General features: G+C 41.0%; 1 protein-coding gene across 1 annotated transcript; it reads left to right on the top strand.

The window, feature by feature from the left end:
• The first annotated feature begins 38,488 nt into the window (after positions 1-38,488).
• Positions 38,489-43,384, top strand: NKX2-8 (NK2 homeobox 8). The gene is made up of 2 exons (XM_070935881.1): positions 38,489-38,654; positions 42,867-43,384. The coding sequence occupies exons 1-2, from the start codon at positions 38,489-38,491 to the stop codon at positions 43,382-43,384; spliced, it is 684 nt and encodes a 227-aa protein (XP_070791982.1).
• Positions 43,385-72,089: the final 28,705 nt, after the last annotated feature.

Genomic DNA, 72,089 nt, shown 5'->3' with positions numbered 1-72,089 from the left:
GGACTGAGAGATCTGTCAAATGGGACGATTAAACTGTTTCAGAGTATTTAGCAGGGTCAACCCTGAAAACATCCATCGAGGCTTTGTCACCGGCACTTTACAGGTGCTGCCACCCAAAGGAATGGGGAGGGCGGGATCTCTCTCTCTCTCTCCCCCTCCCTCTCCCCCTTCTCTTCTCGGGTTTCCTCCTCCCTCTCTCCCTCTCCCTCCCCTTGTCTCTCCCTTTCCCTCTCCCTTTCCCTCTCTCTCTCCCTCTCTCTCTCCCTCCCACTCCCTCCCCTTCTCTGGTTTCCCCCTCCCTCTCTCCCTTTCCCTGCCCCTGTCTCTCCCTCCCTCTCCCTCTCCCTTTCCCTCCCTCCCTCCCTCCCTCTCCCTCTCTTCTCCGTTTCCCCACTCTCCCTCTCCCTTTCCCTCTCTTCTCCGGTTTCCCCCTCCCTCTCACTTTTCCTCCCTCTGTCTCTCCCTCCCTCTCCCTTTCCCTCTCCCTTTCCCTCTCTCCCTCCCTTCCTCCCCCTCCCTCCTCTTCTCCGGTTTCCCCCTCCCTCTCTCCTTCTCTTTCTCTCCCCCTGTCTCTCCCTCCTTCTCCCTCTCCCTCTCCCTCTCCCTCTCTTCTCCGTTTCCCCACTCTCACTCTCCCTTTCCCTCTCTTCTCCGGTTTCCCCCTCCCTCTCTCACTTTTCCTCCCTCTGCTCTCCCTCCCTCTCCTTCTCCCTTTCTCTCCCTCCCACTCCCTCTCCCTCTCCCTCTCTTCTCCGTTTCCCCACTCTCCCTCTCCCTTTCCCTGCCCCTGTCTCTCCCTCCCTCTCACTCTCCCTCCCTCTCTCCATCCATCTCCCTCTCTCCCTCCTCCCCCACTCTCTAACACACACACACACAGGGCAGAGAGAACGGCTGAGAGTCCACCCCATCGGCCGACTTCGCGGTGGCTTGCGAGTTGTGCTTTTCAGCAACTGCGTGGCTCTTCTCTGCTGATCTACCTTAGGTTGGGTTCACAGTCAGAACGCTTCCTCCAAAAGCCGGATTAAGGAAGCGTCGTTGGTAAACCACATTCATGCTTTATGCCGAAGGCCCGCTAAAATCACACGTTCAACTTCGGTAGGTCCAAATATTAAAAGCAGTGATTTCGGTGCCCAGCCATGTCTGCGACAACGCATCCCCAATGCAGACAGGCTTTGTGTGTCACAGAGATGAAGAGCTACTGGGACAAATAGCTGCTGTGGAAGATTCCCCAGTCCCATAGCCTATATGGGCACTAAGCCATTCGGACGCTCTAGTAGTCAGTTGGGATCTTCCTAGCAAAAGGCGATTCCATAAGCAGGAGGCGGGAGGAGTGGGGGGGGGGGAGGTCAGAGAAATTGGGTGCAAATTCCAACGCTTCTCCTCCTCTCCTCTGCCTTGCGCAATGCTGGTTTTCTATGTCCGCTGCCGAATGTAGTTTGTTCTTTTGGGGTTCCCAGATCTGATTCCTGATTCATTTTGCACAATAAACCCGAAGGGAAGAAAGCGAGGTGGCCACAGTTGGTTGCAATAGTCTAGCAGAAGATTACGCAAGGCTCGCCCTTTGCTCGCTTTAACGTCAATTCCGCTAAAGATGACAAACGGCAGTACGGAGATTGGGGTTTTTTTTCCTCCGCCTTAACTCTCCCTCTCGCCGTTGGAAAGAAAATCGGGATCGCAAACTCCCAATATGGGTGAAGGAGAGAGAGCCCTTCCGGAAGGCGCCCATCGCGGCGCTTGTTTTGCTCTGGCCGTTGGAGTTAAAGGCGTTTGGGAGGGATTGACAAACCGGCGGAGACCGCGCGTCCCTATCCTGGGAGACTCGCTTTCCAGCCGCGCTGCCCCAGGGGCCAATTTTCTGAAGTTGCTTTCAAACTGTCAGGCCCAAATGGACAAGTGCCGCTGCCAGGACAGGCCCAGCCAAGATGCTGGAGACGGGAAGAAGGTTGGGGGGGTGGGGGGTGGGAATCTCCGCTCTCTTTTCCTCTCTTCCTTCCTGTTAGTCACCTGTCCTAGAGCCTTACTGGGAGCAGCGCCCTCGTCCCGCAGGCAAACAGCTGCGAAGTGAGGCGGAGGAGGCACACACCAGTCTGCAACGCAAATCGTTGAAATCAAAGGGGGCAAAAGCCTCCGATCGACTGAAGATCTCTTGCTTACTAGGATTGGGCCAGTGGTGAAATCATTTTTTTTTTTTACTACCTGTTCTGTAGGCGTGGCGTGGCGTGGCGGGCGTGGCAGGGGAAAGATACTGCAAAACCTCCATTCCCTCCCCACTCCTGGGGGAAGGATATTGCAAAATCTCCATTCCCACCCCACTCGGGGGCCAGCCAGAGGTGGTATTTGCCGGTTCTCCGAACTACTCAAAATTTCCGCTACCGGTTCTCCAGAACCTGTCAGAACCTGCTGGATTTCAATCCTGGATTGGGCACGTTTCTGCTCTCGGCAAGCTTCCAACTCTCTGATTTAAACTGGGTTCCTTCCCACTTCGACTTCCTAAAGAGAGACCTGCTAAGGAAGGCTGCAGGAAGATTGCGAGTCCACAGGTTCTGTGGATGCTTCCAACCGTCTCTCTCCGCAACTCTAAAGAAAGGGGCAATTAACTTCCGAAATGCCACCAAAATTAGTTTCCAGAGAGAAAGAGTGAAGATGTTGAGGGAAAGAATTTTCCCTCTTTTTTTTTTTTTAAAAAAAAGTCTGCTTCTGAATTAGAGTTGAGATGTCCCTTCAGGAAAGCCTGGGTCCAGCGCGAATTGCTTTGTTGAGCCCAGAGAATGCAAGAGACGTTTGATCCCTTTGTGTGTTTATTCAGGAGTAAGCTCTGTTTGTTAATGCCCGTGAATGTGTACAGAATTATTCAGCAATGCCAAAAGAAAACAAGGCCAGGATAAACACAAAGTTAGCTTAATTGAATTTATTTTGTAAAGTAAATTAAAGGAAGGTATTTGGTGTGAGTCTTCCTTCTCACACATTTGAAAATTAAAAATTTGATATGGGATTTTTGAAGGCTTTGGGGCCTCCACTCTTCATTTTATTATACCAACATTACTCTTTATTTCCCTTTATATGTTAATGCAAATAAACAAGGATGAAAAAGCTCCTCCATCGCTATCAATGGGCATTTGAAAACAGAAATTTAACAAATTAAGGTGAATCAGTTGCCTATGTTTTAAGGAACATTTCTGATATCCTAAGGTTTCTGGCTGAACATTTTATACAGGTTTAGATCAACAAAAAGATTTTCAGGAGTTTTGCATAGAGAATATTACGTTTACAGTAATGCATAATAATAATAATAATAATAATAATAATAATAATAATAATAATAATAACAACAACAACAACAACAACCACCACCACCAAATAACCAATAGCCAAAACCAGTGCACTTGGGAAAGTTGATTAATGTTACATTGTATAGTTTCTTTAATGAATTGGCCATCTATAATTTTTAAAATCCTCTTTTTCTTTTGGGTGTAGAAAAAGAAACAGAAAATGCAACTTCTGGGGACTCAGGTGAAAAATAAACAGAAGAAAAATCAAACTGGTGTTGAGGTGGGGTTATTTTAGCAATGGATTTTTGACTGAGAAAGATGAAAAGATTCTTGAAGTCCTCATTTATTTTCAAGTACATGCACTAAAATGACATTCTAGGCTCATCAGTCACAATTTTATCCTGGATGTATAGATATTGTATTCTTTGAATGAAATTGACCAGTATATGGGGAAGAAACTTTTATCCATTTCAAAATATGAATGCACAATTCACAATTGTATTGGCATTGCACAGGTTTTCATTAAAAGGGCTACTTTTCTTCACTTAAGGTGTCAGAAATGATGGCAAATTGGCAGAGGTTTTCATCTATATCAGTGTTTCTCAACCTAGTTCTGTGTACTTCAGCTCCCAGAATTCCCCAGCCAGCCTCTTAGAGTGGCTCAGGTTTTTTTTTTTTTTTTAATTTAATTTATAAAAATTAAAGGTTGAGAAACATTGGCCCGTGTTCATAAAAAAAGCTACACAATGTAATTTCTGACAGTAACATTGAATGAAGCACTAAGGTTTCCTATTCGTGAAATGGACAGGTGTCTGTTTATATCATTGTACTGTCATTGCACTTAGTTTCAAATCAACTTAGAGGCAACTTTCACATCTTTAGTCGTCTTAGTCTGTGTCTGGCATCTCTTGAAGTAGACTGGACTGCATTTGATCATGTGACCACAGTGCAATTATAAGCATGAAAGCCAGCTGGGTGACTTGAGCCGGTCACTCTCTTTCAGCCCAACTCACCTCACAGGGTTGCCTTTGTGGGAAGAAATAGAAGGTGGACGGAATAATAGGTATTGTTTACCACCTTCAATTATTTACACAAACAATAACATTGGGATAAAAACAGACAAATAAAATATTATTTAGACTGTTGTGGTCCGCCGGCAGCCTGTGGAACTGGCAGCAGAGTCGGACAGTGAGGAGGCTGGGAAGGAACATGGGCCAGTCCTGGAGTCTGGGGAAGGCTGGGACGAGGGCTCTGCATCGGAGGCAGAGAAAGGGCCATCTGGGAGGTATGTGCTGCCTCCGGAGCCTCCAGAGTCAGATCTCACCGAGTCAGAGGAACAGAGGGAGCCTGTTCCCAGTGCGTGTATGTGCAGAGCTGCCAGAAGCCAAGAACAGTTAAAACAAAAGAGGAGACTCGGGAGTAGGGCTTGGAGATATTTGGCCCCACCCATAAGACTTAAAAGAGGAGCAAAGGCATGTGGGCCTTTGCAGGAAGCAACATTGTTAATTCTGTGCAGTTTAAAGTCTGTTTGATTCTGGACTCCGTGTGGCTTTGCCAATTAGGTCTTAGGCCGCGTGTCAAGGGAGATAAAGGTGGGTGATTATCAGCCTTATCCCGAAGGACTCTTTACAACTATTTGGGACTCATCTGTGAATGAACAGAATTCACAGCTGTTAAAATAAAACAGGTTTTTGGGACTACTCATGTGTTTTACTGACTCAGGAGGCCTAGGTCAGAACATAGACAAGGCAAGGCTTCAACCTTCCACTTCCATAGCAGACAGGTGTTGTCAGAAAGAAATAGTTGGAGGCCTGTGACAGTATTATCCATTTGTCTTCATAGGAGAAGCAAGTGAGTATTGCACATCAAAGTAAGGACTAACTCCTGGAACAGACCCTTTGCAACTACTCCAAGTGGGGAACTGACAAATCAGCCTGTACTTTCCCTTGGCAGACCAGGTTAGACTGTTGGATAGGATCTTCACCATTCCTGATTTAAGCTGGATACATCATAGCAGAATTACAGTTTTTTTTCTTTTTTACAATGCTCAACCACATCTTCATCTCACTTTCAACAGTTCGAGACTGTTCCCCTTCTTTGGGGTACTGCATACAGGCTACTCTTGCTTTTATTCTGTTTTCTTCACTCTGCTGACACACTTGAGAATTTAACTATTTGTCTTGGGAGGGTATCTGTTTGTCCTGGGAGTTTGCCCTAGAAATTTAGCTATTGAGTGTTTGGTTCAAGTTCAGCTGTAACTAAAGTGATTTGAGACTGGTTGAGGTTCGGTTCAATAACGTTTCAGTAGCTTTCAGCACACTTTCAACTTTATCAACTGGCATAGCTCCAGTTCACACGAGGAAATGTAAATTGCAGGCACAATACTTATATAATCATTTGTACAGCAGGTTGAGATGAACCAATAGACTTGTAATGATTACAACTAAATATCCTACATATTCATAATAAGTATGGTGAAGCATACACAGAACACAGATGAGAGCCAATTTGATGCATTGGTTTAGGTGCTGGTCTAGAAACCAGGAGGCGGTGAATTCTAGTCCTGCCTTAGGCATGGAAGCCATCTGAGTGACCTTGGGCCAATCACTGTCTCTCAAACCCAACTCATTTCACAAGGTTGTTGTTGTGGGGAAAACAGGAGGAGGATGGACTATTAGGTATATTCATGGCTTTGACTTACTTATTTATTATTAGTTTATTTATTAGTTTGATTTATATGCCGCCCTTCTCCGGAGACTCAGGGCGGCTTACAATGCTTTTAAGCAATAGCCTTCATTCTTTTGTATATACCTGCTTAGTAGGGATTTCGGGTCCCCCCAAGCGGTGTTCTTTTTTATACAAAGTCAATTTATTGCCCCCACAAACCGGGTCCTCATTTTACCTACCTCGAAAGGATGGAAGGCTGAGTCAACCTTGAGCCTGGTGAGATTTGAACTTGCAATAATTGCAGGCAGCTGGCAGCTAAATACTACTTTAACAGTAGTTTAGTCCACTGCACCACCAGGCTCCTGATAAATAATAATAATATAAATATAATAAATAATATAAATATAAATAATATAAATAATAAAGATGGGATAAAACATCTAATAAATAAATAAATAAAATTCAGAAGCAATCCTCCATGCATCTCTACTGATATCTCTTTCTAATGGAAACTCCAACATTAGAAAACCTCAAAAGACAGTGCAAGAGCAGATGGGATAAGGTGAGCTTTAGTTCCAAAAGATCCCAAGCTATTCCAACAGGCTGCCATGCCTTTAAGCCTGGGAGAAGGTGAGGCTATATAGTGAGCGTATCCCTTGCAGCAAAAGCGATAGCTATAGTAATAGCATTTACACTTATATACTGCCCCATAGTGCTTTACAGTACTCTCTGAGTGGTTTACAATGCCAACTATTGCCCCCAACAATCTGGGCTCTCATTTTACCAACCTCAGAAGGATGGAAGGCTGAGTCAACCTTAAGTCAGTGAGAATCAAACTCCAAACTGTGGACAGAGTATACAGCACTTAACCAGTGCACAGTTCCCTGTAAGGGGAGGAAGCATCCTTTTCCAGAGAGACAGGAACAGACAAATGACCCTCATCTCTCATTTCTGCCCTGATGGTCTCCAGATATTCAAGACCACTTTAATATTAGATGCCAATTTACAAAGAAATCACAAAAAATGCTATAATGCTAAGGTGGTAATAAAATGTTCTCTTTTTCCATGAATTTATTTTCTTATTGATAGACACCAAATACATTCTGTGTCACTGCTACAATTCTGAGAATTTAACTCCCATCCTTGTTTTGTGCTTATTTCTCCTGTCCTGAAATTTGTTTGCCTTTGACCCATTCCCTTTGAGGACATGCAAATGCCCAGTCATTTTATATTTGACATTTAAAGGCACTAAATATACATCAAAGAAATTTAAGAATTTCTAGAAAGTGTGTGTGTGTGTGTGTGTGTGAAAGAGAGGGGGGAGGGGAAGAGAGAGGGAGAGGGAGGGAGGGGGAGAGAGGGAGGGAGGAAGGGGGGGAGGGAGGGAGAACAGTTCTAATGTTTTCTTGTGTACTGAGTATCTCAATCAGAATCAGAATTTCTCCTGTGGTACTTTTACAACAGGCCATATAAGAGATCATGTAAAAATCTTGCACACAACTAGAATATTGAAATGCTCTCCTGTTCCATAAGCAGAAAGAATTTCTGAAGTGGGTAAAAGTTCCATAAATTTGTTCTGTCTAATCCCTGTTTCCACCTGGCTCTCGAAGAAATTCCTTTCCAAATAGGAAAGCTCAAATAGATTAGCCCTCCCAGTAGACACTCAATTTTCTAATTCTGCTTATGATCCAGACCATAAAATTATATGCAGAAGTAAAGGAGCTGTGTTGTTCAAGGCAACCCCCTACTCTAAATATATCCACTTGATTTGTTTTACTGGTTGTGTGTTGTTATAATCAGCAATCCAATTTCAGCTTTGGTCAAGATTCAGTTATGCTCTCTAAGGATCTTGCAAAAAAGCACAGTTTCTAATGAAAACCTCTTTAAAACCCCACGCTAAACACACACACACACACACACATACACACACACCCCTTGTCATTAGCTCCATTACATTTCTGACAAATGAATAAAACTGTCAACAGCTTTAAAATGCATCAGCACTCTTCCCTTTTTTAAAAAAATAAAAAATGTGGGGTTTTTTTTACCTTTCTTTTTAACCTGTTAAACTATTTCTTCTCATCTGGATGTTTTACTTTACATTTTACAGCAGTTGCGGAGATAACGTCGGATCTGAATTTTCCCCAAAAATGGTAAGGAATTTTTTTTTTCCCCTTCGCTTCTTTTTTTAAAGATTAGCGAGGCTGTGGCGCCCTCTTTCGACCAAATGCGCGCAGTGAATTTTCACCAAAGAGGCAAAAAAAACAACGCCTCGAAATTGTTTCCCGCTGCTGAAAAACGGGCTGTCTGTCTCTTAGACTTAGTAGCCCCCGAGCCCTGGCGATGAGAGCAGTGACAAAAAAGAAAAACTGCTCGTAGTAAGTTAAATATGAAAACTGCTCTTTCCCAGGCTCGTCTGAGGCATGCTGCGAGGTAGGGTGTGTATGTGTATGTATGTGTATATACACACTCCTAACTCACGCCAGGCCTCAGACCAGTGTGTGTGTAAAAATCCTTTAACCCAGAGGTCTTCAAACTTGACAGTTTTAAGACTTGTGGACTTCAACTCCCAGAATTCTCCAGCCAGCTATATAGCTGGCTGGAGAATTCTAGGAGTTGAAGTCCACAAGTCTTAAAAGTGTCAAGTTTGAGGACCCCTGCTTTAACCAGTCATCTGTTACATAGGGGTGTTTGTAGGGTACGGTCAAGAAAAGTCAACATGATGGCTGTGACAGTTGTATTAAAGTTCTGCCTTCTTTTAATGGGCAACACACTGTTGTGACCACCAACAGTGATTTTGACTACACTCTGCAGAGCCCCCTGGTTGTCCAGATTCTTTGCACCAGATCTGGTCGCTCAAGGGAAAGAAAATTGCAGGGGCCAAAGCTCAAAGGAAGGGAAGGGAGAGCTTCTTCTCCTCTTCCTTCCCTGCCTCAGAGTAGGAAGAAGGGAATGAAATACCGCCTGAGCTGAGGGATGCTTAATTATACAATTATTTTTTTCTTTGTGGCTATACTATTGTAATTTTACATTATAAGCTACCAGGAGAGGATCAGAAGTGTGGTCATTGTAAAGTAATGTAATATAAAATAATAACAAAAATAAAATAAAAATACAAAAGTTGCTCCCAAACAGTAGAAAAGGCCTGTTGGGTGGTATTGAATTTGGGGACTCCTTATACTTCAGATCAGGGGTCTCCAAACTTGGTAACTTTAAGACTGGCTGGCTGAGGAATTCTGGGAGTTGAAGTCCACAATTCTTAAAGTTGTGAAGTTTGGAGACCCCTGCTTTAGATATTGTACTATTTTCCCTGATAACTCAGCAAATGCCAATACAGATAGTCTCTTTCCCTGTTTAATTAGTTGACAGTTCAATGTCTTTTGTAAATTCAGAAGGCAAATTAATTCAGTAAGTGTGTTCTTCATTAGGAAGGGAAACTTGGAATTAAAAAAAAAAAACTTCTGAGTCCTGGAGCATCCAGCTAAAACAGCCGTGTTTGCAATTTTATCTACCAAGTACTGTGTCTTCCTCCTGTTTCTGCATTTGGTGGATTTGACTCCCTTGCAAGAATTTTCTGCTGGCAGACTGGCTGCATTGCACAATTACTATTTTTCTCAGCTTTCCTTTGAAAACATTTTCATGAACTTAACTGAGTAAGTCGTTCCGTTTGATTCAAAGCTTTCAGTTTACATGCATCTCCTGGTATGGTGAGAAAAGACAAAGTTCTTGAAGGAGGATGAAGCTGGTTTTAATTTAGCCACTGGTAAATGGGATTCCTACTTGCCAAATACATTTTGAAGTGATGGCAATACTAAATGGCCTCTGACATATTCTGAGAAGCCTGACCGTATTTATCCAAATTAGCAGATCCAACCTGAGCATGAAGCATTTGATGTAGCCACGTGAGCAGCAGATTCTAGAAAGTGGGTTACTTTCTCCCATCCCCTTGCATAGGTCCACATAAACATTCACAACAAAACAAAAGCCGATTTCTAATCCCACGCAGAGAAACATCCCATGGACACTTTGCATCAGATGTAATAAAAAATAAAGACTTTTGCAAGGATATGCAAGGACATTGGTGCTTATCCTTTCATTTCAGCATAGACCATAAAATGCAAGCAAGGCCTGGCCCAACTTCTTGCAATGTGCATTTCCAAATACAAATAAAAATCAGGATATCTGTTCCGGTGGCAGGAGGCAGTGCTGAGACCCCAGATCATCAGCTCAGGCTGCTTCATCAGCTGCAACTGCTTCTCTCCAATGAAGATTTGACTATTATCTCACAATATGGATCAGATCTATATAGACTTTCTGTTTTATAACAGAGCTTCAGTTTGTTACTTTAGTTTGTCACTGTGCCTACACAAAGTTTGGTGTTAGGTGAGAAAAAGAGCAAGCAGGGTAATGTCTATATATTAACAAAAATCCAACCCAAAACTATGAATTGCCTTAAAGGTACTTTCTTTCAAAAGGCAACTGTACTTTGTTGGTTGTTTTTTTAAAAAACAACAACAACATTTCATTTCTCATCCAAGGAACTTCTTGGATAAGTGAAGTATTTTCAAAGGGGAAAAAAAAACTCAAGCAAGTCCTATTGCCTTTTGGAAAAGGAAGCTTTAGGACAACTATAACCTGGATGATTGAGAATCTCCATGGACAAAAGTATGAATTGTTTTGTGTTATGTGAATGGCAGAAATTAAGAAAACTATAATAAAGCGAAGATGGAAAACTGGAAGGCCTAGGACCCCACAAAGCTCTCAAAATCCTGACTGCAGTTTCCAGAGGTTTCTGAGAGTTGTTACCTAATAGTAATTTTAATGTGATGAAAGAAGAAAATTATTACGTAGCTTAATATAATCATATTAACTGCATAAATTTAAGTAACTTTCCATGGAATGAAATCACATCATGTTTTGTCCTATCCCCATCATTTAATTTGAAAGTGTATTCCCTAATACTAAAAGGTAATCAAGTTGAAGGCTTTAGTCTAAAATAGCTTCCCCTTCCATTACAAGCTACAAACTGGCTTGATCCTGTTTGTGGTCACCTTTGCAAGAAAACAACTCCACACTAGTGGAGTTAAAACAGTGCTGTTTTAAGTTTATTGTGCCTGTTGAAAGTTCTTTTTTTGATGAAACTTCAAGAAACTGAAGATCAGTTCCATAATAGTGGTCTTCTAAGTTAATTTAATAGATTCTATCCTGGATGCTATTTTCCTTCTGCAATTCATAATATAATATTATTCACAATGTGAAGCAAGACATTCTATGTACAGCTCAGTAAGCGTGTCTGCAATACCGTAGCACCAGTAGCAGATCTACTTTTGAATAACATTGGAAGGTTTGGGGAGAAGTACTTTAGGAAATTGACAAAGATTATAATTTATCTCCCTTTCTAATAACCAAAACGTTGAAAATGCTGCAAACAAGGAATAGGGATTTTCTTCCTGTATAATGTTGAATACCACTTGCTATTTGTCTATTTCCTTTTTAGAAAACATCACAGAAAAACTTCTAGGATCATCTCTGTGGATTAATAGCAAAGGGAAACTGTAACCTAGGACCAATGTTGCAAGCAAAATGACTGTTTACACAATATAAGCAACCCCTTGTCACTGATACCCATTGGAAATTGTTAGTAATTTGCCAGTGGTGTAAGCAAATTTCTGTAGTAAACATCTGCTACATATGAAGAATACGTTGTAGATCAATGAATGTTACAAAGACTCTTTGTTGTCTGGTTCTGATATATTCCTGAGAAAATGCAGAAGGCTCTCTACTTCCAAAGTTTATGGCATTTCTGGTTGTCGTGGTGCCATCTCTTTGAAAGAGAAAACTCAGGATAATTTATGGTGAGACCAAGGGTACATTGAAAAGCAGTGGAAAGGAAGGGGGACTTATAAATCTCTGTGAGACAGAAATAACTTAATGCATTTAATGTCATTTTCTTCTCTGTGAGCTATGGAACAAGCTTCTGTTTTATCTCAAAATATAAGTGAAACAAACAGCAGTTCCCTTTGGACATCACAGGGGATTGTAGTTACTTCAAATTGGATATGGAAGCTATAATTTCCTTTTTGGGAACATGTAAAAGGAGAAAAAGGGGGAGGACACACACTCATCCTTACAGTGGCAAAACAAGATTTCCTATTATGCCTGAATCCAGCTGCACTTGTTAACATGTTAATTCCAATTATGGACTTGCAGAGATGAGATTCTTGCAGTAAGGACATTTTTTTCTTCTTCCTACTTTTTATATGACCTTGGCCAAACTCATTTTGATTGCAAAATTTAGCCTATAAGTTTTCATGCTTTTTGATTGAGTATCACACAGTATGTTACCGTATTTAAATAGAAGCCCAGACAGGTTGCTAGTATTTGTCTTTAGTTCCTCTCCTGCTTCCATGGAATAGAACAGAACAGAACAGAACAGAACAGAACAGAACAGAACAGAACAGAATAGAATAGCAGAGTTGGAGGTCTTTTAGTCCAACCCCCTGCTCAGGCAGGAATCTCTATACCATTTCAGAAGAATGATTGTCCAATCTCTTCTTAAATACTTTCAGTGTTGGAGAATTCACAGCTTCTGGAGGCAAGTTCCACTGATTAATTGTTCTAACTGCCAGGGAATTTCTCCTTAGTTCTAGATTGCTTCTCTCCTTGATTAGTTTCCACACATTGCTTCTTGTCCTGCCCTCAGGTGCTTTGGAGAATAGCTTGACTCCCTCTTCTTTGTGGCAACCCCTGAGATATTGGAACACTGCTATCATATTACCTCTAGTCCATCTTCTCTTTAAACTAGACATACCCAATTCCAGCAACTGTTCTTTATATGTTTTAGCCTCCAGTCCCCTAATCATCTTTGTTGCTCTTCTCTGCACTCTTTGTAGAGTCTCAACATCTTTTTTTACATCGTGGCAACCAGAACTGGATGCAGTATTCCAAGTGTGGCCTTACCAAGGCATTATAAAGTGGTATTAACACTTCACGTGATCTTGATTGTATCCCTCTGTTAATGCAGCCTAGAACTGTGTTGGCTTTTTTGGCAGCTGCAGCACACGGCTGGCTCATATTGTCCACTAGGACTCCAAGATCCCTCTCACAGTTACTGATGGATTGTGGTGAAGGACATAAATCTAACAATATGGAGGCCACAGTTTTTTTTCTTTGTGTCTTTCAGCTAAGACCAGGGTCAAACCAAGCTCCTCTCTTTTCCTAACCCCATCAGACCAAATGAAGACCATCTTGCCTTCAGAGAAAACTCCCTGCAACCCCCTCCAAACCAAATAATCGAAGACTTGCTCACAGCACAGCTCAAGGGTAGCCCTAACAAGGGAATTGGCAAGGCAGTAACAAGGGGAGAAGCCCCAACTTTCCATCCTCAATAAAGGACACTCCTCTGATTATCCCAATTTTCCATTTCCTTAACAACAGGGTTCCCCAGCTCTGCTGCTGCTCTGGAAAAGGCAATTTTGCCTAATGCCAAGTAGATGAACAAAAATCTGCCTAGCTTTCCCAAAATTCCTAGGATTCCCAGGATTCCTAGGATTTCCCACCCTAAAGGTTTCAACTTCTATAAAAAATCTTTGCTTTCCCATTGTTCAGGGTTCTTCTTTCCTGTAAACCTGGGATTCAACAATTGTTACCATAAGCATGTTTTTTTTTCTGCACAGTGTTGTGCTTTGTTCTTCTAAATTGTACACGACAATGGACAAATTAAAATTGTCAGGTAAGTTGATCCTCAATGCTGTAAAGCCTGACAAGAGTGAATTCATGTTCCCCTTGCCCAGAAGCTTTCCCCCACATAATTATTTATATACAAGCATTTTTCTAAGTGGTGAAAACTATCCAGTACATTTCCCATTCATCCTAAATTCCTAAGGAAGGGCTGTTTACTTGCTAGGTAATTTTCTGATCTGTTTACCTAGGACATCAAAGATGGAAATTTTTGTTTGATTGAGCAGAGAAAGTGTTACACTCACTAAAGCAGGGGTCAGCAACCTACCTGCATGCGGCTCTTTGGGTCCTCTGCTGTGGCTCCCTGTCAGGTGATCCCACCACTGGCTGGCCCCACCCCTCGCCCTCCCCTCCCAGTCACTCCTCGCCTGGCCTGAAAAGGTAAGGGCGATGGTGGGGGATGGAGAAGCGGCCAGGGCACAGACAGGGAGATACAGAGAGAGGGGGAGAGAGAGAGAGATAGAGAGATACAGAGAGAGAGGGAGAGGGGGCAGGGGGGAGAGAGGGAGGGAGGGAGGGGGAGAGAGAGAGATGTCAAAAGGATTTTGTGGTTCCTGATGTTTTTTAACAACTGGTTTTCTGCCCTAATGACCGGCTGGGTAGGTGTGGCTGGGGGGGGGTTTCATGTGACTGGTGGAAGTGAGTGACATTTTAGTTGGCCACGCCCACCCAGGTTTTGTGACTCCTGGTGTTTTCTTTCCTGTGGGAAATGGGTCCAAATGCTTTTTGAGTATTTAAAGTTGCAGACCCCTGCACTAAAGACTTATGCTTAACTTTTCTGTTCCATAAAACTGAGGATAATATTCAGGGTAGACCAACAGCCTGCCTATCAATATCCTTATTAAAGGCCCAGATCAGGGGTCTCCAACCTTGGCAACTTTAAGCCTGGAGGACTTTAACGCCCAGAATTAACGCCAGCTGGCTGGGGAATTCTGGGAGTTCAAGTCCACCAGGCTTACAGTTGCCAAGGTTGGAGACCCCTGCCCCAGATAGTATCTACATAAAACACCTGCTCAAGGTCTGACTTCATATAGAGAATAACTACAGGTAGTCCTTGATATATGACCACAGTTGAGCCCAAAATTACCTTTGCTAAGCGAGACATGTGTTAAGTGACTTTTGCCCCATTTTATGACCTTTCTTGCCACATTTGTTAAGTGAATCACTTCAGTTGTTAATTTAGTAACGTATCTAAGCGAACCTGCCTTTCCCATTGACTTTGCTTGTCAGAAAGTCACAAAAGATGATCACATGACCATGGGACATTGCAATTGTCATAAAGATGAGTCAGCTGCCAAGTGTCTGCATTTTGATCACATGACCATGGGAATGCTCAAATGGTTGTAAGTGTGAAAAATGGTTATAGATCACTTTTTCAGTGCCATTATAAGTTTGGTCACTAAATGAACTGCTGTAAATTGAGGATTACCTGTAGTTCAGATAGTCCATAGTGATTTTATCCAAAATTCTGGATAAACTGTAGACTGGAGATAGAATAGATGATGTCATATCCAGGAGTGAAATTCAAAATTTTCCCTTACTGGTTCTGTGGGCGTGGCTTGGTGGGCATGGCAGGGGAAGGATATTGCAAAATCTCCATTCCCACCCCACTCTGGGGCCAGCCAGAGGTGGTATTTGCCAGTTCTCCGAACTGCTCAAACTTTCCACTACCAGTTCTAACAGAACCTGTTAGAACCTGCTGGATTTCACCCCTCTGCACCTTTGGGACAACCATGACCCAGATGACTGAGAATCTCCATAGACATCCATTTTTCCCAGAACTGGACTGAAGGGAGAATTCTATGGCAGAAAGCCACACACAGTTTCCACACAATGTGTTATTCCCTTAAAAGGAGCCTGAGTGGCATAGGAGGCTAATGCCACCTAAGACAGCATTTAACATCCAGCTGCCTGCAATTACTGCGAGTTCAATTCTCCCCAGGCTCAAGGTCGACTCAGCCTTCCATCCTTTCTAAGGTGGGTAAATTGAGGACCCAGTTTGTGGGGGCAATAAGCTGACTTTGTATAAATATACAAAAGTATGAAGGCTATTGCTTAACGCATTGTAAGCCGCCCTGAGTCTCCGGAGAAGGGCGGCATATAAATCAAATTAAAAAAAAAAAAAAAACACATATTCCCTTAAAGGGAACGTATTTGGTTTTGGGTTAAATCCCCCCTTCCAGGGGTGAAATGCTCCCGGTTCGGACCAGATCGCCTGATCCGGTAGTGATGGAGGTAGGTGGTTCACAGAACCGGTAGCAAAAATCCCTGCAAAACGCCCCCCCCCCATACCCAACTGAGCCGCACGATCATCAGAGGCTTTTCTCTTCCGACGAAAAAATGCTTTTAAAAGTAAAAAAAGCTGGAATCCTCAGAGGCTTTTCGAAGCATTTTTTTCTGCAATCTCTTGGCCGAAGAGGTGGTAAAAAAAATGCTTTGAAAAATCCTGATCGGCAGAGAGGCATTTTTTAAAAAGCCTCTCTGACAATCCCAGCTGAGTTGCCTGATCAGCAGAGGCTTTTTTTTCAAAGCATTAGAAAAAATGCTTTGAAAAGTAAAAAAAAAAAAAAGTTGGCCACGCCCACCCAGTCACATTACCCCCCCCACCAAGCCATGTCCACAGAACCTGTAGTAAAAAAATTTACATTTCACCCCTGCCCCCTTCCTCCAATCCCTTACCAATCACTTCTTCCATTTTCCCTTTTTAAAACAGGCCCTTGAATTGCTACATGACATCTGCAAAAAGATGTGTCTACATGTCTACGTGTGTTCTCTATGTTTGTACCTTTATTTGTTTAAGTACAGAAAGAAATTCTTTTCTTTAAAAGAAAATAATACTCTGGGCAGCAAGACACCGTCAGAGCTTGTGGCCTAATGTAATGTCATACGCTTTAGTTTAAGCCATTAAACTTTGACCTCATTGGAATAGTTATAATTCAAGTAACATACTTGGTAAAATAGGCAGCTAATAAATTTTACAAATAAAGAAAATGTGGGTTTGGGCTTGAATAAGTACATTATGTCATTACTGTAGAAGAAATAAAAGTGATAGAGACTGGAATTCTTTGAATGCTATATAAAGTGTTATGTTTAATTGTTAGTGATTTGGATATTTCATTGTTACTACATGTTTTTTCTCCCTCCCAATTCAACTTGACCTGGCAAAGGGATGCTTTCATTGGATACATGAACAGAGGAGAAAAGAAATAAATTCTGTCTGTAAACCTGACAATTATTATCCATATGCATGTTTAAAACAGTAAGCATTTTGAACAATACTGTATTGTATTTTTTGTTTGGCCAGTTATAGGATAAATACTACTACCGTGTTTCCCCAAAAATAAGACCCTGTCTTATATTTTTTTTGAACCCTGAAATAAACGCTTGGCCTTATTGCCATGCACTCAAAAGCCCAATTGGGCTTACTATCAGGGGATGTCTTATTTTGGGGAAAACAGGGTAAATAATATACTACTAAAACAGAGTCCCGTACTATTAAGTACAGGTAGTCTTCGACTTACAACAGTTCATTTAGTGACAGTTCAAAGTTACAACACCACTCAAAAAGGGACTTATGACTGTTTTTCAAACTTATATGACCTTTGCAGCATCCCCGTGGTCATGTGATCAAAATTCAGGTACTTGGCAACTGGCATGTATTTGTGAAGGTTGCCATGTCCCGTAGTCATGTGATCACCTTTTGCGACCTTCTACAAGTAAAATCAATGAGGAAACCAGTTTCACTTAACAACCATGTTAACTATTTCTAACAACTGCACTGATTCACTTAACAACAGCAGCAAGAAAGGTTGTAAAATGGGGCAAAATTCTTTTAACAACTGTCTCACTTAGCAACAGAAATTTTGGGCTCTATTGTCATAAGTCAATGACTACCTGTATTATGGCTTTTCCATCATTACTGCCTAGGTTTTGGGATATTATTTACAATATATATTATAACCTTTCAAATTTTTTAAATAGAATAATAGACTCTTAAGAGTTGAAAGAGACACCAAAACTGGTTAAGGCAGGAATTCAAATTAGAGAATCATGGATGGCTATCTAATCCGATCCAATGATGGCAAGTCTACTGCTAAGTCTCTCATGAAGGCACTCCATGATCCTGTCTCCCCAGGTAACGGTTTCCATTATCAAACTCTTATCTTAAGATATAATACCAATATGTAGAAGCAACAGATCTGAAAAGCAGGACGATTTCTTTCTTTCTTTCTTTCTTTCTTTCTTTCTTTCTTTCTTTCTTTCTTTCTTTCTTTCTTTCTTTCCCTCCCTCCCTCCCTCCCTCCCTCCCTCTCTCTCTCTCTCTCTCTCTCTCTCTCTCTCTCTCTCTCTCTCTCTTCCTCCCTCCCTCCCTCCCTCCCTCCCTCCCTCTCTCCCCCTCCCTCCCCCCTCTCTCTTCCCTCATGGTACTAGGTAGTTATTTTTATGTTTACCTCTAGAGGGAGATGTAAGACTTTTGCTCTGTGGCTACAGGTACTTTAAAACAAGGTGGAACATTTGGGGAATTAAAAGGTCTGGAATCAGTTCAACCAACTTTAAACATTTATGTCCCATTCATTTTAGAGAAAGGCTTAGGTTTCCTATTTTCCTATTCTTTGACTGAAATCAAAGTTAAACAATGTGTATATGCTGGAAGTGAAGCCTTATTATTTGGGAATATGAACATTCATTTATTTATTGCATTATAACCTGCCACAATTGGTTGCCTACATATAGAAAACAATTTAAAACATGCACAGAACACATAAAAACATAATTAGGGCATAAATCTTACAGCTGTCACAATTATGAGAATATTGTTCTTTAGGTTTGATAATGTTAAAAACATCAGACATTTTTTTTAGTTCCCCCTATGCCTAAAAAGAAAAGTTTTTGATCAGTATGTCCTACCTGCTCTAACATATGCCAGAGAAACATGGACATTTACCTCACAATTGATACAAAAGCTACGAGTGGCACAAAGAGTCATGGAAAGATACATGCTTGGCACCACAAGACAAGATAGGAAGACCTGGACATGGATTAGAAAACAAATTAAAGTATATGATATCATCAAGAGAGTAAAAGAATTGCAATGGAAATGGGCTGGTCACATAGCAAGATGAACTGATGGCAGTTGGACCAAGGCAGTCAGAGAATAGATCCCACTTGATAAATGGAATCCACAAAAGAGACCTAAAACAAGATGGATCGATTGCGGGCCCAATTGGCAAAAGAAAGCTCAGGACCATATTGATGGGAAACATGCGGAAGAGGCCTTCATCCTTCAGTGGATAGACATGTGAATAGACAATGGCTAGAATGATGGGAATGGGGATGATGATCCATGTTAAAAACTAAATACCATTTCTCAAGTAATACAGGCTGAGCAGTCTTCTTCCTTGAGATTGAGGCCTCTAACCATTTTTCTCCTCCAGAAGCCTTTGATTCCAAGAAACACACAAAAAATGTAGCGTGCCATGTTTTGATACAATTTCCAAACAATTTGAACAAGCTGAGCATTGATTTCCAATGCTAAGAATAATTTCTGGGTATTCTGCAGCTGATTCACAGTATTCCATATAATGTAGTATTTTTATTATATAGCATTTTATGAACAGCTGCCTAGTTAATACGTTGATGAAGTCTTTATTATAAACTGTACCTTATATGTGTTCTGTCCCTATACTTCACCCACGCTATGCTCAGCACAACCCCAGCTGTCCATACATCAGGGGTGAAATCTAAAATTGGTTACTACCAGTTCTGTGGGCGTGGCTTGGTGGTGGGGGTAATGTGACTGGGTGGGCGTGGCCAACTTTTTTTTTTTATTACTTTTAAAAGCATTTTTCTACAACCTTAAGAGGTTGCAAAAAAAAATGCTTTTAGAAGCCTCTGACGATCAGGCAACTCAGCTGGGATCGTCAGAGGCTTTTAAAAGCATTTTTTCCCCTACAACCTCTTCGGCCGATGCTTTTAAAAGCTTCTGACGATCCCAGCTGACCGCGTGATCATCAGAGGCTTTTTTAAAAAAACTTTTAAAAGCATTTTTTCGGCCGAAGAGGTTGTAGAAAAAATGCTTTTAAAAGTAAAAAAACCAGCCTCTGATGATCGCGTGGCTCAGCTGGGCATGGGGAGGGGGAGGCGCAGGGATTTTTGCTACTGGTTTTCCGAACCACCCGCCGCTATTGCTACTGGATCGGGCAATCTGGTCCGAACCAGGAGCATTTCACCCCTGCCATACATGTTCCATATTGCAGTACCCTGACCATACTCATGCCCTATCCCAGCACCCATCCCTATAGCTTGTGCTTATGATGGACCACAGCACCCACCCTCTACCCACCTACACTTATGCAGTGCCACAGAAGTCCCCCCGCAAACTGGCCGCAATTGCTCCAGGCTGCAATACTCATATCCTGGCCACCTGCACTCTACAGCACTTACCTGCCTGCTTGCAAGCTGCCTAAAGAAATGCTTGTCGGGAACAGAAGTTGCAACTTCCTGCTGGCTTCCCCATTATCTTTGCTTATTGGAAACTAATAAAAAGTTGCAAGATACAGTTATGTGAGGCCCTCATTTAACAATTCACAATCCTCACTTAATGACTGCATTGCTTAGGGTTAGAAATTCCAGTCCCTATTACTGTCGCTAAGCAAGGATTACCTGTATGGGTTGACCTGAAAAAGTGAATTATCATGAACTTAAGCAAGATCTATTGATTATGGTAGCATATGGGTCAGGTCTGCTGCACTGGGGCTTCTCCGTTGAAATTTGCTTGCAGAAATCCTGGAATCTATATTATTGGCACTGATTAAAATAAAGTCATCCTAATATTTAGCTAACCTGTTTAGATAAAGCAATTATATCTGACACATATTTTAGTGCATTCAAAATCAGAAAATTCAAAATGAAATTCTGTTCAATATTGGTAACATGTTTGGCAGAAATATTTGTAAAATATTTTTTGTAAAATATATTTACCATATTTTTTGGAGTATAAGACACACCTTTCCCCCCCTAAAAGGGGGTGAAAATTTAGGTGCGTCTTATACACCAAATGTAGCACCACCCACCCACTGGCCCCCACCCTTTGGCCTCTGCCTCCCAGCAGTTTATCTCCTTGCAGCAAGCAGCAAGAAGAAACAGCTCCTTTCAGCTTCAGCACAGCCTAATTAGCACAAGTTGATTGGATCGGCCTCCCGACTCTCAGCTGTTTTGTGCGGGCCTCTGCTGCTTGCTGCAAGGAGGTAAATTGCTGGGAGCAGATTTTTTTTTTCTTGTGATAATCAAGCTATGCTGAAAATTAAAATGAAAGTAATCAGGCTATTTGCTGTTTGCTGCAACAAGGCAAAATTGCTGGGAGGCAGAGACAGATTTCTTTTTCTTGTTTTCCTCACCAAAAAAGGTAGGTGCGTCTTATAGTCCGGAGCCTCTTATACTCCGAAAAATACGGTACCTTCCCTTAATCTTGATGCCATTCAGTTTACGCTGGAGTATACCCAGATACTTGTATTGGAGCTGGAGTCACACATAACCAACTTGCTGCCAGATATCTCATGCTAGTTCTAAAAAACAAGAGCTACTAAAGGTATTATTATCCTTGTAGAATTTTTCTTACCAGAGCTACTTTTTTGTCCAACCATGGTAATATTTTTTTCTCTTACTTTTCAGCAGAATTTTGTCACTCATTTGGTTCATCCACTAGACAATCAAACAGTTAGAAATCAAGTACTGTATCCAGGATTTTATATTTTAGTGTATGTTAGCCCTATGCAAGATTTTCAATGTCTAACAGATGTAGTTTCTTATGGTGACAGGGAAACAGTATTGAGTGCCTATAGGAAAAAGAGAAAAGGCTATTCTTGTATTCAGCTTCCCAACTGCCTTCTACAGGGAATGAAACATGTTTTCTTTTAAAGATCTTTTTGCATGTTCAGCCATGGATTCATAAGTCTGATCTGCTTCAACAAGTCTGATCTCCTTCATATTCTTCATACCTGTCCCAGTCCTGTTCTCAGTATTTGAGGTGTGGCTATTTTCTGCCTCCATCCTCCACAATATCCAGTGTCAGTCCTCCATATGAAGTTTGCAAAGCACCTTCCAAACACATTCTTTCCCATTATTTGCCATGCAGCCCATCTTTTGTCAGGTATGGTAACAACCCTTTTTATAAAAGGAGAGTTGCCACCTTCTAAGCCCTTAACTGTAGGAAATTGTTCCTGATGTCAAATTGAAACCTGTGCTTTTTTGTAATTCAAAGCCCTAGTTTCTTGACTTCTCTGAAAGGGTAATTGTCTATCCCATTGTCTACATGACTTTCCACATTCTTCTCTTCTCCAGGTTGTTGTTGTTAGTTGCGAAGTCGGACCCCATGGACAATGTTCCTCCAGGCCTTCCTGTCCTCTACCATCCTCTGGAGTCCATTTAAGCTCACACCTACTGCTTCAGTGACTCCATCCAGCCACCTCGATCTCTGTCGTCCACTTCTTCTTTTGCCCTCAATCTTTCCCAGCATTAGGCACTTCTCCAGTGAGTCCTTCCTTCTCATTAGGTGGCCAAAGTATTTGAGTTTCATCTTCAGGATCTGGCCTTCTAAAGAGCAGTCAGGATTGATCTCCTCTAGGACTGACTGGTTTGTTCACCTTGCAGGAATCTTCTCCAGCACCATAGTTCAAAGGCCTCAGTTCTTTGGCACGCAGCCTTTCTTATGGTCAACTTTCACAGTCATACATTGCAACTGGGAAAACCATAGCCTTGACTATACACACTTTTGTTGGCAGGATGATGTCTCTGCCTTTTTAGTATGCTATCTAGATTTGCCATAGCTTTCCTCCCTAGGAGCAAGGGTCTTTTAATTTCTTGGCTGTAGTCCCCATCTGCAATGATCTTGGAGCCCAGGAAAATAAAAACTGTCACTACCTCCATTTCTTCCCCATCTATTTGCCAAAAATTGAGATGTCCAGATGCCATGATCTTAGTTTTCTTAATGTTGAGTTTCAAGCCAACTTTTGCACTCTCCTTCTTCACCCGCATCAATAGGGTCTTTAGTTCCTCTTCACTTTCTGCCAGTGGTATCATCTGCATATCTGAGGTTGTTGATATCTCCAGGTTAAATATAGCCAATACCATTCCTGCCCTTATGATTTTAGTTGTTCTTCCCTTTCATCAGCATCCTTCTTAAAATGTAGTTCCCAGAACCGCATCAAAATTGTTTAGTAAATATGTGTAGGATTACATATCATCAGATTATTCTGGTTTATTTGCTAGACAGATTTCTAGCAGCGGTACCAATCAAGAAAAGATAAATGGAACCCAATAGCTTCTTGGTCACCACTAGGTCTTAGAAGAAAGTTCCACTGTATTCAGCAAGTGTCCTTCCCTGGTAAATGGGCATCGCTTATTGCCAGAGAGTGATCCTTATTTTCATGGGAATATCTCCAGACTGAGTGATAGGCACTGTTGCCTTGTGTAGTGGCTAAGATACTTAATTATTAGTGTACTTTACTCAAATTCTCTCAATTCATATACCAACTAGGAGAAGGAAAGAGACTTGTGGATAAGAAGCTGCAAAAGGCTTCTTTCTTCTCCCACTCCTTGATTTTTATACAGAAATAAAAGTGTTTTTCACGATCATCCAGGAAGGAGGGAAATTAAAAAAAAAATAAAAACCCAATTTTGGACAAAATTTTCATCTGGATGTGCAGACACGGGCACTACAGAGGTTAGGGCAGTCTTAGCCAAAGCCTGATAAAATTATTGATCAGCCACGAATAAAATCTTTTATTCCCTGCTGTCCCCCTCCCCACCCCATCCCCGTATGCTAGCGAGACCTTTTGCCCCCCTCTTCCAAGGCCAGGAGGCCTGTTTCCAAACAAGATCCGAGCGAGTTGCCTTCCGGAGCCACCGGCTCTTCTCTTTTGCCCTGCTAGTCCCCAGCGGAGGTCAACCACTCCGGGCCGCGCTGTGTGTGTGCTCGCGTCCTCCTGCGTGCCGCAACCCGTCTCTTTGGGTGGTCGCCCTTTCAGCCATTGTGCGCGTGGAAGTCGCTGACAAGCCCGGGCTCCCATCTTCTCCTTATTCAAAGGCCAGGATTCCGGGCGCTCCCCCGCGCTATTGGCCGACAGCCTCTGATGCAGAGGCATCTCTGCTTCTCCTGACACTGGCAGTCCCTCGAAGGATATGACTTAAGGAGGTGCTGGCTGGATTTAGTCGAACTGTGTTCTTCTTCAACTGGATCCTGCTAAGAATTTTAGGAAGCAACTTTCCACCAGAAGAAATCGAGAATATTCAAGGTTGCAGCTATCGGATTATGTGCATTACTGTATACCTGGCCAATATTTTGCATACACAAATATGCAATTTAACTGATTTATTTTTAAAAGCTTATGCATAGGAATCTTCTCAACTAATGGTCAGCGCTTGTTGAGAGTTAGATAAGGGTCAAGAGGAGCCATTTGTGGCTATGTAGTGATTTTAGGTTGAGCCCCTTTTCATCCCTCCCCTTGGCTCTGCCAATCCTTCTCCTATAAAAGTAACCTTAGAGGGTGGAATCAAGATTCAGGAGTCCTGTGGTTGGATTTTTAAAAAAATTAAAGGCATGATGTTTATAGGATAGGAAGAGAGCCATACAGGAGTAAATTCTAAAAGAATATGGTATCTTGGTGGATCACAAACTGAACATGAGCGAGCAGTTTGATGCCACTGCAAGAAAAGCAGTGATCCTAGCAAGAAAATCTGATCCTAGGTTGCATACACTGCACTGGTCAAATTGTACCTAGAATATTTGTTTTACTCAATTTATATGATCCTCCCAATTCACAAATTATGATCCCTAGCATTAAAGTAACATAGCATCAAAATAGGAAAAACAAAAATTAGCAACAAAAAATAAATAAATACAGAGAACACAGAACACAGCTTAACCCTGACAAAATAAACTCATCCAACGCATTGGTCCAGTGCCTCAGGTGGGAAGAACCAGATTTTCAAGCCTTGAGAAAAACCAGCGAGGTCAGGGACATCTGACTCTTGCTCTCATAGTTTATGACAGATGGCATTGATGCACAGAAGGGATCAAAGCATCCCCCTCTCTCCATCCAGCTCTGGAGGCCATATTTTAGGGAGGACTTTAGCAAGGAGGGATTAAGAGGAGTGCAATCCAGGTAATAAGGAGTCCAGAAGGAATCTCTTATAAAGATGGGTATGTTTAGCCTGGAGAAAGAAGGCATGAAAAGATCTGACAGCTGTTCTCCAGGATCTGAAAGGCTGCCATATACTGTAAGAGACAAAGTGAATTCAGAGGTGTTGCAGAAGACAGGATCAAAAACAGTGGGTTTAAAAGTATAAGATTTTTGTTGTTGTTGGGCATCAGCAAACAAATCCCAATGGGAAGAGCTGATCCCTAATGGGAGAGAAAAGTCTCTGTAGATGGGGAGGTGGATTTTTCAGTGCAAGCAGAAAATATGGAAAGAGACTGGTTGTTTGGGGGGGGGGTGGGCTGTCCTACCTCACAGGGGTGCTTTTGTGGGGATAATCTTGAAAGAAGATGTTAATATAATCTGCCTTCAGCATCAGAGGAAAGGCAAGATAGAAGCATAATATAAATAAGCGAACCGTTTTTCTGCTGCTGCTTTCCAGAATAAATGGTTCCTTTTTATAGTTCTCAAAAGGAGCTATAAAATCCACCTAGAAGAATGAGTGGGGTTTGGATGTCCTTTGCTGTTTCCTTCCCATAAGGATCCCTTTTCAGGCCTATTCCCGTTCCAGGTTCGATACCGAGATGAGGGTCTTTTGGTTCTTGAAGCCTGAAAAGTTTTCTTTAAAAACGAAAAGGGGTTTGATCAGGTTGCAAATCCACGAGTCAAAAAAAGATCCCTTCAAGCCGCTCTTGCCAACAAGATGGAAATTGCTCTCATTGGTTCCGTTCTCAAGCAAGCTAAGAACCAGGGTGAGTTAAGCACTCAGAAATGGGTTTTAATCAATACAAGGAGAGCTAGCGTAAAGTTGCCAAGTTTGAAAAATACTGATATAGGTGATACTCCTACTCCCTCATCCCATTCTAATTCTTTCTTTCTTTTTGTAAAGGGTCCTTGCTGCTCTCTGAGCTTGGTTGTTTTCTTGCAGGAAACATCATCAGAGCTTTCATTACCCTAGTTTGGGTAATGAAATATCTGCAAGGAAACAACCAAGCTCAGAGAGCACCTAGGGCTCCTCATTTTCAACCCTCGGCTACAAATGTTCTCCTGTATGGTTTTGTCCTTATAGCCAAGTGGCCAGCTCAGTGGTGGAATTCAAATTTTTTAACTGCCGGTTCTGTGGGTGTGGCTTGGTGGGCGTGGCTTGGTGGGCATGGCAGGGGAAGGATACTGCAAAATTTCCATCCCCACCCCACTCTGGGGCCAGCCAGAGGTGGTGTTTGCCGGTTCTCCGAACTACTCAAAATTTCCACTACCGGTTCTCCAGAACCTGTCAGAACCTCCTGAATAGCACCCCTGGGCAGCGGATCAGGAAGAGCAGAGGAGCGAGTCCCAAGCACAGATGGGGGCCGCTTCACAGGCCTCCGGTGATTTAAAACACTCAACTTTTAAAGGAGTTCCCGCATCTTGTATTTACAGTAGTGGCCAAAATTGTGGAAACCTTTTGGGGAAAGTTTATTTTCTAAAGCTAGCTAATAACATAACTTTTTTTTTTTGGAGTAGTACCATAAAAGAATATATCAATGGAAAGATAATTTAATCAGAGTGTAATGCAATAACTTTTATAAAGGATTTGCTATTAGAATAGCAGTTACAGTATAAAGAAGAAAAGTGAAACACGTAGAAAAAATGAGATATACAAAAATTGTCACCGTGTCAGGTGATAGGACGGTAACCTTTAGCATGAATTAAGGCCTTACAATGTCTTCCCATGGAGTGAACCAAATCTTTTAGTTCTGCAGCTGTTATAATGTGAAACCAAGATTGAAGGATTGCTTCTATTAACTGGGTTTTACTGCTGGGTCGCTTCTGACTAACAAGTTTCTTTAGTCGGCTCCGTAGATTTTCAATTGGGTTAAGGTCTGGGCTATTCCCAGGCTATTCCAGCAGTGGAATGTGATTATCTTGAAACTCCAAAAAAAAAAAAAAAAAAAAAAAAAGTGGTGTTATTAGTCATCAAACCTCAAAAATACACTTTTCCCAAAACGTTTCCACAATTTTGGCCACTACTGTAGAAAACTCCCCCCCCTTCATAATCTCACTTCCACGGGTGACTGGAAGGGCCGACCTTTCCCCATCGGGTCAGAAAGGCAGGCGATGAATATTTTTGTGGGGAGGAAGAAGCGGGGATGGCAAAAGAAAGAGAGGAAACGAACTCCCCTCGCTGCATATATTTAGTAAATCTGATGTCCAGAGAGTTTTGCACCAGTTTTGCACGCAAAAGCTAACCCTAGAAATCCGGATTATTTAATGAAGGACTACATTTACGGTTCCTCGGTTTTTTCTAATTCCCCTTCTATCTAGGGAGGGCTATTTTCCTCTCCTTCTCAAAGCGGAGCGGTTGAAACTGCGGTTAAACCAAACGAGCTTTGCCGATTAGGCGGTAGGAAGCCAACGCTTAAAGCGGACACAAGAGGCTGAGAAATTTTCGCTGGTCGTGATTAAGCAGAGTCAGATGGAAGCTCCTCTGTCCCAGAGACTGGCGCTGAAATGTTCCCTCACCGGCGGTTGCTAGGGGGGGGGGGGAAATATTTTAATGAAAATAATAATAATAAAAATATTCCTGCAAGGATGGGATCAGGGAACCGAGGACTCCTGGACTCCATATTCCTTCCCTTCCCAGCTACAATTCACTGATAGATTCGAGAACATTCGATTTAAGTAGAGAGAATCACTGGCTTTTTTGGGGTGGGGGGGTGGGATATGTAGGGTTTTGCTAAGTATACAATCCACGGAAGCTCAAATTCATTTGCGGACGGCCAGGAAACTAACAAGTAAAAACTGCAGTTCAGCCCGCTGAAGAACAGCAATTCGCTTTTCGTTGATATTCTGCGTACAGGCCACCAACACGGTTCATCGAACAACTTGAGCCAAAGACTACAATCCTGAAATCAAAGGAGCTTCCATTCAGCCAAACAACCCAGTGAGTTTGCTAAATCAAACCCCCTTTATGCTAAAGCTGAGTTTCAGCTGGGGAATAAGCTGTTTATCAACTCAAGAAGTAGTCTTACATTCTGTCCGCCTGCCTGCCTGCCTGCCTGTCTAATCTACCCACCTACCTATCTATCATCTGTCTTTGGAAGACAGCCTGGATAGCTCTGCAGACAAGGCACTGCAATTTAATACCAGCTGTCTGCAATTAAAGTAAGTTCGAATCTTGCCAGGCTCAAGGTTGACTCAGCCTTCCATCCTTTCTAAGGTAGGTAAATTGAGGACCCAGTTTGTGGGGGCAATAAGCTGACTTTGTATAAAATATACAAAAGTATAAAGGCTATTGCTTAACGCACTGTAAGCTGCCCTGAGTGTCTGGAGAAGGGCGGCATATAAATCAAATTAAAAAAAAAGTGAGATTGAAATCAGTGACAGTTTATCAACACAGAATTTAAAGACTTTAAATAATAAATCGTATATTTGGAAATTCCATCAAAATATGCCAAACATTGATGGAAATTTGTATTCTGTCAGAATTTAAACCAAAACACTGTGATATAGTAAATCAAACAGAAGAGAGTATCTCTAATTCAGGATTGAACAGTGGCATTCTTGGCACCCTTTGTGCTTGGATGTTTGCTGGCCGAAGTTTTATTACCCAACTAGGGAACATAATCAGAATCATTCTTCCCAGATCTTAAGCCTTTTAAATGTGTTTGAAGTCATTGCCTATAGTGATCTATAGCCAGTGATCAGCTGTACTAGTTTAGGTCCAGCCCTGGGTATCAATGTGATAAGCTCCCAGAAGAGAGCCAGTTTGGTGTAGTACAGCAGTGAGATAGAAACTAGCTCACGAGTTCTAGCTCCACTTAGGCATAAAGCCAGCTGGGTGATTTTGGACCAATTACTCTTTCTTAGCCCTGGGAAATAGACAATAGTAAACCACTTCTGAAATTTGGCCAAGAAAATTTGCAGGGAGTACAGGCAGTCTTCAACAGAAGTCAACAATGACTTGAAGGCAAGAGAGAGAGGGGGGAGGGGTAGGGGCAGGGGCAGGGGTAGGGGCAGGGAGAGGGGCAGGGAGAGGGAGAGGGAGAGGAAAAGAAAAAAGAAAAGAAAAGAAAAGAAAAGAAAAGAAAAGAAAAGAAAAGAAAAGAAAAGAAAAGAAAGCTCCCAGAAATGAAATATATAAAAACCTTCTAAGGAGATTTGGCTCTAATAATTTGTTTAGATATCTGTACTATTCAGTTGACTAGGACTGTAATATCCAGCCATTAATGGCACACTAAGTGATGGAGCAAACTCCTGGTGCTGCTTTTGATAATGATTATATTTTGCATTTCTGGCAGGAAAAAAGGCAATGTGCACATTGCTACCACATGGTATGAAATAGGTAGGGCTGAGATAGAATGGCACCTAGAGAACTTCAATGGCGGGGGGGGGGGGGCGGGGGGCGGGGCGGGAGATGAATTTGAAAAGGTGCTTCCCCATCCTTACTGAAGACTTTGAATGTTGGATCTGATCCTTTCCCATCAGAAAGACTATATAGATGTACCTGATTTTGGTACAAAGAGGTGCATGCACCTGAAACAGGAAGAACGTATTTCTAAAACAAAAAGTCCCAGTTATTTTCTTGGTAACAGGATGGAAGTAGTTTGCTATTACAAAGCCTACAGCCCTGAGATTTCCCAGTGTCACTGATCTTGATGGTCTTGGTTTTTCAAAATCAACCAAGGTGGATACCTGCAGCAATAGAAACACAACTTTTTCCCCATCCTGTAATATGAATGTTTAACATTTTTGGCTCAATTGTCATCTCTCACTTTGTTTTTCTACCCATTCAGTATTTATTAATTACGAGATCATTAAGTCACATCCTAAAGATAGCAAATACAATAATTTGATGCACCAGTCATAAAAGAGACAGCTGAGTTTAAGAATTACTTGAGAATATTGCTGGAATTTCGTCCATAATGAAGGAGCACACCAAAACTTTCAAGTAAATTCCATGGATAAGAGAACAGTGATAAGATTACTGTTGATATTGGCAAAATGGATTGTCACCCTCAATACATTTATTTCACATTATGTCATTTGAGTGTTCAACAGCGCAATAACTTTATTCCCATTTTGGTGAAGGTGGAAGAGCATTTTACAGTGCCTATTTTATGCAAGTGTCAGAATAATTCTTCAGGGTTTTTTTCCTTTCCATAATGGAGATGATAATTCAATATACCAGAAATGTGCTGTTTTCCTGTTTTTCTTTCATCTATTAAAGAAATCTATTTTCAAAGTCAGAATTTTCCATACACTGTGATTATCACTAGACAGCCCATAGATATTGACCTCTGGTTCTCTCTCCCTCTAATGGCTTTCCTATCAAAGAATTCACATAATACTTTTTCATAAGACAAAGGTGTGTATTGAATGCTAACCTGTCATATCTCTGCACTCTCTGCTAAAGTCACATTTCGATCTGCATGGTATAAATCCAACCAAATCCCAGTTTTACTCCAACCATCCTCACCTTATTCTAACCTAGGAGATGTAACCTTGTAATCCGCAATAATTGTGTGATATCTGAACCACATACTGTATATATTTTCCACCTCTGATCTGAGAAATAATAAGTGTGGTCTGAAAGCAGAACGTTTCCCCCACCTACAGTCCAAACACAAGTTCACCCTGTAGGAATCGGTCAAAAACGATTCCTAAAAAGTGGCAAAGTAGTCTTCCACAGCTAAGCTTTGCAGCACGGGAGTAAAATATGAATTAGGAAGAATCCATGGTGAGAAAATTGAAGGGTGGGTAAAAAATAAATAAATACTGAGTTTAAATTTCAGCTATACAGCACTGAGACTTTAGTAGCTCAAAGCAGATCTCTGCTAACTCCTCCCAAGGGAATTACCCATTCCACCCATACCAGCAAGCTGTTCCGAAGAGCTATTAAAGGGTTAGTACTTAGCCAGCTTGAAATTGGAAGAGGCGTGTTTTTTGGGTGCCACTGGAGAGAATTTATAAGAGAAAGAGCAAATATTTGATGCTGAAGAGCTCTTAAAGGCTGATGAGGACCATTTACTTATTCCTACACACCAGTGTGGGCTTAGGATATTCAATAGATTAAAAGGCTAAGAGAGGTCACTGAAGTAGAGACTTTCTCTGCTGACTTTTTCCCCTCCTCTCTTGCAGTATTTCAAAAACGACTCTCACGTCTAACTTTCTTGAGAGAGTCCTTGGCATATCTTCTAAGAATCGCCTCTGCATACTTCGTCTCCCCGGTTCCTCCTACTCTCACAGTAGCAGCCAGGAGCTGTTTGCCTCCAGGGTCAAGATTTTAATACAAGGACCTTGATTTGGACTGCCTTGGGGGTGGGAGGGGCAAGTCATTGATAAAAAATATATATATTAGCGTACTACCGATGCTCTGCTAAAGATTGGACCGTGCGATCTTTTTTTTTTTTTTGACCGAGCACAAATGTTTACCCCTCATATTCTTGATTTGAATTCTGCTTGCTGTGTTTTAACGAGTTGATCTTTATCGCACACGCACCCACAACCACACCTCTAGTTGTCTGGCATGGTGGGCGCAAGGAGGCTTCTGTCCCTGAAGGAGTTGTTTCCCTGAAGTCGTTCCCATTTAATCTCATTTAAAAAGACATAACTAATAAATTTGTATGGAGTAGGCTGCAGTGGACATAAAGCAGAGTCGATAGTGGTTCAAATCCCATTGAACCCAATTGAAAACCATGACAACGAGAAATAAGCTCCGATTTATCCCGGAGAACTAAAGGACATTGTCAGGAGGCGTCAATCACCTATTCTTCCCTCCTCTGAACAAATGCAAAATCTTGACTGGAACAAATGCTTCCAACAGGTCCAGGACATAGGGCGACATTTCCCCTTTGTTCACAGGCTACCAGTTGGCATGTATTTGTGTTCCCTTCGGACCGACCACCCAGGACGCCGGGGAAGCTGATCGACCAGCAGCGGAGGGGACTGGAAAGGCAGCGGCGGCGGGCGGGGGGAGGAAAGCGCCTGTCCTGGGCACGCTTGATCGGTGGCTCCGCTCAGCTCGGCCTGGGAATCTCCCATTCATTGGAAGCCTATCCAACCCCCCCCCCCCCTCAACCTTCTGTATGCCAACAGGGCTAACTGGAGCCCGGTTCCTGTTCCTCCCGGGCCACAAATCAGCCCCCCTCCCCCCCGAGACAGCAGCTTTTGGGAGCTATTCCTTGGCTCTTTATTGGCGTTTCTAGCCCAGCCCGATTGGAGCGGGGGCAGGGTAGGGTATGGCTTAGTTCTCCCGGCACAGAATTGAAAAGGGGAGGCTGCTGTTTGCACAGGGACCTGTGAAAATAATTCAGGAGAGGGTGATAAAGAATGCCCTTCCCCAATAAAAGGTATCTATTAACGTAGGCAGAATTTTAATTTCTATTAAAATGACTTTTCCCCCTCCTTCGTGGGGGGGGGGTGGAGAAGAGGTCAATTCTGGGAAGAAAAATCATTCTAAAGCTCTAATTCCTGATTCAATCCAGGCACATCAAGAGGAGCAGAAACCTTTTATGTGCTTTTGGTAGTTTCCCCACTTCCATAATTTATTAATCAAATAAACATCCTTCAAAAATGACAAAAATGACGCTCTGTTGCTGTCATCTCTTAGTGCCACTTCTTCAGGCTGGCTCTAGCCATTAACAAGCTGAACGCATATCACATTTTTTTTTTTCAAAAGGCAACTGGGCTTCTTGTTGTTTTTCCTCGAAGATGTTTCGCTTCTCATCCAAGAAGCTTCTTCAGCTCAGCTCAGCTCTTCACAGAACTGAAGAAGCTTCTTGGATGAGAAGCGAAACATCTTCAAGGAATCAACAAGAAAGTTCAGTTGCCTTTTGAAAAAAGAGCATCTTTGGTACAACTATGAGCTGGACAACTGAGAATTCCCATAGACATATCATACATATTTGCCTAAACATGATTTGGGTTTGAGGTGTGAACAGATGCTGAAGCGAAAAGAAATGGGCAGGATTGAGAGAAGGAGGAGGGGGAAGAAGAGATATCAGTGGTTACAGTACCGATGAAATCAAGGAAATTTAGTGAAAGAACAGTAATTTATCACGGGAATAGCTTAAGGTGGTAGATATTTGTCCACTATTTCTGACCCGCTCAGTGGTATTTAACCAGTTAACTAACTTGTCTTATATGCTATAGCATAATTTATTGCTCTGAAAACTGATAAGTAACAATAGGCTGCAATCTATATTGCTATAAATACATTTAAATGAGGGTGTAAATCGCTACTGATTTCTAAAGAAATCAGTAAGAATTCTAAAGCAGCCTTAAATAATAAGAAACAGTTTAAATAAAGCAGAACATTTTATTTTGGGCAATTTCTTGGGCTGAATGGCGTCATAGACAGAAAGGAAAAGGGATCTGGAAATGTGCTTGGTTATAAAGTTGCATGAGATCCTTTTTTTCCCTTGCTGGCACCCGAATGTTCTGCCAATGCCAATGTTCTTTGTACCAAATTTCCATTTCAGTTTTAAGATAAGCCTTCATATTCCATATTTTTCTGCTTAACCTGGAAAAGGAACAAAATGGATCCAGTTATTTCATTTTATCCTCTAGTAAAAAAATAAAATAAAATTACAAGGGTAAGCCTGCTTCAATAGGAAGACATTCCTGTATTTTGGGAGATGGAGTTTTAATCAGCAAATCATCATCTCCAAATGACCATCTCCCCAATCCTTCCAATGAAGTCACTAAATCAGGTGGCACAGCCAGCACACTATCTATTTTGCCAGGACCATCTGCAGATTTGGCAAGAGGTATTGCCAAATCTAATCAGCGAAGGGTGTTGGTCTGGACATTTACTTGAATAGATGTGGATTGATTGCAGAGCCTTATTCTTCTCCAGGTCCTGGTGCTTCCATGCCTATGAGAACAGCCTCAAAATCCCACAGGTGCCTCCTAGTTTCTTTGCCCCTGTCCAAGGGGTCTGTGACCCAACACTGTTGAAATTTAGTACAGCTGTTTAAGCAATGGGGCTTATTGAATTTTATATTCAAGTATTTCATTTCACCTGACTGGCCATCTGTTTTTTCTCCTCTATATTTATATCCTTTGTTGTTGTTGTTGCTTCTGCTTCTGCTGCTGCTGTTGTTGTTTTCCTACTCTCCTTCCTATTCCTCTTCACTGTCTTTACCCTTTCTCCTTTTTTGTGTGCATTCTCTTCTTGAGGATTCATTCATTCATTCATGCTGCCTGGGAGAATGACTCCTCCCTACCCTTTTGTCATCCTGCCTGTCTCTTGAGGGACTTCTCAAAGCTCTCTTCTTTGCCTAAAGCTCTGTACTTTACCTGCTGATCCAGATTCTCTCCCCCCCCCCCGCCGTCCCAACTTCTCACAATTAGGGCCATTCTTTAAGCCTGACCATAAACAATGATTCTTATTGTCATCTTCTAATAGGGACCCTGAATCCTCCTGGCAGGAGTCCTACATCGTTTATGTTATACTTTAAATCTTGAGCATTTTAGTAGACGTTATTCTGAGTCCACTAGCTACATACATTAGGACAACTATGAAGTGGTAATAATGAAACTTAAGTTACTTATGTGTTCCGATTTCTTCACCCACTAAAATCTTGAAAAGATAGTACAGTCAATAAAAGGAATATACACACAAGTTTATGTAAAATTAGGCCTGTTATTACACACAGAACAAATCCATATCATACATACATATTTTATGGCACAACAGAGTCTTACTAACAAGAATACAGGAGAATAATAGAATTTACGGTTATGGTCATGCAACTGCACATATACAAAAATCACTATACCAACCAGATGCAGTCTCATCTCATTAAGGTCGCACTTCTAAATATGTGTGTAGATGATTGGGGTGGCCTAAAGATGTCTCTCCATCCTCTTTCATTCACAACTGGATCTTCTTGAATCTTCCTCCCATTCTGTGAATTTGCTACATTCCACTCCGTTTTTCCTGCTCCATATCTTCCCCAATTTTCTCATCCGCCCAAGTCTATGCCTGTTTTTTTTTTTACTGCTATTTCCCAAACATCCCCTTTATATGACAGGATCCAAGAGGATCCAACCCTTAATTGTGAGGGTATCCGCAGTGTGAACAATGTTCATTTCCAACTATTCTGAATAGATTTTTGAGTTGCATTCAAAGTAAAGATGGCAAGTAGCTGCAGGACAGCCAATTTAGTGGCTAAACATTTCTCCTTTGTCTATTTGCTTATTAGGAGAGAAAGAGGGAGGGAGAGAAAAAACACTTTTTTATTTATTTATTTATTTATTTATTTATTTATTTATTTATTTATTTATTTATTTATTTATTTCCTACTTTTAGTGTTTTCATTAATAACTTATCCTCCTCCTCCTCCTCCTCCTCCTCCTCCTCCTCCTCCTCCTATTTTCCCCACAACAACATAAAACTTGTCACAATTGCAGTTTTAAAAATCAGCCAACAGGATTAAAAGGATGTATTGTAAATACAGGTTACAATACTTGAATATTCTTGAACTACAGAAATGAAGCAAATCTGGGCTATTCAGGAATGGATTTAAGTGTGGAAAAATGTTCCGTCCCTCATCTATTTAACCTAAGATTCAAGATGTTTCCCCATGCCTTGTGTCTCTGGCAGGTGCATCTCCAGATTTTTAGGAACATAACAAAGTCAATCTTGCAAGTCTAAAGTTTGCAGCCCCATGGACAGACAATTTGGTTAATAATATTCTTTACCACTGGACTTCAGGTTGTAGTGATCTTTGAAAAACTAAAATATCCCATGTAACTCATCTTAATGTCAGTCAGATGAAATGCTTTCTGAAAAACTAAAATATCCCATGTAACTCATCTTAACGTCAGTCAGATGAAATGCTTTCTGAACAGCTACTATTCTAAGAAATAATGAGGAGTAGTAGATTTTGGATTGTTAAAAACACAATAAAACTGGGGTTCCTAAAAGTAGTTATCAATCTGATAATTAATTAATTAATTAATTAATTAATTAAAAATTACCTAACTTATTGGCTGAACTCCAAATATAAAGTAATTGCAAATAATATTTTCACCACATATTTAAAATTACAATGTAATGTAATGTAATAAAATAGAGTACTAGATAATGTATATATTAGCCAACAAGGATCAGTTAAAAAAAGCAGTTAGCTATCCTGTTCCAATGGTAATAATATATTATCAGCCACTACATGTGTCCATGCATCATAATACAGTAATTATAATAATAATATTATGCAATAATGTACCACTAACATATTCACTCTCACAGCAGTAACATGAATGTAACTATGTCAAGGTTAGATTGACACTCACCTACAATTGTTTCAGTATTAAATGTAAGTAAGGCTCAGTTTCTAAAAGTTTTCAATGTAGGATAGTTGAAAATAGTCTGGATCTTTTGATATTGTCAAGAGTTCTCATTTAAAATAATGTCCCTGTGTGGCTTATGTGTAACAGAATATTTTGCTGGCTATAGTATGAGGTCTCTTTTGACTTGAAAATCATAGTATTCAAAGGAATTGATATAGATGTCCCATTCATTTGATTTTTGGTTTGGGTGGGGCATTACTTTTCCCACTGGGAGGCTCAGGCAGGGAATTGGAGCTGTCCAGCCAAATGAGACAACATAATAGCTCCATACAACTACATTTTCACCTTTACCTGTGAAAACTGTATGGTCGTTTTTGTCTTTTTTTTTTTTTTTTTTTTTAGGGAAGAGGGAGGGCAAGTGGATTACAACAGGATTATTGGATTGCAATTGGATTATTTTTCTGTTCCTTAGAACCCAGAACGAGACCATTTCCCCACCATCTAAACCAGCTTTCTCCAGCCTGGTGCTCTCCAAATGGATTGGGACTTCTAGAGCATGGATGCGTGGAGGCTGGAAATTGTGAGAGGGATGGTCCCACAACATCTGGAGGGCAGTCCGATAAACAAGGGCTTGCTTGCTGCTCAGTGTCACATGCTACACCTCCTGGGTAAGATCAGTGAGCCTGAACTACTGAAACTTGCCAGTAGTGCTCATGACTGCCAGAGGCCCAGTTAGTTCCTTCCACTAAGACCACCCTGCCTGGAAATGGAGCCCCACCTCTCAACCCTAACAGGAAAAAATGCAGCATTCACAAATTATTTAATTACCCAAATGTTGGGGACTCCCTAAGAGGTGGCTCACTCAGAGCACTGGTTCAAAAGCTCAGCAACCACATGCGAGTGATTATGGGTCACAATTCAACTGGACTTTTCAAGAAATGGGTCCCAGGCAACTGCTGGCTGCTAAAATCCAGATCTGGTGAAGAAAGATGAAAACTGCTCCGTTTGAGATGAGGTGCTGCAGAACAGGATGGGCTGGGAGGGAAAGGGACAACTTGCCGCAACCAACTCATCCTGGCCAACTCAACACGGGACAACTCGCTGCAGGACAATGTAACAATTCTATTTAATTATTTAAAATAAATAAAAAATATTTTAATTTTTGCCATTCACATTTTATTCTTATTGGTCATGGCGAGTTGGCCCTTGCAAATTGTCACAGATTGGGACTGGAAGACGTGGGATGCAAATGGGATGCTAAAGTCCCAGCATTTAAGGTGTGAAGAGAAGGATTCAAGCCCATTGCAGAAGAGCAGGAAGAGGAGGAGGAGTGCTAGGTACTTTTTTTTTTTAATTTGATTTATATGCCGCCCTTCTCCGGAGACTCAGGGCGGCTTACAATGCGTTAAGCAATAGCCTTCATACTTTTGTATATTTATACAAAGTCAGCTTATTGCCCCCACAAACTGGGTCCTCAATTTACCTACCTTAGAAAGGATGGAAGGCTGAGTCAACCTTGAGCCTGGTGAGATTCGAGTTTATAGTAATTGCAGACAGTTGGTGTTAATCACAATGTTATCAGTCTGCTGAGCCACCAGGCCCTTAGGTGCTGCTGCTACTTAGCAGCAGCACCTTTCATCCTCCACTTTCCCCCCCTTGGAGTGTTTTCCAAATACAGGAGGGGAAAAAAGAACACAAATAGGTTCCATGAAAAGGATGAAGCAGCGGGGAGAAATCCAAGCATCTCCAAGCCAGCCTCCGGGGACCAAAGCTGCAGATATCCTGTGAGGATTCACTTTGTGGGTGAGGAGAGGGCTGGAGGGGCTGCCAGGAGCGGCTGCGGTTCTCTCTCTCTCCTCTCCCCCCGAAATACCACCCAAGATGTTATTCAGAGCGAACAATCCCCATTATCTGTCCCCACTTTGGCCTAATCAGACAGAATCCGTAATACTGAAGGCCGCTTCCTGCTGGCTTTGGGGAGGGGTCTCTTTCTCGCTCTCTGTTTGGGAGGGTGAGGGTGAATCTCCGGAGGAGAGGACAGAGAAGTGGATGGGTGGGTGCGGGGGGGGGGAAGAGGAGGAGGAGGAGGAGGAGGGGCAGGTTGCCTTGCCTCCCATTAGAGCTTTTAGCACTTGACTAATTCAGGTACTTAGCAGCTCATAGACAGGGACGGTTGAAAGCAACCAGTGTTTACGGTGGGGAAGACTGTTGATATAAACAGGCGCCCCCGAGGTAAGCGACACTAATCTCCTGCCCGAGGGGAAGCCGGAATGAGCGTCTCTCCGAGCCTGGCCGGGGTCCAGTAGCCTCTGCCCCGCTAGCCCGCCCGACGCGACCATGGCCACCTTAGCCAGGGGCAGCTTCACCGTGCGGAGCCTCTTGGATTTACCTGAGCAAGAAAGTGGCGGCGGCGGCGGCAGCAGCGAGGGTCAGGAACCGGCAGAAAGCTACGCCGCCTCTCCCTTTCGAGCTTGGATGGAAACCGAAAGAAGCCACTATCTCTGTGAGTGCGGGGATGGGGGATGGGGGGGAATGGAAGGAAGGAAGGAAGGAAGGAAGGAAGGAAGGAAGGAAGGAAGGAAGGAAAGAAAGAAAGAAAGAAAGAAAGAAAGAAAGAAAGAAAGAAAGAAAGAAAGAAAGAAAGAAAGAAAGAAAGAAAGAAAGAAAGAAAGAAAGAAAGCAAGAAAGAAAGCAGAGGAACATGAAACTGAAGGATAGAGTCTAATCCAAGGTATCTGGAGGGCTCGAGGTTGAGGTGAATAATCCGGAGAAACTCGTCCTGACTGAAGAAGGATGTTCTATAGCAAGGGGGAAAAAAACCGACTTCTTTGAAATGTTTATACATCTGGAAAGAGAAAGAAGAAAATAGATCAAGAGTATATAAGAACATGAGAAGAGGTAAGCTTATTACAGCTAGTGTATATACAAGATGCTTCCCTCCTTTTTTGTTCAAACACAGACGCACAAAAACACTGCAGGTAGAAGGAAACAGGCACAAAGATTAGAAAGCAATTTAAATGTTGACATTTTATATAGGAAAAATATTCTGAATAGTTTTTTTTTGTGGCGAGCTATTAAGAATGTGAAATTGGAAGTCTGGTTTTGCCTGCTTTGATAGAGTCCAGAATGATGTACAAATGTCGCACTAGGCAAGTTAATAGTCAAACATTAAATATTCCCTTACCTACAGGTACACAATGATAAAGGCCTTGTTTACGGTTCCTCTGACTGACACTGTTAAATTATCCATATCTCTACCAGGATCCTGGCTTATTAAATAACCACAGATTTTGAAAAACGGTTTTATTTTATTACCTCTTTTTTCTAATCATATTCTTCCAATTCTTTTATTTTATGGGGAACGGGAAGGAGAGAGAACAAATAAATGCTCAAAAAAGCCTTTTGTATTATTAGAGATAAATAATAAAAAATAAAGAAACTCATCCTCATCATCAACCCTATTCAATCCAGCATGATTTTAGTTACTGTGAATAGATTCTGCTTGTATTTGTGAAAGCCATTAGATCCGTGGATGCAGCTCTCTACCTTCTGTAAATTTTTAATTACACAATTTTTAAATTGCAAAATATATTTCAGATACTTTTTTTTTAAAAAAAGTCATCATTACACCGTGTCCAATAGGTTAGCTTTATTTTACCCCCTCTTTCTTTATGACATTTCCCTAAAATGCACCACAATGTTTGAATGTCCAGCAGTTATTTCTGTTACTAAAAACGATCAGGAGCTGTGATGAAATAAATTAATAAAAATAACTTAATTCCTATTGGTAAAAAGTGGCAGCTAACCCTCTGCTTCCAAAGGTAGTTAAGTCCCTTGTAAATTTCCCATCGAACTCAACCAACTTTTTGGCTGGACAAGTCTTTCGTTGGGACCTGCTTAAGGAACGGATTTCCCTCTCTTTCCAGCCCAGCTGGAGCGCAACTTCGCGTTAATTCAGTTCCATTTTTTAAAAATAAGATACTGCTGTGGATGCCACCAGACTTTCTAAAATGATCGAAAGAAAAGTTAGGACTTAAGTAAAAGTGGAGTTAGCTTTACTGACATAAGGGGGCTTCTTCTATCCAAGAAAACCGATTCGGTTTCTTTTGCCCATCAATCTAAAACTTATTGGGGGGTGTTTTCCACTTTTCAGAAGATGAGTTCCACGTAGCTGAAAGAGGTTTTTGGCGCGGGTGTGGTCCCCAGAAAGCGTTCTGCTTTTCGGGTCAGGCTCTTCTTGTCCTGTCTTGACGTTCAAGAATAGAGCAAGAATTCGTGGAGAGTTCAGGATCGCCCCCATATTCATTTTATCTTTCACGTTAATCCCTTCAATCCAGTAGGAGCACCCAGGCAGGAGGAAACGCGCGCTGAATGGTAACCTATTTTACTTTCTTAGAATCTGGCAGCCCATCCTTTCGAAAAGATCAGGCGTCTATATATATACCCATACATACCCTCCTATATATGAGGACCGCCTCTTCTTCCCTCTGGACAGTTGTTTTCTCTTTTTCCATATAATATCTTCGGTTCCTTCGCAGCTAAGCTCGAAAGTGGGGGAGGCAGTTGCTAGGGATGGAGATGGGGGACCCAATGCTTCTCTTGTGTCTCGAGGTATTGGTTCCTATCACACGCGGGGAACCTCCTAACCCAAGCGGCACACCCTTCTGGGGTTCGTGCATATTCCTGACGAACATAACTACCCTCCCCCACACTTTGACACATTTCCCCATTATTCTCTTTCTTATCGGCAACTTCTTTCCCTGCTGTTGCTCAGTTTACGATGTATGCGTTCAACTTAGTCTATGGAATAAACCCATTGGACACTCAATAGGATTTAGTTTTGCGCATACAGGTATAGGAAACCGTTGTGAAGGTATTGCAAGGCTCTTCGCTGTTTTAGCTTAGAAAATCGTCAGAAATGGAAACTGATATAGCTATGCCTCTTTCTTTTCCTTTGAACATCAGTTATATAGGAATACAATAGTTTATTTACATGGTAACTATATCTACACCTGTATACGCACGTATATTTATATTTTCACACACAGTTAGCTGTTGACTAAAAAGATAATAAGGAACAACACTGGATAGAGAGAGCGTGTGACTTAGGGCCAGTCACTCTCTCTCCGCCCTATCATCTCACAGGGATGTTTTTTTGGGGAAAATAGAGGCGGAAAGAGTTATTTATAAAACTAATAAAGGTGATATATATATATATATATATATATATATATATATATATATATATATATATATATATATATTAGAAGAAATATAAGAAAGAAGAAAAGAAACTAGGAAAAAGATAGGTGAAGGTGAAAGATAAAAGCGGCGGCGGGGGGGGGGGGCGGAGAGAAACTCTATTAACCCCTAAAAAAAAGTAATGAATTTGAGAAATGTTCAGGGTTAATTCAAATGTTTCACACGGTTCACACGCTATCTTGTAAATGCTGTCGATCTCTTTCACCCTCCGTTCTCCCCCTTCCCCTCCCCTCCCCTCTGCTTGCTGCCACCTTCAAAAGTCGAGGACGTTTATTGAAAGGTTTCCGTTTCTGATCTTAGGTTCTGGCTTCACACATCGCTCTAAAACCATAATGTGTGTGTGTGTGTGTGGTTGTATTCCTTTAGCATGTTGGGAGAACCCTTCTCTTCCCCTTCCCTTCCTTTCTCTTCCTTCTCTCCCCTCCCCTCCCTTTCTTTTCCTTTCCCTTCCCCTTCCCTTCCTTTCCCTTCCTCCCCCTTCCTTTCTCTTCCTTCCTTTCCCTCCCCTTCCTTTCTCTTCCCTTCCCTCCTTCCCCTTCCCTCCCTCCCCTCCCCTTCCTTTCTCTTCCCCCCTTCCCCTTCGCCTTCCCTCCTTCCCCTTCCTTTCTCTTCCCTTCCTTTTTCTTTCTTCCCCTTCCCTCCCCCTCCCTCCCCTTCCTTTCTCTTCCCTTCCTTTCTCTTCCTTCTCTCCCCTCCCCTCCCTTTCTTTTCCTTTCCCTTCCCCTTCCCTTCCTCCCCCTTCCTTTCTCTTCCTTCCTTTCCCTCCCCCTTCCTTTCTCTTCCCTTCCTTTCTCTTCCTTCTCTCCCCTCCCCTCCCTTTCTTTTCCTTTCCCTTCCCCTTCCCTTCCTCCCCCTTCCTTTCTCTTCCCTTCCTTTTTCTTTCTTCCCCTTCCCTCCCCCTTCCTTTCTCTTCCTTCCCTTCCCTTCCCTCCTTTCCCTTTCCCTTCCCTCCCTCCCCTTCCTTTCTCTTCCCTCCCCTCCTTCCCCCTCCCTCCCCTCCCCTCCCCTTCTTTTCCTTTCCCTTCCCCTTCCCTTCCTTTCCCTTCCTCCCCCTTCCTTTCTCTTCCTTCCTTTCCCTCCCCCTTCCTTTCTCTTCCCTTCCCTCTTTCCCCTTCCCTCCCTCCCTTCCCCTTCCCTCCCTCCCCTTCCTTTCTCTTCCCTCCCCTCCTTCCCCCTCCCTCCCCTCCCCTCCCCTTCTTTTCCTTTCCCTTCCCCTTCCCTTCCTTTCCCTTCCTCCCCCTTCCTTTCTCTTCCTTCCTTTCCCTCCCCCTTCCTTTCTCTTCCCTTCCTCTTTCCCCTTCCCTCCCTCCCTTCCCCTTCCCTCCCTCCCTTCCCCTTCCCTCCCTCCCCTTCCTTTCTCTTCCCTTCCCTCCTTTCCTTTCCCTTCCCTTCCCGCGGTTTTCAAAAGCAAACTAAGGCCAACAGCCCGATCTTGTCCCGATCTCTCCCGCAGCCTCGGACGACAGCGGCGCCGAGAGCCGCCCGCGCCCGGCCGCCGCCTCGACCCGGCAGGCAGCGCGGGAGGCAGACGAGGAGAAGCTGAAGAAGAAGCGGCGGGTGCTCTTCTCCAAGGCGCAGACGCTGGCTCTCGAGCGACGCTTCCGGCAGCAGCGCTACCTGTCGGCGCCGGAGCGGGAGCAGCTGGCGCACTTGCTCCGCCTGACGCCCACCCAGGTCAAGATCTGGTTCCAGAACCACCGCTACAAGATGAAGCGCGCCAAGGGCGGCGAGCGGGGCGGCGCGGGGAGCGGCCCGCCTCTCCTGCGGCGGGTGGTGGTGCCGGTGCTGGTGCGGGACGGCAAGGCCTGCGAAAGCTGCAGCGGCGCCCCCCCCTCGCGAAGCCCCGGCGGGCCCCAAGCGCCATTCAACCTGCCCGGCTACTCGGCCTTTCCGCAAACCTCCTCCCTGGGCCTTTTCCCCGCCTACCAGCACTTAGCGCCGCCTTCCTTAGTATCCTGGAACTGGGGCTGAGGAAGATCCTGAGGGCTGGCCGGCTGCCTCCCTGGACCACTGGATCGGCTCCCTTCTTGAGGAAGAGACACCCTGGCCTTCGCCTCGCCCGACGGGGCTTTTGCTTGGCGCTCTCGGGACTTTGACTCCCAATAGAACTAGTTTAGAGTAAACGTTTGGCGGATTGCAGGCCTTTCAAAACAATATATATATATGAAAAAGAAAAGATCCATTGCAATATTCTTGGGAAGGGTCTCCAGCTGTGTTTTTTACCTTACATGGAAGTCGTGCTCTAGTATGTGATTAGGATGAAAAGGGAAATATGATGGTCATTTCAAAAGGGCTTGCCAATCCTTCTTGCAAAAAGCTGGGCCCTCTAGGTAAATGTACAGAACAGAGACAAAAAGGTTGCAATTCTATGCTTGCCCAGGAGTAAGTCTTGTTGCTGTGTAGGGCTCCTTAGCAGTTACTTCCGAGAAGGCTTGTGGAGATTTGCATTTGGGCAAGTTGCAACTTTTGAGACCATCCAGGTTAATTCCAGCACATAATACGCACATCTTTTCTGAAAACCGTAAAGGCTTTCAAATTCAGAAGCATGTTTTTACAGGACAAATGGGAGTTTATCATCCAGGAACAATTGGCTTGGATTCCTTAATAGAAGAAAGTGAAGTTAGGACCTAGAATGATTTGGGAATAAAGTCAATGGAAGCCTAATTGGAAGGGTCAAAAATGGTGGATGACTGCACAATACCTGCCAAACCTTCCTTTTGGCCTTTTGTTTTAAGAATCTAGGAAACTGACATAAAGAACCAGTTGCATTTCAATTGAAGTGCAGCAGATAAAGAGCAATCTGTGTTGGATGAAGTTTCTTTTTTTAATAATTCTACTCATGGGGGTTGCTGGAAATTAGTGTCTCTGGGTGGTTCAGAAGCTGCCATAGAAGGTACTTGTGTGATCAGAGTGGAAGAGAGGAGATTTAAAAACATGTATTGGGATGATTGGTTCAAACTCCTTAGAAATGCCTTGTGGCATTTTGCTTAATACAATGAGGTCTCAGAAGTGAACCTCACTGATTTAAAGGGCTACTCTTTGAATAGTTAAGCACTGTAACAAATGTGTTCCTCAACAAATTGTATGGATTGAAGTCCAGTTGGCAAGTACACAATAACCAGAGTTTAAATGGTAAATAAAATGCCAAATGTACAACCTGCTGTGACAAAAAAGTAAATAAATTTTAGACAAGATGGGTGGCACAAAATTGAATAAATTAATAAAATAAAGACTTGCTCTCATCCAGCTCAGTTCCTGGAAACTACACACACACACACACACACACACACACAGAGAGAGAGAGAGAGAGAGAGAGAGAGAGAGAGAGAGAGTTAGTTGGAAATCTGATGAAATCAACAATGGTCTAGAAATTGAATTTGAAGAAACTCAATTTTGAGTCATTTGCATACAGCACTAGTGATTGAAAGCATTCTCTCATTGGGGTGAGATGAAGCCTGTCTTTGTCAATCAGATCTCACTACCATAATGGTTTGACTGGTTTAGACACTTTAGTTTATTACTGCTACCTTTTCAAAGTCCTTTAAAGTCCTGTGCAATTTTTCAGTTGGATTACCTGGGGATTCAGAATTCTGGGAATTAATTCAATAATTTTCAGCTCTAATAAAGTTGGTGCAGATTCCAATACTTCTGTTCAGTTGGGGATAGATTATAGTTGCTTGCAAATGTCTATTTCAACCTTAGGGGGGAAAAGGATTGAATATTGGAGGGCAGGCATTTGGGGGAAGGATCTGCCCTTTTCTGCTTCCTTTATGGTCCCAACAGCTTTCCCCACATGGTGATCCTGGGGACCATCTGTGTAGCTGAACTCATATCTGTTGTGTGAGAGCAGGACAGGTTGCCATAATTTCTATAGAATACGACTTCTTCCTTCCCATTCTCTCTCCTTGGTACTGTGGAATAATGGCCATATTAATAAATGCAATTGCTATTGGGTTTACTATGTGGATGTATCCAGACAAGATGCTGCTTAAGATGACCATTCAGGGTGATGTTATTATTGAGAATGATAATAGTCTCAAAAATATTCTCGTAGAATAAATCTAATAAAAGGAGTAGGTCAGCCTTAGTATTGCAAATTTTGATAAATATTGCATTGATGTAAAGCAATCTCCTGGCCCAGTCTGGCCTATGGTCCTTGGGAACCAACAGTTTGGAAAGATCTAGACAATGAGGACACAATCAAATATATCCCATGGAAAATGACATTCTTGAAAGGGATTGTGCACCAGATGTATTAAGAATAAATAATGATGACTAATGCTTTGTCGGAAATTTAAGATCATATCATCAACCACAATCTGAAAGGTAGTTTGGTCCTGGGAATCTCCAATAATCAGTCTTCCTTAAAAATAAATTTGAGTTTGAGATTTACTTCTGAATTCCAATAAGAGACCAGACATGTCCTTTCTTATGCCATAATAAAAGTTGCAATTTGATATTTTCTATTACTCCACCATGATTCAAATGAAGATGGAAAGTTTGAAGCATTTTATGATGTTCATTTTATGCAATTGAGATTATGATGTTATTACTTAAAATAACAGCATTTTAAAAAAATCCAAGACATTAATATCCAATACTGTTTTGCTTTGAATATGCTGACCTTGGCCTTTGATAATGGTTTGAGGAGTCATACATAATGATCCTTAACAATTGGGAAATATTCAGATACCACTGCAAATGGTGACGACCTGAGTTTCCTTCTGCCAGATCCCCTGGTTGAGGAGATTAGTTTGAGGGCCATCTAATAAAGAACATGCTTTTATCTTTTTTTTTTCTTTCTGATGCTATACAACTACAGTAAGTCCTTGCCTTGTCACACACCCCTCAGAAATTCAGAGCTCAAGGTAAGGAAAATTGTAGAAGAAGCCAAAACCTGACTCTACTCTCCTTTATAGTTACAAAGGAAAATCTGTGTGCATATGTACATGTGTTGTTCATCTTCAAGTATTTCTGAGGTGGGGAAACTGATGGTTAATGGGCTTTCCAACATTGCAGAACTAAAAGTTCCCACCATCCCTGAACATTGGGAGCTGGGACTCATAGTTTAGCAAACCCTAACACAATTCCCACTCCACTGATTTTGAAACATAGCGCTTGAAATAGGTCCGTCTTCAACAACTCCTCTTGCTTTGGAGGTATAATTCAGATTGTTCTCAATTTGGTACTTTGCAACTGTGCTGGGCAATATCACTCTCAAGGTTCTCAGCTAGCAAGGAGACATTAGCTAGAGATGATGGAGGACACAGCGGCCCCTGGGTATTGACTCTTACAGTACCAATCCTTGCAGGCTTTCCTCACACCTATGCCCTGCAGATTTTGCGGATATCTTTGGCTGCATCTTTTGAGTCCATCCTTGGGAAGATCTGTGATGGTTGTGTTGTTGGGCCCCATTGTGTGTCTCTGGAAGATCCTTGAGGGTTGGGAGAGCAGTTGGGAGAGCAATTGGGACGGTGGATAGTCCTGTTGTCACCTGTTTTTCTTTTTAGCCTCCTTTCTCCCTTTCTCAATTTTTTTTTTTCATGTTATGGTCTCAGCTGCTGGCCACCTTGCTTTCCATATGGTTGGGGTTATCTCAGAAGAATCTCTAAGAGAATCGCTCCTTAAACCTCCTTTTGTCTTAGAGGTTGAAAAGGACATTGTAGTGCCTGAAAAGGACCTAGACAAAATCTGTACTGTTTCAATTCAGGACTGTTTAATCAGCGCCTAGTGACAACTTTATGGGCTTCTGAGCGGCACAATGGTATCTTTTGAAAATCTTGTGGCCTTCAGGAAAACAAAGAGCTCGAATTTTATGGCCTTACAGCTTAAATTGGAACCATACCAGTGGGCTGAGGAGATTATCAAATTTGTATCATAAAGCACACACACACACACACACACACACACACACACACACACACACACAGCTCCAACATATGATTTCAAGGATGTGTATGTCTGTGTGATACAGAGCGATGTGATTTTCAGAAACAGATGGGAAGATAGACTGGGAGCTCAACCTGATAAGCAGAATAGCCAGCTTGGTCATAGCCCAGAGGTGTTCCCTCCTCCCTCTTCATGTCTGCTTCTTCAGCAAGCAACCTGAACCCTGTGAAAGAAAAGAAATGATTTCGCATTCTGCATAAAATAATGTCCTCTAATTGAAGAAAAGATACTGATTTCTACGTGAAGGAAAGAAGGGAGACTTTCTTATACTGTGAGGGAAAATCAAAGGTGCTTCAATTTTGATTCAGTGCAATGTATGAATGACGCCTTTGTGGATGTTGTGGCTTCATATGTTATATGTGAACAAGGCTAATGTGACTTAGTGAATAATTCATAGTTAAAATGAAACATAGCTTAACATGATGCATGAACCTAAAGAGTAAATACAGATTGTATGTAGCAGGTGGGCTTCCCTGATGGCTCTCCATACCATGTTCTGGCCTCCAGATACTATTTCCTTGTATAGAAGATACTGGAAGGAAGTCTTTCCCACCCCCCCTTCATCCAGCTTGGATGACCCTGATAACAGAATGTTCCTGTTTCTCTGGGAGTGGGGGGGAAAGATGCCCTGGTGGTAACTGAGGTCGGTATGGCAAGCATTTGCTTAGATCTACAATTCTAAAGGGTAGGCATTCCCAGCTCTAAAGGGGGAGATATTTCCCTTAGCTCTTTAGCATTCCCATCTGAGACACATAATAGTCAAATCTTACACTGGGAAACTGGCAGCAGTGATGAAGAGGAACAAAACCGCTAGTAACAAAGGCAGCTGAGGGGAAAGTGAGTCCTTGTTAAAGGAAGGTTTCTTCTCCAGGGTTCCTCCAAAAATTAGAAGACAGCAGTGCAATAGGACTGTGCTACTGTGGAAAGAAAACCAAAATACAGTAGAATCTCTGGTCATGATCATAATTCATTCCATAACTTTGGTTGCAAACCAATTTGGTTGTGACCCGAACCTGGAAATTTGGCGCTTACAAAAAACAAAAAAAAAAAAAAGGCATGGAAGGGGAAGTCAGCTGTAAAAAACCTAATTTTTTTTGAATTTTTTGTTCGGAACCTGATTTGGTCATGGTTAGAAGTATTCGTGACCAGAGGTTCTACTGTATGGATTTTCTTCACATGGCATTGGAGTTCCCAGATATTGAATCTGCTGCATGGATTCTTGGGCCGCCAAAAGTAAGGGCTCTTCAAATCAAGACCGCTCTCTCCCTCCATGAGAAGTTTTTGCAGATCAGCCCTAATTTTTTTAAAAAATGATTTCTCTGCAGTTTGGAAGATTCTCAGAGAAGCCAGTTGACTTGATAAAGCTTTGCTATTATTTTAACAGGCTAGAAATCACCACAATATAATTCTATCAATCCACATGCTGTAATGTATTCTAACATAGCAAACACAAGGCAGTGGATTGAAAGAAGGGGAAACCCTGACTCTTTATTAGCTTTCCTTGAGAGATTACAAATCCCATCATGCTTAGCCATCACAGTGAACAACCATGTTGGCTGGATATGATAGGAACTATAAAGAAAGAACCAGATTAGGGAAGACCATTTAACAAGGAATGTGTGCAGTGGCAGTTGCAATGCTATTTTTAAAAATGTATGCAGTTCACCTTTGTGGACGCAGATTCCATAGAATCACATCATATAGGAAGTGAGATATTTTGAGATATTCCTGCAACTTATGGAATGACATGCAATCTTGTGTCATTTGTTGTTCTCTTCTTTGTCTATTGTGCAGTTCCTGCTGTGTCTTTTTCTGGATTGGGATAGCCAAGGAAAAAACACCCAGACACAAACTGAGCAATGGGATATATACAATACAATGCAGTGAGACATGTGCAGATCAGGGATGAAATGCTCTGCTATCAGTTCGCTTTGCTACCGGTTTGCTTCACGTGTGCATGTGGGTGCATGCCATATGAGTGCTTCGCATGCATGTGCACTGCAGGCACTACCACGCAGCGCTGAAAAAGGAGGATTAAGAAGCTTTTTCTGAGTCTTCAAATGTAAGTAGAACAGTGACGGGGGTGGGGGGGAACAGCTGTGCCGCGCGATTTAGATTCGCTAGAAAGCAGGATTTCCTGCTTTTTAGTGAATATAAATCGAACCGCACAGCTGATTGTTGGAAATACCGGTAGCATTTTTTTTTACTACCGGTTCACCTGAACTGGTAGCATTTATTACTACTGGTTCGGACGAACTGCTCTGAACCAGTAGCATTTCTGAATGCCAGTAGCACTGGTCTGAACCAGTAGCACCAAGAGCCTCGGTGGTGCAGCGGACTAAAGTGCTGTTAAGTGCTAGCACTTAGCTGCCAGCTGCCTGCAATTAGTGCAAGTTTGAATCTCACCAGGCTCAAGGTTGACTCAGCCTTCCATCCTTTCGAGGTAGGTAAATTGAGGACCCGGATTGTGGGGGCAATAAGCCAACTTTGTATAGAACAACACTGCTTAGGGGGCCCCGAAAGCCCTAATAAGCAGGTATATACAAAAAAGTATGCAGGCTATTGCTATAATGCATTGTAAGCCACCCTGAGTCTATGGAGAAGGGCGGCATATAAATTGGACTAATAAATAAATAAATTTCACCCCTGGTGCAGATCTGTATATAGGAGAAATAAAACAACCATTTCACAAATGCATGGCATAACATAGGAGAACAAACCCATCAGGCCAAGATTCAGCACTCCATTTGGAAGACAAAGTTCACTCTGTGGACAGAGAGGACCACCGGTTCGAAAGAGGAGTCAAAAAGGCTAAGTTAAATTTGAACATCCCTCTCTCAATAGAGAGGGAGGGATATGACCCCATCTATCTCCTGTTTACAACACAGTCCTTTAAACAATTCTACACCCACTTGTACTTTGATTCAGGTGACCCTGAAGGCACAGATAAACCCCCAAATGGTTTCAACACCTCTCAGAGAGAATGCTAATAAGCAGATGACTGCAAGGAATATAACTCCTTCCATTCCCCATCCCCCCTGCCACCATTCAGTCAGAACTGAAGAATCTTCTTGGATGAGAAGCGAAATATCTTCAAGGAAAAATCAAAGAAAATCCAGTTGCCTTTTGTAAAAGCACCTTTGTGACAACCATGATCTGGATGACTGAGAATCTCCATAGAAGCTTACATGTTTTATTAAAGGTGGAAAAATTCTGAAGGCATTTATCTTAGTCTGATTTTTTTTACATCTCAAAAACCTTTCTATATCTGCTGTAAGTCTGAACATCCTCAAAAGCATTATTGTTATTGTGTCCCAAAGGTGCTTTTTTTTTCCCCAAGAGGCAACTGGAGTTCCTGGTTTTTCTTTGAAGACATTTCGCTTCTCATCCAAGAAGCTTCTGTAGCTCTGGCTGGATGGTGGGGGATGGAAGGGTTTATACTCCTTGCAGGCAGCTGGTCATTTGCATTCTTTTAGAGAGCCAAAGAGGCCATGTATGTCAAAATTGAACAGCCCTCTTTCAACAGAGGGGGGATGTATAACATCATCTATCTCCAGTCTACAACACAGTCCTTTCAACAGTTCCAAGAAGGCTCCACACCCATTTGCACTATTCAGGTGACCCTTTCACTACTCAGGTGAATGCAAATGACCAGCTGTCTGCAAGTCCTTGTATAAATCCTTCCATTCCCCACCATCCAGTCAGAGCTGAAAAAGCTTCTTGGATGAGAAGCGAAATGTTTTCAAAGGAAAACCAGGAAGACCAGCTGCCTTTAAATATATATAATATATATATATAATATATATATATATATATATATATATATATATATATATATATATATATATATATACATACATACACACACACACCTTATATATATATATATATATATATATATATATATATATATATATATATATATATATATATATACACACACACACACACACCTTTGGGAAAACCATGACCCAGACGATTGCCCATAGAATTTTCATGCAGATGGATAAAATACCAAGAGCTCAAAATGTTCCTAATATATATTTCTTAATACAATTAAAACCTCTGCACAAATACTTTCAGTTATATTATAATCGTCAGTCTACAAAAGGGAATGCCAGAGTACTAGTGCTGTGGAGGCACATTCATTTTCTTCCGCCTTTTCCTTGTAGGAAGCATAAGGCCATTAGCTTCTCTTAACCGCTATGCTCACCCATCTTTTCTTCTGAAGATGTTGCATCAAATTGGCAGGCACTTCTATTTTGCCCATGATTAAATGATAACTTTCTATTGTATTTTTCAAAGCCCTGTTTTATATGGTCATTTACAAAGTGAAAAGCAGTCTGATTTCAGGAGCGCTTGATAGACGTTTATGACGCTGTCATCATTTCTTCAGAAAATCATGCACCTGCAGCTGGAGTCAGCTACCTGTCATCTATGGAAGAATTGCCCATCCTTCAAAGCATTTAAATATTGTCTTCACTGTCGGCAATAACAACAGCAGGAGGGAGGCTTCGGTAGGTTAACCACATGCTGATTGAGCCTTGTTGCTTCAAGAGCTGGAATGATTTGTAATACTTAGTGATAAAAGGTAGCTACTTTGTTAGTGCTACTTTAATAGATTTTTCTCTTGTCTTTTTTCCCTTAGAACTTATCATTTATGATAGAAGAATAGCTGGCTGAGACATGAGTATCGGATCAAACCATCTTTGTAGGAAATCGCAGCACAGGCAGCACGGCCGGGAGAGTATGGAAAATAGCACGAGAGCTGATAAAAACAGCATTTAATGAAATAAATGGGATGATGGGATGTGGGCTGCAAATACATGTGTGCTTCCTGCCTATGGGGGCATGAAGATGAAATGAAAAGCAAATGCTGTAGGATGCAAGGATATAGTTTGCTGAAACTGAAGGGTGCCATGCACATAGTCCAATTGTTTGAGTATTTCCCTAGTCAATACTTTTCTTGATACGTGCCCTATTTTTGAGTGTGTCTGCTGCCACCTGGATGGACTGAGTACCTTTTCTGATTCTTTAGTTCACTGTTCTCATTTACAATTAGGCACCAACTCCAGATGTCTTCTTTGCTGGTCATTGCTTCTGTGTTTCACTTCTCAGTAGAGCAGTTAAATCTCTCCGGGTTCTCATTCATTTTTCTGTTCTAATCAAAAACTTGATTGATTATATTCTGCTCCGGTCCTTCAGGATTTGGATTGCAAGATGCTGCTACAGTAGAAGTTAAGAAAATATCTAAATTTTAAAAGCATGCCGTGGGTGTTTTCACAAAAGTATTTCTATAAGGAAAGCATAGACCAATAGAAAATCCTTCTCCCAAACCCTGGATCCCTCCCTCCCTCCCTTTCTTCTATGGACTATTAACAAAATATTGGTAGCTGGGGAATTCTGGGCATTGAAGTCTGTACATCATAAAATTGCCAAGGTCGAGAAACACTGACATAGGCTTACAGCCAGATTTAGCAGCTACATGGAGCTAACATTGTCTGCAAAATGGCTCCATCTGAATCTGATTAGTTATATGGCAGCTTTCTTGCTTTAATTAAATCATCCAATCAAATTATCTTTGATTAACAAGATCACTTATTGTTTAGAATTTGTCAGTAAAAGGAAGACTTACTACTACCTCTACAACTACTACTGTTATTGTACAACAGAAAATACGGGGACCGTTGCAAGCATTGTAGCAAAAAAAGCCAAAAACAGGAAAAAAGACATATTGTTAGAGAAAGCCTTCTGTTCATTGTAAAATGTGTATTTACTGTATTTTTCAGAGTATAAGATGCACCTTAGTTTTTGGGGAGGAAAATAAGGGAGGGAAATTCTGCCTACCAGATATTCATCTGGCTAGTCCTTAGCCTGGTCAGCTTCAGCGTATTAGTTCGCTTGCTGGTTTTGAGGTTGGGGCTGGTTGGGGTGTCAGCTTCAGCACATTAGTTCGCTGGTTGTGGCTAAAAAGCAGCTTCTAAAGCACAGCTGATTGTCAGAGGGAGGAGCAATTAGAAAAGCAGGCAAAGCACGGAAAATCGCGTTGGGGCTTGAAAAGCACAGCTGATCTTCGGAGGGAGCTCCAGTGACTAAAGCAGGCGAAGCGCGGAAGGGGTAAGAAAAGGCAGCAGCTGTTCTGGGTAGCCATTTTGGGCACCGCACGTACAGGGTTACATTCGGAGTATAAGACACATCCAAATTTTCAGCCTCTTTTAGGAGGGGAATAAAGTGCATCTTATACTCCGAAAAATATGGTAGCTCATTTTGCGTATTATTCTATTGAATGATGTATATGAGTTTGTCATGATCCTTGATTTCTTTCCTTCCTCCTCTTCGATAGGCCATGTTGTATCTTTAGCCCTTGCTGTGTGTGAGTAGCTCAAAAGCATGCATAGAGAATTCATTCAGATGAAAAACTTATCTTTTGTTATTTCAGCTGATGTGATATCCACGGGAAATGCCATTTTGGGCAAGTATTAAGGCATGTGTATATTTTGGATTAAATCTGGTCCTTATTACAGACAACAGAGCAGAGGATTTTTAAAAGTAATAAACGGGTGCCAGATAAAAAGACATATGTTTCCCATCCCTGCGTCACATTGCTATTGTTTTAATTATCCTGTTTTCTATAACTTACCCTATTATTTTAGTCTGAAAAATAACTGTGGTTTTTATACCTGTGCTTATAATTAACCACAATTTCTGTCAATTTGTTTTGCTTATAAATATCCAGAAAGTCATTTTACCTTTAAATAAAACCTTTAATGCTCCTCTGCTTAATACACAATTGGAATTAAAAAAGATTTTTGTAAAGAAAAAACAAAAATATTTGCATCAAATGTTGAGGATATTTTCTAGATAGTAAAATAACTTGCAGAGTAATTTAGCTGAGATAATTGGTGGATGTGGGGAGAGAAGCCTGTAAATTTGGATGGCATAAACTGTGCTGAGAAATTTTTACTTTAAAATACTAATACTTCATTATCTTTCATTTGTATGTATGTATTCATTCAGAGGTTACAAATTTAGAGACTGGATAAAAGACCACTCCCAACATTTGGCCCATAAAAATCCAAACAAGAGGATGAAGAAACGTTTTGAAGTTCTAAGCATCTGGTAAGCACAGATATCAAAAAATGCAGATCAAAGAGAACAATGGGATCAATTCACAACATTCGTACAGGACATGTGTTTGATAGCTGATTATGGTTACAAGCTTTCCTGAAGAATGTTTGCTCAGCAATGCAGGAGGGAAGGATTTGGTTCCACCAATAACATTACTTCCTTTTTCTGATCAAAGTTGGGTTCAACAAGAGAGTCAAGAGATGCAATTCAGTCACCAGTTGTGTTGGTTAGACCTATATGAAAGTCAGTGGGATTGCATTAGAGGACATGATAATGGGCCAATGTAGAGCAGATCCTGAATGCAAGAGGAGTAAATGTTGCATTATCAAGTTATGATCACAGGCATTTTCTTTTTCAAAGTACAGTCATTGTTCTCTTTAGGATTAAAGAGATTTGATAGGAAGGGAGTAAAAAGCAATAACTGCTATAAAGTTCTCAACGATTATTTTCCATGTATTCATTCTCAAATAGGGATGCACATATTTGAAGGTCAATACAAATATAGATTGTTGATCAATACTTTATTCAGAATATGGGGATACATAGCATTTTTCTTTTTGTGTGTGTATACCTTTGAGTCAGTACTGACTCCTGGATATTACCTGGAGGAGTCCTTGCAGTTTTCTTGACCAGATTTCAGTCAAGAACTCAGTAACTCAGCTCATCGTCATCCTGAGCTGCAAATAGCTCAACAGATAGCAGATACAGAAAGTCCTCAGCTTACAACAGTTCACCTAGTGACTATTCGAAGTTACTACAACACCTGGGCATGACACTTTAGGCCGGTCACTTCCTTTCAGCCCTAGGAGGAGGCAATGGCAAACCTCTTCTAAAAAACTTTGTCAGAAAAACTGCAAGGACTTGTCCAGGAAGTCTTTGAAAAGTAGGCACAATTAAACAAGAAGAAAGCAACCAAAAAAAAAAAAATTCATTATAACAACTGGAAATTTTAGTATTTTTAATCAACTAATATATAAAAAAATGTTTGTTTATCAAATGCCTTAAAACTCACCTCTGAAATCGGGATAGCCGAGCATTGCTTTTTTCCGATCCTTTTTCAGAAATGCTGCTCATGTTCTTACAAAATTGAAAACCCACAGTTTAGATAATATAAACATTATATTATAAACATATAAACATAAACATGCTTCATTTGTCTTTTTTAAAAAAATCCTTCAGCAGAATGAATTTTAAAACACAGATATTAAATCAACTCACAACTTATGGGTGATTTCCTGCCAATAATCTAAATGGTCTGACCATGTTTTTCATTTATACCTGAAGGCCATTTCAAAATATATTCACAGAAAATTTCCTTAAATAATCTTGACTTCTATTGCAGCTCAAATGTTGGAAATTGCATTGTATCTTTGTATCTAAAAGCCTTTTGATTACTGGGGATGATGGCACAGATACCTGACTGTCTGCACATATAGCCTCTTGTCTGTCAGTCAGTCACCTGGTCTACTGCTACTTAAGTGAGTCTTGGTGTTAAAGACAGAAAGGAAACTTCTTTCTCCTTCCTCTGTTTTCAAAATGTAGTTAAAGTTGTCTTATCTATATAATTCTCAATAAATCTGTCACGAGTGTTTTCAGGATTGCTGTGGCTACTTGATCAGTCACAAACAGTATGGTTTCAATCAAGCCATCTCCTGTTTGCAATTACCTGCAAGCCTTCCCCGCCCTAGTTAATTGCAGGTTAACTCCCCATATAAGCAAGGGCCTTTTCGCTTCCTACTCGGGCCTAAACGCTGTTTAGGCCTAGATGCAGAGCTCCTGCTGGAAGCTGGATGCAGAGCTCAGTGCAACGTTACAGAAGGGGGGAGAACACAGATAAGGACTCCAGACGCTGTTGCAGAGATACTCCTACGGATGCTTGCCTTTTGCTGTTTTGAAGCACGCAAGCCATCATCAGAACTGCTGCTGCTGGACATTCTTCCTCCCACAAGCTTTAAGCTACGTTTGCTGATTGAAATTGTTTTTTCTTCAGGTGACTTTTTTAGCTGTGAAGTTTATGCTGCCGCCCTTCTACTACCTCGATGATGTATCGACACCGAAGTTGCTTATTGTCATGTTAACCTTTTTCTCTTGTGTACTGTTTCAGTATTGTGGAGAGGAATCTAGGGAGATAGCCTGGTTTCACATAACCAAGATAAAACTTTGTTACTAATGTGCTTTTTTAAAGACATAGTGCTTTTTAAATGTTTTAAAGTAAATTATATTTTTATACAAGACACCTCTGTCAGATTTATTTCAGTCCTAGCGTGTTTGCTCATGAGCTGGTTCACGGTCCGGGGTACCCCTCAACCCCACTTCTTAACAAAATCTTATATCAAATAATAATAATTATCTGATAGCTGGACTTAAATCCACATCCAAGATGATTATATTATGAGCATTTTATTATTTTTATATGGAAACTGTTATTACTTAATTATTTAGCATTTTTGAGCAGTCTACATAGCCTCAGGAGCACATATTCTAACAAGTGTTGATGCCGAATTCAGATCTCCAACAGGTTTATGGGCTCAGAATAGCTTCATGAGTTCCAGTCCTGCCTTAGCTATGAAAGCAAGTTGAGTAAACATGGACTAGTCACTCTCTGCCCAGCTCACCTTATAGGGTTGTTGTTGTGTGGAAAATAGGAAAAGGAAGGTGTGTTGAATATATTCGCTGCCTTGAGTTATTTGTAAAAATAATAAATAATTTATATACATAATATTTATATAAATAGCAGTCACATTTAGATTTATATACTGCTCCACAGTGCTATACAGCCTTCTCTAAGTGGTTTACAGAATCAGCATATTGCCCCCCAGCAATCTGGGTCCTTAGTTTACCAACCTTGGAAGGATGGAAGTCTGAGTCAACACTGAGCCAGTGAGAATCAAACTGCTGGCAGTCAGCAGAATTAGCCTGGAATACTGCATTCTAACCACTGCATCACCATGGCTCTTAAATATTTATATAAATAAATACTTGATCAAAGCAGGCAATAGGATAAAACTGCAGGATTAAGTTTCAGTTACTTTCCTTCCGACAGCCTTACCCCAACATTTTAATGTGCTAGAACAAGCAGCAATGCTTCAGAAAAACCTGACTGTGAATCAGTAGTATCCAAAATACATGAACAGGAATCCTTAATGGGAACAGAACCGCTCTCCATGCAAAGAGAAGCCTCTGTTTTCAAAGCTAGAGATAATAACCTGCTTTATCTGAAAAAGCAGATCACATCTGAGGGCATGTTGCCTACAAAGGGAACAAAGGCCATCACTTTAGAGATGCAAATGGAAGGAGACCCTGGTTTCTCCTCTCCAGAGAAAGAGAAATTGGCCAAGGGAGGAAAATGCTGAAGAAGCTATGGTAAGCCCAGAATTTAGCAAATGTTGCATTCTGAGAAAGAGAAGGGCCTGACTCAAAGAAGCCATACCCACCAAAGGTGTGCTATTTTGCTATTTTGAACTCAACTTATCTTGACAGCATAACAACTCCTCCTATGTTTATATATATATATTTGGTCCTTGATGCAAAGGGCAAATCCTAATGTGAATGGAAAGCAAATAAGGTCACAAAGAAGTGGGATGGCTATAATAAAAAGCATGCTGAATGATGAAGAGTTTTGCATAATAAGGATGCTCTGTATTTTCCAGACTTGGGTTCCAATTTACTAGGTGTTAGTTACACCGTCAGAAAGGGAGGTAGAATAATTTGTTAATGGAGGTTGCTCCATAACAACTAAAGATGGGAATCTGTTATTGAAAGGAACTGTGTCAGCCCACAGGAGACCATGTCTTTCAGAGGATCCGCTGTGTGTGTGTGTGTGTGTGTGTGTGTGTGTGTGTGTGTAGGCAACCTAGACAAACAAACAGTTCTCATGAGCGGATAAATAGAGCTTGAAAGTAGGAGCTAGATTAGTTTCCCCTAGGCAAATTTTCTCATGGGAAAAAGTCAGGGGGCTATTAAACTGGCAAATGAAGTTGGAGTAAAAATCAAGGGGAAGTCTGGGAAGAGGAAAAACTTGGCTGGAGGGGGTGCAATGGTTGACATCCTAAGATGGATTGTATTGGCTATTGACAATTTGTATTGAACTAAGGAGCAATGTTGCTTGGTGAACTAAGAAGTTTTGATCTAGTCAGAAGTGAGCAGAATCTGATGAGTCTCTTGAAAAACAACAGGTCATGATTGGGAAAAGTACAGTATATTGTAGAAAGATTGTGACTGCTGTGGCACACAATCTACTTAGCAGTATCTCTGGGGAGGCAGAAGAGAAGGAGGATCATATTCTGTCAGTGTAAGCTTTGTGAGGAAGTCCACACAAGAAGTGCAACCGGGAGTTTGAGCTGTTTATTTATTGTAAGATTACATTAACAGAACTTTGCAAATCTGAAAGTATCCTTCTTGTCCTCACATTTAGTTTCCTGGAAACTAGGACAGTCTCTTCTGACATGCTTTTGCCACCCTTCTTCCTTCAGATTCAAATTTTGTTTATTACACCATTGTCTAGGCTGCAGCTCTTCCTCCTGTCTCCCAAAGTCATTCCCACATACCATTATAGCCAGCCAAGAAAAGTTAACGCTTTTAAACATTCTAAATCAACATAAAGTCTTTATAGGGAGCATTGTACGTCTATGCTAAACTATTATTACAGAGTGTACACATATGCCATTGGAGGACATTTAAGTTGGAAAGACCACAGAACATATATTTAGATAATGGAACATATACACCTGATTATTTTTTTAAAAATGAAAATATTCATGGATAGCTGTTCCTTTTATACTGGAATAAAATGGATTAGCATAAAAAATAATCAATCTCTGTTGGACATACAATATGCAATAGTATATTGGTTAACTCCAGCCTGGATGAAACTAGTTGAACCACTAATTACTTTCAATACAAGCTGCCATCAGAATCATAAAAAGCTTTCCGTATACATTTATAAACATAAATTTATAAACAGAATACATAATTTAAAGCTCATGTTTGGACCTAAAGCATGTATTTTTAAGGAGAAAAAAAAATAATCTGGACCCAGAGATGGGTTCTACTTACCTTTACTACCGGTTTGCATCGCGCCTGCCCACGCGCACTCTTCTGCGCATGCGCAGATCACCTATGATGATGTCCGGGTCAGTGGGCGGAGCCTCCCATCGGTTTTACTACCGGTTCTTGCAAACCGGTCTGAACCGGGGGACAACCCACCACTGAACTGGACCATATAGTCGAATTGTATGGATCTATAGAGTTCTAAATCTTTCCATTGGATGGATTTCCATTGGATGGATTGAATAATAAATAAAATTTAATAATAAAATATAAACAATAAATGTGGCTTTCTTTGAAAGAAATAAGAGGAAAAATGGCCATGTGAGAATAAAGTATTGGGATTTGAACACTGAACACCTAAGATATTACATAGTCAGATAACAAAATACTTGCAAGCAAACAACAAAGCTCAGGGAGCACCAAGGATTCCACAGTTGTACCCTGAGCTTTGTATCAATTTTACCATAACGATTTTCTAGTTTCAAATCAGCATCACAGGTAATTTCACTAGGGGGATTCACCATAACCTGCTGAGGTGATGCAAGATGCAGAAATGGATTTGCAGCATGCAGCAGCTCAGCCTAAGTGACGCTGATGGCATTCACAGAGACCTAACAAAGGGAGCCCCCATAAGACTGCCATCCATTGTCAAGAGGGAAGACCCAGAGATAGAAAAGGGAATGGAAGAAAAAAGCCATAGGGAAGAGGTGGGATCTGTTTACAAAATAACACTTGGCAACCTATGGAACTACCTGCCACATGATAAACAAAAGAGATTTTGATACAGCAATGAGAATCCTATGCAGAAAAGTTAAGTGCACCAACCCCAAGTGACTTGAATGAAGTCGAGAGGCTATGGAGATCTTTCAAGGCACTGTTGATTTAAATTTAAAACTGCCAGCAAGCAGTTTTCCTGAATAAATTGGATTAAGATTGGGCAACAAATGGAGCTTAGCGCACATCTACAGGCAGATATCTCTTCCTCTATAGTGGTGAAGGAAAGCACTTGGTCAGCAGAAAGCAAGTAACCATAACTCTCCTCCTCTGAGGCCGAGTAGCAGTTAGTTGTAGTAGTTGTGAAGTCCTGTGGACGTACAAGTTTTTAGAGGATTTTGCCGTTACTGAATATTTGAAGCAAAGTTAGTAATAATGCATCAAAAGTTGTATTCAGATGTCCCAGAAAGACAACTGAAGGATTAATTTGAGAGTAATGCACACTGACCTACTGGATGTACAAGACAAAAGGACTGATCAGTGTGCATTATGCTCCTACAGAATAATGGGGATTGATGTAGTGGTCAGCCACTGTCCTGAGATCAGTTCCAGATGCTTTGGGAAAAGAGGGGAGTCACAAGAGGGTTCCTGGGACAATGGGAAGGGGGAGGGGTTAAAGCCTCTTTGTCCCCCCCAGACTCTTTTGACCACTAGAGCAAATGGCAAGAGATAGAAAAAGGTCTCTCCTCTGGCCCATTATTGATTACACAAGTCTCTGTGTTTAGGAGACAATGGTGATTTCCTCTTTCTCTACCCCCTCCCCCCTCTCTGTTGCCCTTCTTTCCCTTTTAGGTGAAATTTAAATAGATATAAGATCATTCCATCCTTTATTAAGATCTTCACAGATCTTATCTTTTCTTGAAAGTAAGGAAGGAATGATAGCATTCTACCTATTCGTTTACAGCTAATAATCTACAGCCAAGACAATTATTTTATTAGCATCTTTCAATTAGACCTGCAGCTATTTCATTAGTTTGTATTCTTTTCACACTGCATATGTTCAAGGGCATATCCTAATAAGTTCCTCCCAAATTCAGATCAGTACCACAAAATTATGTCACGTACATACATTTCCAAGCAGTGGCATGCTGGGGTTGCACTAAGTCAAAACAAGCACAATGCAGAAACGTATTTGTTGCAGATTTGTTTGGCGTTTCTGAATGTCAAATGTTTCTAAAAGAAAGAAAATACACTAACTGACTAATCAGGAAAGAGAGAAATCTTATAAATGAGACAATTATGGAAATCAAGAAGCAAATTAATTGTCTGGAAACATCTTAATTGGGATGCATATCATTTTCTTAAATGAAAGTAATCATATTACTGGGGTTAAATAATAAAGTGCTTGCAAGAGTAACATCTTAAGCTATTCAAGCTAAACATGTCAAAAATATATAAACTCACATTGAGGAGAATGGTATTAAACATGTTACCTGCCTGAATTTTGTATAACCTGGAATTCACCTTTTTATTAGTAATAACATTCATTTTCTATTCACAGGGAAAACAGCAGTGAGTGGCTAATACTTTATTCTTCTACTGGAGGGTTAATCTTTAAACTTGGATTAGATGGAAACCTTTTCTAACCAAGGGTGGACCATCTATGGTCCTGGGACATATGCAGCCCTGATGTTCCCCCCGACTTTCATCCCTAGATTCTGCAATTTCACATCAGACATTGAATTGAATTGGAGTGTGTCTTGGTGAAAGTGAGGTGGAAATGAAACATAAGCCAAGCTACCAAGGAGTTGGATGTGTCTTACAAGACAAAGAGGTGAGCGTGGCCTCAAACCACAATGTTTGCAGATCAAACACTGATAAATCATGCTTCATCAGTGGAGATTTTTTTAAAGAAGAGACTGGACAGCCACTTACCTGAAATGATATAGGCCAGTGATGGCTAACCTTTTTGCCGTCACGTGCCAAAAGTGGGGGGAGTGTATGTGTGGGGGTCACGCGCACTCGTGCCCACACCCATAATTCAATGTGCCCCATCCCCCTGTGCATGCCCACGTGACCCCACTGAGCTCCCCCCGCTTTTGGTATGTGATGGCCCGGTAGGCCCGGTAGGCCCATTTTTCGCCCTCCCCAGGCTCCAGAGGCTTTCTTGGAGCCTAGGAAGGGCGAAAATGGCCTTCCTCACCCTCCTGGAGGCCCTCTGGAGGCTTGAAACAGTCTGTTTGCTGATTTCCGGTGGGACCTAGAAAGCCTCTGGAGCCTGGGGAGAGCGAAAAATGGGCCTTCCCTCCCCCAGAGGCCCTCCAGAAGCTGGAAGCAGCCTGCTTCCCAACTTCTGGTGGGCCCAGAAGGTCCGATAATCAGCTGGCTGGCATGCGCATGCGTGCCAGAGCTGAGCTAGGGCAACACTTGCGTGCCCACCGATATGGCTCTGTGTGCCACCTGTGGCACACGTGCCATAGGTTCGCCATCCCGTGTGTAGACCCTATACTATAGGGCTTCCTGATTGAGTAGGGGGCTGGACTAGAAGGCCTCCAAGGTAGGGGTGAAATGCTCCCAGTTCGGACCAGATCGCCCAATCTGGTAGCGATGGGGGCGGGTGGTTTGGAGAATCGGGAGCAAAAATCCTTGCGCCCCCACCCTCCACCATGCTCAGCTGAGCCGCAGGATCATCAGAGGCTTTTTTTTTTTTACTTTTAAAAGCATTTTTTCTACAACTTCTTCCACCAAAAAAATGCTTTTAAAAGTAAAAAAAAAAGCCTCTGATGATCATGTGGCTCAGCTGGGACTGTCGGAGGCTTTTCAAAGCATTTTTTTCTGCAACCTCTTCCACCGAAGAGGTGGTAAAAGAAATGCTTTGAAAAGCCTCTGCCAATCAGGCAACACAGCTGGGATCGTCAGAGTCTTTTCAAAGCATTTTTTTAACCACCTCTTCCTCTGAAGAGGTTGCAGAAAAAAATGCTTTAAAAGTCTCTCTGATGATCCCAGCTGAGTTGCCTGATCATCAGAGAGGCTTTTCAAAGGCTTTTTTTAAAAGCCTATCTGACGATCAGGCAACTCAGCTGGGATCGTCAGAGAGGCTTTTTAAAAAATGCTTTGAAAAGCCTCTCTGATGATCAGGCAACCCAGCTGGGATCGTCAGAGAGACTTTTAAAGCATTTTTTTCTGCAACCTCTTCAGAGGAAGAGGTGGTTTAAAAATGCTTTGAAAAGGCTCTGACGATCCCAGCTGGGTTGCCTGATCGGCAGAGGCTTTTCAAAGCATTTTTTTGCATTTGCAGAAAAAATGCTTTGAAAAGTTTTTTTTAAAAAAAGTTGGCCATGCCCACCCAGTCATGTTACCCCCATCAAGCCATGCCCACAGAACCGGTAATAACAAATTTTACATTTCACCCCTGCTCCAGGGTCCCTTCCAGCTCTATTCTTTTCTAAATATTAACCATCATTCCATAGTCATCTTGTAAAATGTGTAATGGCATCAGCTGCTTTGGTCACGCATTGATCATTCCAGAAATTGCCACCAGTGCTCTTATTGGCAAGTGCCATATGATTACTGGTTATTGTCACAATGTGAAAGGAAGGTGGATGTTAGACCAATGCCAGGATGTCCGCCTCCCCTTGGAACTTCATCTACTTATTCTTCAAATGGCTTCCAGAACAGCAGAAGGCCATGTGAGGCACAGCGTGCAAATACTCACCTAAACTCTTTGATATTATCCTTTTTTTCTCCTCAAAAGGTTCTATACTGAAGCTTTGCACTGGTTAAGTTTGTGAGTTTTGTTCATTCATATTGATACTCTGCATATTGAGTTCCCTTTTACTTAGACGTTGTCTTCATGGGATATGAGTGTTGATATACTCTGTTCATGCTTTTGCACATGTTGCTGCTATCCATGAGGCACTTTGATGCAAAGGTATTGTTTGAATTAGTTGCAACATTTTTTTTTATTAGCAGTTAAATTGATGAAAAGGAAGTTGCTTTGCTGAACGGGGGTATATGTATGTGACTTGTGATTTCTTTTTTAGTTCTCTTTGCTGAGGATGTACTGAGGATGTAATTGTAATTTAATATGAATTTAAGATGCAAAGATTGGCAGCAAGACAGGGGACAGTTTTGTTTCACATAGTGGGGTCTTTTCCCCGAGCAAGCTTTCCCTTGCTTGCTTATTCATTCTGCTAGACAGAAATTACAAGTTTTGTGTGGTTTGTTTTTGGCAGCCAGCCAGGAAAAAAAAATCTGCAGGTGAACTTTTCAATAGAGGGATGGAGGGAGACAATAAATCTTCCTGACCATCTGCAAGATTAAGTTTAGGCATAGACAAGATGGATTTAGAGGAGGAGGTTTATTTTAAAACTTTTTTTTTTAAAAAAATGATCCATTAATGGACTAACTGGAATTAATTTAACATTTTCTGCCAGATGTCCTTTTGCTCTGGAAGAAGTAACTGTCTGATAGGTTTGTATCTTGTGTGAAAGATCAAAATGATACAGCCAACTTATCTCTCCTCACATTTTTTTCAGTTAGAATACAGCACCTATACTGGAAAATAAATAACTGCCCTAAATTCTGTAACTGCTCTAAGAAGTAACTGCTCTTATAAAGGTTAGGACTAAAATCTATCAACTTTGAGTTGCAAACATCTGGACAATGGCCTAGATTACAGCAAAGATTTAATGCATTATGGATCTTTTTTCTGCTCTTTAGTGATTGTCCAGATTTTTGTAGTCAAAGAGGTGTCTTCAGAATCCCACTGTTTCCTATGGCTAGAACAACTTAAATTGTTTCAAATACTATTTCACTAGTATTCCACTAGAATAAGGAAATTGTTCCAGATTTCTTTTCTTTTTTTCTTTTTGTAGAATCTCAGCTGATCTGAATGGGCTCACAGAAAATATTGTTTCATGCACCCTCTTAGTATTCACTAATCTTGAGACTAGAAGTCCCAAAACTTTATGCTATCTTCATGATTCGTTACTGGGGCATTAAGTTTGTACAGCACAGAATCAGAGTTGTATCTGAATACAGAATAACAGACTTGGAAGGGACCTGGAAGAACTTTTAGTCCAACCTCCTGCTCAAGGACAAATGGCTGTTCAATCTCTTCTTAAAAACCTCCAGCTTTGAAGTAGCCACAACTTCTGGAAGCAAGGCATTCCACTAATTAATTGTTCTCACTGTCAGGAGGTTTCTCCTTAGTTCTACGTTGGATCTCTTTTTGATTAGTTTTCATCCATTGCTTCTTGTCCTGCCTTCAGGTGTTTTGGAGAATAGGTTGACCCCCCGCCCATGACAGCCCCCCAAATATTGAAAGACTGCCATCATGTCACCCTTAGTCCTTCTGGCAGACAGCGATGCATAACACATTTCCCATGTATTGGATCTCAGTTTAAGCTTCTCTACTGATCACTTCAATTCCAAATAAATCAGTACTGTAATAATAATTTTTAAATATCAGTTACATAAGTTGCCTTGGATAGTGGAAAATATTTTCAGTAAGGGATTAATTACTGTGAGTTATACTGTAATCAAAGATTGGTTTTGGCCTGGAAATGCACTCGTCTGATTTTTTCCCCCTCCACATGTGCATCAGGAAAAATGGATCTTTGTTATTCATCAAAAAGGCTTTGAACCTTTCAGCAAAATATTGACTCTTTCCTTTTGTGTGTGTATGTGTATCTTTGTCTTATCTATGCTGATACACATCTTGTTTTTACTTTTGTATTATATGCCTCCAGATATTCCAGACTGGAATGATGGAATTATGTTAATGATTACACAAGTAATTAAATGATTTTAAATGATTAAAAAGTAATTAATGTGTGAACTTTTCTGTGAACCAAGGAATTGTCTTTGGGTAACTTCCCTTCTTTTCAATGCTTTCCTGGAGGAGCTAGCAGGAAGATACTAATTGCTGTAGCTTTAGTAAAGCTTTGAAGCTTCATAACTTACAATTTTCCATTACAAAAGGCAAGAGAGGATGCCACAACACAAATTATTATCATGGCATTTAGGTTTGGGTTATAATACAGTACAAACCAACTAAAGCAAAAGAATGGAATGCTTCCAAAAGCAAGTAAATTTTGTCTTGATATGCTCTTCTAAAGGTCGAGTTTATACTCTTATTAAATCAGGGTTCATTTATTCATGATATGCAGAATCAGCCACACTAAGCCACAAAATGACAAACCAGAAGTGTAAGGGCAGAGTGCTTATCTGAGCGCCCTCCCCATTTTCTTCTTACTGTATCCTATGCCAATTTATATCTCCTTTTCTTGTGCTCGTGTCAATAGATTAACAAATATGAATGTTTGGGGAAGGCTAAAATATTAAAATAATTCAAGACTATAGTTTAACTAAACAGTTTAACTACTTTCAGTGAAAAGTATTAATCTATTTGTTTATTTCAGACATCATTTATAGTCCTTTCTCTTCCTTGTCTCAGGTCTAGAGCAATTACTTGTCTTGGCGTTGTTCACAGATTACATACATGGAAAGATGTTTGCCGGTTCTAGAATTATTCCCAATTTGTAATGAATGTAGACAGATGAATAACAGAGGCCAGCATAAATGGTGCATAATTTTAAAGAGATTTGATATAATTGGTTAGAGGCAGCTTCTGTGCTGGTTCCATGATGGGAATATTCCTTCCCCAAATACTCTTGCATCTAAAATTTGGGGTGGGCTTGTTATTGCTGGCTTCCCACTTTCTCTGCAGGAATCAAAGCTACTCCCTTTTTTCCCCAAATGGTCCCCAATTATGTGACACAAAACTTTGGGAAACATAGGAAGTATTCCAGTAATGGAAAAGAGAATTTTTTCCACAAACAGAATTTGACCACTGAAGCCCCTTACTGACTAAAGAGACAGTTTCTGGGTCCTCAACAGATAGATGAAAGTTTTTGTTTCTGTTTACATCTGACATCTGAGTTAGTAACTGGTCTTTTGCAGTCTTTCATCTACATGGCCAATTTGAATCTGCATTAATTAGCATGCAATGGTTTTTGATTTTGAACTACTTCAAGTATATGTTATCAACAGCAATAGTCTCTAAGAAAAATTGGATTAAAAGGTCTTATTTTTCCTTGAATGATGCTCCAGACCAATCTGAATAAATTGGGCTACAATGAATTTGAGATGAAGACTGATGGGCAATCTTTTTGTATCTACAAAATAACAATATTATTATTCTTTGCGTGTCCTGAAAAACAGCAATGCTATTATTATCAGTGTTATTATCACCCCCATTTTACAAATGGAAAAATAAGTCAAAAAATGTCCAGGCCCACCAATCAGTTATTGAGGCTGAAAATGAAATCACGTGACTGATACCTCACTGGACCTTAAACCATAATGCTTCTATAATTCTCAGTATCTTAAAAACAATATGTATTTAAATTATTTACGGGAGTTATATAACACATGAAATGTATTTCAATATATATATTACAATAAATGTATTCAAAATATCTTTTGATATATGTGTTGCTTTTTTCTTAGTACAAAAACATACCATATATGATTAAACAAGATATATATGTCTAATTCCCCTAGAGGGCAGCATGACCTAAATTAAACTAAACTATTCAATTAACATCTGCCCCTTTCCCATTTTAGTTAATTTCCCCCCTCCCCTCAATTTCCCTTCCTGCTGGCTGATAAATGCACTTGTATCCTGCTACCTATGATCTCAAATAACCACAGGAGAATATTAATTATGTTTCTAAAATAATAACATACGAGACCTGAAAGAAAGCAAAGATGAAATGAATTAATTACTGTATCAATTTTATATTCTAAAGGGTAATATGAAGATATAATAAAATTATTCAAGCTGAGCAAATCTATATCGAGTCACTACCTGGATTAAATATTATCTATGAATTTTGTGTACTATTTCTTAATTTTCATCAAAGAAAAATGATAGTCTATATTTGTGAAGCAGTTTCGGAGGGATGTTTCACTTGAACAATTGGCAGAATAAAGTACATTTTTGAAATGTTGCAGAACTCTGGAATAGATCTGTTTTTCCAAAACATGCTCTAGGAACTGGAATGAATAAAAAATATTACTTCCAGACCAACTCAAATCAGGTTGGCCTCAAATTGCCTTCAGAATATAGCATAATCAGAGTATAAACCATATTGCTGTACAATTTTAATAAGTGTCAGCAATGCTGCTAAATAATTATCCAAAATAGCTATCATATCATCAGCTTACACAATTTGTATTCACTATTAAATGCTACCACACCTTTAATACTTTAAACTTGACTAATGAGAGAAGCTAAGGATTCAAGAATGAGCCAAGATGGCGCAGTGGTTAGAGTGCAGTACTGCAGCTACTTCAGCTGACTGATAGTTCAGCAGACCAGTGGATCAAATCTCACCGGCTCAAAGTTGACTCATCCTTCCGAGATGGGTAAAATGAGGACCCAGACTGTTGGGAGCAATATGCTATTTAGTTTACTGTCTTTGGTGTAAGCCGCCCAGAGTCCTCGGAGAGTGGGCGGCATAGAAATATGAATAATAAAAAAATAATTTAAAAAAAGAACTAGATTAAAAATCAATCTGCCTTGGTTTAGCATGAATAGCTTGAAGACAAAATATTTAAAATGACGTTGGCCAACAGATAAAGACCCAAAGTGTGATCCAATAAATAAAACACAGTGAAAATCCATATTTTCTTAGAACACATTTCTAAGTTCAAATTTACCCTGAACTATATCAAAGGTCAATTCAAAGTTTACTGAGATTAGAATATTAACTTTATCTCTGTGATATCCAAAATATCAGTTCCCAGAAGAATATTATCAGTGCTTGTCTCTTTATTATAATACAAACTGATAATATTTTTTCTTCTATTTCATCATGCCTGATTCACAGAGGCAGCCTGGGCAAGTTCCTGCAGTTTTGTTGGCGAAGTTGTTTTGGCAATTTTTGCTATTGCCTCCTTCCTAGGATAAGAGAAAGTGACTAGCTTGAGATCACTCTGGTGACTTTGACCTTAAGGTGGGACTAAAACTCCAGGTCTCCTGTTTGATGGCAACTGCAACACGTTTCAGCCAAAATATTTAATAATTTTAAGGGATTTTTTAAATATTTGTATTATCTGTATTTTATCTTGGCTGTTCACCGCCCTGAATCCTTCGGGAGTAGGGCGGTATAGAAATTTGATTAATAAATAAATAAATAAATAAATAAATAAATAAATAAATAAATAAATAAATAAATTAAATACAGACTGCTTTTAAACATATTGGAATCTTCAACTAGTTCAGAATGGTGTAAATAGATTTTGATTTCGATACATTATACAGAACATATACTTTTGCTAAAATGTTTGCACTAGTTGCACTGTATTTTCAAAAGGTAAAAGTAATGATAAAAGTTTCCCTTGTCATGTCTGACTTTAGAGGGCAGTGCTCATCTCCATTTCTTAGCCGATGGAGCCAGCATTATCTGAAGACTTTCCTGGTCATACGGCCAGCATGACTATACACACACTATACAGCGTGACTATACACGCACAGAAAACTGTTACCTTCCCACTGAAGTGGTACCTATTTATCTACTCCCATTTGCATGCTTTCAAAATGCTAGGTGGGCAGGAGCTGGGGCAAGTAACAGGAGTTCATCTTGTTGTGCAATGCTCAGGTCTTGAACCCAGGCTATCAACTTTCCAGCTGATTAGCTCAGCATTTTTAATCATTGAGCCATCCTGATCCTACTGCAGACACTGATTAACATATTATCATGAAGCATAAAGCTTTATATAGCTTGGCACTGGGCAATGTGAAAACCTGCATTTTTCCTAACAAATTCACTAGCCATTTTTTTGTTTTGTTCTTACTATCATCATTACGAGCCTTGGTAGTACAGTGGTCTAAGGCACCCTGTTATTAAGCTGGTTATTAAGACCAGCTGCCTGCAATTACTGCAGGTTCGAATCTCACCAAGGCTCAAGGTTGACTCAGCCTTCCATCCTTTCTAAGGTAGGTAAATTGAGGACCCAGTTGTGGGGGCAATAAGCTGACTTTGTATAAATATACAAAAGGATGAAGGCTATTGCTGAGCACATTGTAAGCAGCCTTGAGTCTCTGGAGAAGGGCGGCATATAAATCAAACTAAATTAAATTAAATTAAATTAAATTGCTTAACGCACTGTAAGCCGCCCTGAGTCTCCGGAGAAGGGCGGCATATAAATCAAATTAAAAAAAAAAAAAAAAAATTAAATTAAATTAAATTACATTTGATGAAAAGCAAAATAATGCCTTCTCAGTGCCTACATCCAAGTTCTCGAATTACTGGTTTAACTCCTACCTTTCTGCTTAACAGGCAAAAAATATTTTTATTCAATCAATCCTCTAGCAGATAATTGGGTTATATGCTGATCTGACTTTTTCTAATATTTTTATGTATTGTAATTATATGAAACTTTTTTGTTATCTACCGGTATTAAGTTGTTTGTACTTCATTCTTAGTTACTATTGTGATTCAATGCAGTGCTGGGCTTGACAAAAAGACCAATTGTAAGTCTAAATAACAAACTATAGACTCATAAACGTTTCAAAAGGGGATTTGCTTTGGAAGAACTTTGAATGAAACACCCCCTGAAGCCTTTTCCCCTTCTTCTAAGTAGCCCAATGTAGAATAAACTCAAGGCCCATGGGCCGTATTTGGCCCGCAGGGTGTTTAGATCTGGCCTGCAGGGCTGCCCTGGAAACAGTGAAGGACCAGCCAGCGTTGCCTCTGCCAGCGAAAACAGAGCTTGGGAGGGCTACCTGCAAGACCCTCCCAAGCTCCATTTTCGCTGGCAGAGGGTTGCAGGAGGCCATTGCAGCAAAAATGGAGCTTGGGAGCCCGTTTTCGCTGGCAGAGTGCTCGGGCCACTACAGGTGTCCCGACATGAGTGATGTCGAGCTGGCCACACCCACCCCGGCTCCTGATGTCAAACACAACCCTGATGCGGCCCTCAATAAAATTGAGCTTGACACCCCTGATGTAGGAGCACATGTCTCTGCTTTGCTTAGAGAAGGAGCTTCTGCCCATAATGAGAAGGATGCTTCTCAGAATGGTTTAATTTCAGTACTTCATGACTTGTTTTGTATCCCCAGAATAATTAACCCCGTTCCACTACTCGTATCATATTATACGCTGCTATAGGGAAAAAATAAAGTGAAAATTAAAATTGTACAATCTGTTCAAACCAAAACTTTCTATAGAGGCTACTGATCACCATAGCTCTCCTGATGAAATAATAAATTGAAATGCTGTATAATTCTGCAATAAAATTGGGAGGCTGTGCTATGCTGAAAAATTTAAATTGCCACACGAGAAGCTTTATTGGTTTGCAAGTGAATTTCCAACTGATGGTGTTTGAGATACAGATGGCACATTCACCTGCCTCATTAAAACCTATTAAAATGACAGGGCTTAATATAGATTTTAGTCACTGTAAAGCCATATACCGCTAATTTGTAATGATCATATCAACTAACAAACACATAATCAAGAAGCTCTTAAAATGTATTAAAATTCAGATCACCTTATTAACAACCTTGCTTCATTAACATATTAATAGACAATGTGCTTTTCATAATTAGATTGTATTTTCTTTGCATCATTAAAGATAATTCCTGTAGGCTTTAGAGGAAAGTTCACATATTTTCCACAGAGAAATACTGTATTTTCATACTGTTGGTTCACTCATTGTCATTCTTAGTTTTCTGTCTTCTCTACTATCCTTGTCCATCAGCTGAACAATAATCAAGATGAAGATGAATCAATGAATCAATGAATCAACGATCAGAAAGGAAGAA

This window comes from Pituophis catenifer, unplaced genomic scaffold, assembly GCF_029215685.1.
Source record: "Pituophis catenifer annectens isolate HBS135680 unplaced genomic scaffold, rPitCat1.0.hap2 SCAF_1, whole genome shotgun sequence".
Taxonomy (NCBI): Eukaryota; Metazoa; Chordata; class Lepidosauria; order Squamata; family Colubridae; genus Pituophis; species Pituophis catenifer.
Note: the sequence above shows the minus strand (reverse complement) of the source record. Positions and strands in the feature narration are given on the sequence as shown.

Bases quoted from the DNA above. Each gene is read 5' to 3' on its own strand.
- NKX2-8 (XM_070935881.1), top strand. From the start codon at position 38,489: ATGGCCACCTTAGCCAGGGGCAGCTTCACCGTGCGGAGCCTCTTGGAT. The intron at 38,655-42,866 runs GTGAGTGCGGGG...TCTCTCCCGCAG, and splicing joins CGAAAGAAGCCACTATCTCT to CCTCGGACGACAGCGGCGCC.